Source organism: Mus caroli, unplaced genomic scaffold (assembly GCF_978045245.1).
Source record: "Mus caroli unplaced genomic scaffold, Mus_caroli_1 scaffold_10, whole genome shotgun sequence".
NCBI classification, from domain to species: Eukaryota; Metazoa; Chordata; class Mammalia; order Rodentia; family Muridae; genus Mus; species Mus caroli.
In genome coordinates, this window is record NW_028227265.1 from 84,998,009 (window position 1) to 85,070,097 (window position 72,089).

At 41.8% G+C, this 72,089-nt stretch overlaps 1 protein-coding gene across 2 annotated transcripts; it reads left to right on the forward strand.

The window, feature by feature from the left end:
* Positions 1-8,834: 8,834 nt before the first annotated feature.
* F11 (coagulation factor XI) lies at positions 8,835-32,065 on the forward strand. Of its 2 annotated transcripts, XM_021170368.3 has the most exons (15): positions 8,835-8,942; positions 9,847-9,902; positions 17,874-18,036; positions 20,116-20,222; positions 21,068-21,227; positions 23,137-23,246; positions 23,594-23,753; positions 24,138-24,247; positions 24,352-24,514; positions 24,592-24,704; positions 26,311-26,470; positions 27,411-27,586; positions 28,507-28,602; positions 29,104-29,243; positions 29,863-32,065. In XM_021170368.3, the coding sequence occupies exons 2-15, from the start codon at positions 9,848-9,850 to the stop codon at positions 30,022-30,024; spliced, it is 1,875 nt and encodes a 624-aa protein (XP_021026027.1). In that variant the 5' UTR covers positions 8,835-8,942; position 9,847; the 3' UTR covers positions 30,025-32,065. The 2 variants fall into 2 exon arrangements, with proteins under 2 accessions (XP_021026027.1, XP_029336679.1); XM_029480819.2 differs by lacking the exons at positions 8,835-8,942; positions 9,847-9,902 and having other exon boundaries at positions 17,950-18,036; positions 20,111-20,222.
* Positions 32,066-72,089: the final 40,024 nt, after the last annotated feature.

The window sequence follows — 72,089 nt, forward strand, 5'->3', positions numbered from 1 at the left end:
AATTCACCATAGGAAGTGTAAGAGGTGGAAGCAAATGGCTTTGGAAAAATCTTCCAAGCACACAACTTCAACTTTTAATTTTGTACACCATTTCATCTTAATCTGTGTGGCAGTTGTTTTATATTTAAAAAGAAAGAAGTGAAAATCTTGTATTTCAAGGTTTCATATTGATAACCCTAACAGGTATTTACACAAGGTGCCACAGTGCTTACTGGGTAAACCTTGGGCTTTGGTTTCTCAAGGAATGACCTCATTTGAGCTAAACAGAGTTTTGAAATGAGGGATTTCCCTATGGCATAAAGTACCATGTTAACGTTGCCAGCTGGAGTCCAGCTGAGCTGGAATGCTCTGTTTATTTTTCATTGTGTGTTCCTGCACAAAGTAGCCAGTCTTCCACTCGAAGCCTTAAGAGGCTGAGAAAATGAGAGGGTCGGATAACATCACTTTTACAAGGCAAAATGGAGGCAGGAGGCCCTAGATCTTTGGCAGGTCCATCCAAGAAAGGGAGTGTCACCTCTGGAATGGAAGAGTGCCAGCCCTGTTCTTCCTGGGCCGCACATGGAGAGCACACAGCACACCACTCACACTTCTAGAGCTCAACTGGAAGCTCAAAGGGCTGTCTGATCTTTATCTATTTTTTCTTTCTTGTAGTTCTTGCTTATGTCTACCAGCCCTACAAACTGTCAGCAACTCTGAAGGATGCTCTTGCATCTCTGTCTCTCTCTTTCATCAGTACTTCATGTGAATAGGAATGTGGCAAATAGGAGAGATTTGGGTTTGCTGTTATTATTTTTGTTGCTGTGTATGCATAATTGCCTGCCATGTGGGTGCTGGTGCCTGACACCAATGGATCAAAATGTAAATTCTGAACAACTACCTTCTAACAAAATAAAATAGAGTAGTCAAGATCTCTTGTAAGTCATACACGCGCATGCACACACACATGCACATACACATGCATACATCCATGTGTTGTTATTATTATTTGGGGGGTTTTCTTTTTTCCCCCTTTTATTGGACATTTTCTTTTTTTTGATTTTTAATATTTTTATTACATATTTTCCTCAATTACATTTCCAATGCTATCCCAAAAGTCCCCCATAGCGCCCCCCACTTCCCTACCCACCCATTCCCATTCTTTTGGCCCTGGCATTCCCCTATATTGGGGCATATAAAGTTTGCAAGTCCAATGGGCCTCTCTTTCCATTGATGGCCGACTAGGCCATCTTTCGATACATATGCAGCTAGAGACAAGAGCTCCAGGGTTCTGGTTAGTACATCATGTTGTTCCAACAATAGGGTTGCAGATCCCTTTAGCTCCTTGGGTACTTTCTCTAGCTTCTCCATTGGGAGCCCTGTGATACATCCAATAGCTGACTGTGAACATCCACTCCTGTGTTTGCTAGGCCCCGGCATCGTCTCACAAGAGACAGCTATATTTGGGTCCTTTCAGCAAAATCTTGCTAGTGTATGCAATGGTGTCAGCGTTTAGAAGCTGATTATGGGACGGATCCCTGGATACAGCAGTCTCTAAATGGTCCATCCTTTCATCACAGCTACGAACTTTGTCTCTGTAACTCCTTCCCTGGGTGTTTTGTTCCCAATTCTAAGAAGGTGCACAGTGTCCACACTTTGGTCTTCATTCTTCTTGAGTTTCATGCGTTTATCAAATTGTATCTTATATCTTGGGTATCCTAAGTTTTGGGCTAATATCCACTTATCAATGAATACATATTGTGTGAGTTCTTTTGTGATTGTGTTACTTCACTCAAGATGATGCCCTCCAGGTCCATCCATTTGGCTAGGAATTTCATAAATTCATTCTTCTTAATAGCTGAGTAGTACTCCATTGTGTAAATGTACCATAATTTCTGTATCCATTCCTCTGTTGAGGGACATCTGGGTTCTTTCCAGCTTCTGGCTATTATAAATAGGGCTGCTATGAACATAGTGGAGCATGTGTCCTTTTTACCGGTTGGGACATCTTCTGGATATATGCCCAGGAGAGGTATTGCTGGATCCTCCGGTAGTACTATGTCCAATTTTCTGAGGAACCGCCAGACTGATTTCCAGAGTGGTTGTACAAGCTTGCAATCCCACCAACAATGGAGGAGTGTTCCTCTTTCTCCACATCCTCGCCAGCATCTGCTGTCACCTGAATTTTTGATCTTAGCCATTCTGACTGGTGTGAGGTGGAATCTCAGGGTTGTTTTGATTTGCATTTCCCTGATGATTAAGGATGTTGAACATTTTTTCAGGTGTTTCTCTGCCATTCGGTATTCCTCAGGTGAGAATTCTTTGTTCAGTTCTGAGCCCCATTTTTTAATGGGGTTATTTGACTTTCTGGAGTCCACCTTCTTGAGTTCTTTATATATATTGGATATTAGTCCCTTATCTGATTTAGGATAGGTGAAGATCCTTTCCCAATCTGTTGGTGGTTTTTTTTGTCTTATTGATGGTGTCTTTAGCCTTGCAGAAGCTTTGTAGTTTCATGAGGTCCCACTTGTCAATTCTCAATCTTACAGCACAAGCCATTACTGTTCTATTCAGGAATTTTTCCCCTGTGCCCATATCTTCAAGGCTTTTCCCCACTTTCTCCTCTATAAGTTTCAGTGTCTCTGGTTTTATGTGAAGTTCCTTGATCCACTTAGACTTGACCTTAGTACAAGGAGATAGGAATGGATCGATTCGCATTCTTCTACATGTTAACAACCAGTTGTGCCAGCACCATTTGTTGAAAATGCTGTCTTTCTTCCACTGGATGTTTTTAGCTCCCTTGTCGAAGATCAAGTGACCATAGGTGTGTGGGTTCATTTCTGGGTCTTCAATTCTATTCCATTGGTCTATTTGTCTGTCACTATACCAGTACCATGCAGTTTTTATCACAATTGCTCTGTAGTAGAGCTTTAGGTCCGGCATGGTGATTCCACCAGAGGTTCTTTTATCCTTGAGAAGAGTTTTTGCTATCCTAGGTTTTTTGTTATTCCAGATGAATTTGCAGATTGCACTTTCTAATTCGTTGAAGAATTGATTTGGAATTTTGATGGGGATTGCATTGAATCTGTAGATTGCTTTTGGCAAGATAGCCATTTTTACAATGTTGATCCTGCCAATCCATGAGCATGGGAGATCTTTCCATCTTCTGAGATCTTCTATAATTTCTTTCTTCAGAGACTTGAAGTTTTTATTATACAGATCTTTCACTTCCTTAGTTAGAGTCACGCCAAGATATTTTATATTATTTGTGACTATTGAGAAGGGTGTTGTTTCCCTAATTTCTTTCTCAGCCTGTTTATTCTTTGTGTAGAGAAAGGCCATTGATTTGTTTGAGTTAATTTTATATCCAGCTACTTCACCGAAGCTGTTTATCAGGCTTAGGAGTTCTCTGGTGGAATTTTTAGGGTCACTTATATATACTATCATATCATCTGCAAAAAGTGATATTTTGACTTCATCTTTTCCAATTTGTATCCCTTTGATCTCCTTTTGTTGTCGAATTGCTCTGGCTAGGACTTCAAGTACAATGTTGAATAGGTATGGAGAAAGTGGACAGCCTTGTCTAGTCCCTGATTTTAGAGGGATTGCTTCAAGCTTCTCACCATTTACTTTGATGTTGGCTACTGGTTTGCTGTAGATTGCTTTTATCATGTTTAGGTATGGGCCTTGAATTCCTGATCTTTCCAAGACTTTTATCATGAATGGGTGTTGGATCTTGTCAAATGCTTTTTCCGCATCTAACGAGATGACCATGTGGTTTTTGTCTTTGAGTTTGTTTATATACTGGATTACGTTGATGGATTTCCGTATATTGAACCATCCCTGCATCCCTGGGATAAAACCTACTTGGTCAGGATGGATGATTGTTTTGATGTGTTCTTGGATTCGGTTAGCAAGAACTTTATTGAGGATTTTTGCATCAATATTCATAAGGGATATTGGTCTGAAGTTTTCTATCTTTGTTGGGTCTTTTTGTGGTTTAGGTATCAGAGTAATTGTGGCTTCATAGAATGAGTTGGGTAGAGTACCTTCTGTTTCTATTTTGTGGAATAGTTTGTGAAGAACTGGGATTAGATCTTCTTTGAAGGTCTGATAGAACTCTGCACTAAACCCATCTGGTCCTGGGCTTTTTTTAGTTGGGAGACTATTAATGACTGCTTCTATTTCTTTGGGGGATATAGGGCTGTTTAGATCATTAACCTGATCTTGATTCAACTTTGGTACCTGGTATCTGTCTAGGAACTTCTCCATTTCATCCAGGTTCTCCAGTTTTGTTGAGTATAGCCTTTGGTAGAAGGATCTGATGGTGTTTTGGATGTCTTCAGGATCTGTTGTTATGTCTCCTTTTTCATTTCTGATTTTGTTAATTAGGATGCTTTCCCTGTGCCCTCTAGTGAGTCTGGCTAAGGGTTTATCTATCTTGTTGATTTTCTCAAAGAACCAGCTCCTTGATTGGTTGATTCTTTGAATAGTTTTTCTTGTTTCCACTTGGTTGATTTCACCCCTGAGTTTGATTATTTCCTGCCGTCTACTCCTCTTGGGTGAATTTGCTTTCTTTTGTTCTAGTGCTTTTAGGTGTGTTGTCAAGCTGCTAATGTGTGCTCTCTCTAGTTTTCTTTTGGAGGCACTCAGAGCTATGAGTTTTCCTCTTAGAAATGCTTTCATTGCGTCCCATAAGTTTGGGTATATTGTGGCTTCATTTTTATTGGACATTTTCTTTATTTACATTTCAAATGTTATCTCCTTTCCAGGTCTCCCCTCCAGAAACCCCCTATTCCATCTCTCTTCCCCCTGCCTCCATGAGGGTGCTTGTTGGGACTAAAAAAGGGGCCCGGGGAAGAGGAGGAGGGGAGACCCACACCCAGCCAGAGTTCCACCTATGCTCTGGTCAGTCAGGCATGGGAGGGCTGCTATTTACCTTCCACTCATCCCCAGGGGGCATCTAAGCCTCTGCTCCACTCTTTGGGGGTGGCAAGAGGCAGCTCTACCTGGGAGCCTCAGAGCTACTTTCCTAAAGCCCCAGGGAGCCTGGGTGCTACTTTGCTAAAGCCACCGGAGTTATGGGAGAGAGGGATGAGGGAAGAGAGGTTCCCAACACCGGCGAGAGTGAGTGCAGCGGATCTTGATGAGCAGAGACTCTCTATGGTTTTAGAACTTTATTATAGGAAGGCAGGGTGAAAGAGAGAACGGGGGGGGGGAGAGTAGGAGGGAGAGAGGAGAGGAGAGGAGAGGAGAGGACAAAGAGAGAGGAGAGAGGGGGAGAAAATGAGGGGTAAGAGGTAAGAGAGACAAGTAAGAGAGCGAGGTGGGGCTGAACAGCCCGTTTTAAGGTATGCTGTCTTACCTTATTGTTACTAGGTAACCGGGGAGGAGTTTAGCCTGAAGGTCAGAAGCTTGGGACATTGTCTACGTGACTTCTAGCCATACTTCTCTTATGGGGGCTGTGGGGGGCAGTAACTTAGGCAGGAACCAGAGTTCCAGGAGCATGAGGGAATGTAGGTGAATTATCACCCTTCTTGGGGTTCAGACCTCAGCTCGACTGGAGACCAGCCTGTCTATGCATAGCCCAATGTCTCACAGGTGCTCCTCCACCCACCCACACACTCCTACCTTCCCATCCTGGCATTCCCCTACACTGTGGGCATCGAACCCCCCTCAGGCCCAAGGGCCATTCCTACCACAGATGTCCAACAAGGCCATCCTCTGCCACATATGAGGCCGGAGCCATGGGTCCCTCCATGTTTACTATTTGGTTGATGGTCCAGTCCCCAGGAGCTCCAGGGGGTCTGGCTGGTTGACACTGCTCTTACCTTTAAATAGCTATTAGGGATTCCTACCCCATTCTAGAGACGCAGGGTCCTTTAGATTTATAATAAGCTTCAGAGCACTGGGCAGATATCAACCCTCTATTCTATGCTGTTTTGTCTGTTTCCCTATCAAACTGTGGGAGATATTACTTGCCACGTTTCATTTGGACTGCTCCTGTTCCATGAGGCCAGCCCTCATGGTCACGTGCATATGGTTCACGCTACCCCCATGATGACCTCTTCCTTCTCTTTCCTTTCTACCTGCAACTCCCAGTCAGGTAACTGAAAATACGCCTACCTCGATACACTGCCCAATCACAGGCTTTAGCCTTTTAGTTATCAATTACCTCGGGGAGCAAGGTTTGCACAACAAAAGCTGATATAGGTGAGAATCCACTTGTATTGCAGCAACTGGGCTGTGGGGTACAGAATCTCACATTTGAATACACAGCAGCACCAGACCAATCCTTAACACACATGCATATGCACACACACTCCTCAATCCCCCACCCCAACACACTCATGTACACACACACAACCCACACTTTCACACAGTTGCTCACCTTAACTTCTTGCCTTAGCAGAAATGTTCCCACTTCTCTAGGGAGCATATTTCAATTTTACTATCAGGTTGCTGGTTATCCCTTTCCTATTTCTCCAGTAAGTTCCTCCTTCTCACTTCCTGCATTTTGTTCTTCCTGTAGAAGGGCGCCCTAGCATTTCTCATCCTGGTTCTTCTCTGCTCAAAGGCATAGGTATCTGACAGGTTCAGAGTCTATGCAGAAAGCCCCTAGCAGCATGGCCAAGATACACAGAGAATGAGACTGTGTCCCCAAATATTGAAATACTGAAAGTCAGATGGTTCAGAGCTGACATTAGCACTTAGTCCTTGAGCTAAGTACACGTATCCCTTGGTACACGTATCCTCAGCAGATCCATTTCTGTTCTGGACTTCTGAATAGTTTCTTGGTTCATATTTGCACTTGTAAATATGAGCATTCACTTAGCTTTTCTATAGAAAGTTGAGTGCCTTCTCAGAACCAGCGATTGTTTCTCTGGAAGTTACTTAAATCACACCTAAATACAAAACAAAACCAAAAATCTATGTGTTTATGTATGAGTATCTATCACAAAGTATCCACAGAATCCACAGGAATCACTTCTGTCCTTCCACCATGGGGATCCTTGGGGTTAAACTTACATCATTAGTTTTGGGGGTAGGCACCCTTTGGTCATCTTGTCATCTTGTCAGTTCTAAATTAGACTCTCAAACAGTTTATTTTCGTCTTGGTGTGTGTGTGTGTGTGTGTGTTGATGGAGTAACAGGAGACCATGAAGTACTCTTTATGGTGGTGTTTTTGTTTTGTGTGGGGGCACAGAGTATCTCTAGCTATATATTCCAGGCTCTCCTGGAGTTCACTATGAAGACCTGGCTGGCCTTGAACTCACAGTGACTCATGTGCCTCTGCCCCTCCTGAGTCCTGGGATTAACAGGTATGTGCCATCATACCTAGCAAGTTAGTGTTTGTCTAAGCTAGGGTTTCTACTGCTGTGATAAAATATAATGACCAAAGGCAAAATGGAGAGGAAAGGATTTATTTGGCTTACACTTTTCTTATTTTTGTTCATTATTGAAGGACGTCAGGACAGGAATTCAAACAAGTCAGGATCAAGGAGGCAGGAGCTGATGCAGAGACCATGGAGGGATGTTACTTACTAGCTTACTCCCCCTGACTTGCTCAGCTTTCTTATATAACCCAGTACCACCAGCCCAGGAATGACACCACCCATAGTAGGCTGTGCCTTCCTCCACTGATCACCAACGGAGAAAATGCCTTACATTTCTCATGGAGGCATTTCCTCAACTCATGCTCCCCTCTCTCTGATGTCTCCAGCTCATGTCAAGTTGACACAGTTGTTCAGGACCCACATGAAGACCAAACTGTTTGTCTGCTACATGTGTGCGGAGGCCTAGGTCCAACGTGTGTATGCTCTTTGGTTGGTGGTTCAGTCTCTGAGAGCCAAAACAGTCCAAGTTAGTTGACTCAATTGATCTTCCTTTAGAGTTCCTATCCCCTTTGGGGCCTTCAATCCTTCCCACAACTCTACCATCAGAGTCCCCAAGCTTCATCCACTGTTTGGCTGTGGGTCTCTGCATCCGTCTGAGTTAGCTGCTGGGTGGAGCCTCTCAGAGGACAAGTTTTCTAGACTCCTGTCTGCAAGCATAGCATTAATAGCATCAGGGATTGGTGCTTGACCATAGGATGGGTCACTAGTTGGGTTGGTTACTATTGGGCCATTCCTTCAGTCTCTGATCCATCCCCCATCTCTACATTTCTGGTAGACAGAATCAATTTTGGGTCAAAAGTTTTGCGGGCAGGTTGTTGTCCCTCTTGCTCCACTGAGGTTTCTGCCTGGCTACATGAGGTAGCCTCTTTAGGTTTGATATCCTCAATGCTGTGAATCCCAGCTAAGATCACCCCCCATTGATTCCCGGTGTCTCCCCTATCTCAGGTCTCAGATATGCCTTCAAGATGCTCCCCCCGCCCCCACCTCTCCACCTCTGCCAGCTGCAGATTTCCATTCATTCTCATGGCCATCTGGCTATCTCTCCTGTCCCTCCCCATAACTGATCCTGAACCCCCTTCACTCCACTCCCCATCCCCTCTCCCACCCAGTTCCTTTCCCTCCATCTTCCTCCTATGACTATTTTATTCCCTCTTCTAAGTAAGATTCAAGCATCCTCGCTTGGACCTTCCTTCTTATTTAGCTTCTTTGGGTCTGTGGAGTGGAGCGTGAGTATCCCAACTTCTAAGGCACACAGACAACCTCAGATTCTCCAGCCCTTTGTGTGCGTTGCTTATTTGAACAAACGGGTGAAAGAAAACACACAACGTTGGCGTGTTGAAAGAGTTAGTCGATCTTCTGGGGTAGGTTTCAGTACAGAGACCAAAGGGACATTCTCAGACACTAGACACGCTATGCAAAGACAGGATGTCACATGACAAAGGATAACGGCACAAGCAAACATTTAAGCAACAGTGTTCCATACCGGCTCCCGTAGAAAGAGGACAAGACTATAGGAAAGAAAGCAAACACACCACAGAGGACTACAGCAAAGACACAAAGTATCTGCAGGTACGGCTTCAAAACGAGCATTTCTCTCAGCAACTTCTATCTGTTAATGCCCTGTCTTCTGGAATAAAGAGTAAAAACATGAATGTTTTTATCAGTAGAGAGAGATTGATTATTAAAATGTATCTGATTTTACATTGTAGATCTCCTTAGTCACCCTCTATAGCAAACGAAGGAGAACTTCCGTGGAGGCAGAGGGGAAGATTAGTAACTAGTAGTCAGTAAGAATTATCTTTCAAGAAAAAGACTCAAGAGCAATACAAGGCCTAGATATGAAGGGGTGTGTGTGTGTGTGTGTGTGTGTGTGTGTGCGCGCGCGTGTGTTAACAGCCTGTTCAGAATTTAGTAGGTCACATACAGTTACAAGTAATGAAGTCAATATATTAATGAATTTGCAGTAATTTTTTGTTTTAGAAATAGAAACTGTTGTAAGGAGGAAAATCATTCAGAGCTCTTTGATATGTATCACTCACATTCACTCACATACATGCATACACAGAGAGAGAAAGAGAGACAGAGATAGACAGAGAGACACAGAGAGACAGAGACAAAGAGAGAACCCAAAAATGGAAAGAGGAAGTGAGTTGAAAGAAAAAATAAAGATGGGAAACTGGATTAGGGAGGGGTTCAGATGACAGTGACTGGGGGCTTTCAGAGTTGGGAGTGAGGCATCGATGGAGAGAGGGCAGGGAGGAGGGAGTGTTCATTGTGACCTCTGCAGATCTCTGACTAGACTGAGCAGCTCACACCGTGTTGGAGCTGTCCTAACACTACCAAGGGGAGGGGGGAGACCCCATGAACACCACCTAGGGAGTTGCCCCTCTCACTCTGTGTAAAGTCTGATGTCTGCAAACTTGTTGTAAATTTATACTCTGTTCTAAAAACAGTGACATTCTTCTCTTTGTAGGATGACCTCATTACATCAGGTGTTATATTTTATCTTTTTTGCCTCAGTTTCTAGTGGTAAGTTGCTGTATTTATTTTCCCCTAACATAATATTTTTATTACTTGAGAATTTCATACAATGCACCCTGATCACACTCACTTCCCATTCCTTCTAAGTTCATCCTTCCACTCTTGAGCCCTGCCAGCTCACCCCACCCCCCCTTCTTGAAAAAAAAAATCATCAAGTCCAATTTGTGTTGAGAATATATACTCGTTGGGAATGTGATCAAACTCCCAATGGTCAGCCCCTTAAAGGAAAGTGAGTCTTTTTCCTCCCCCACTCCCCTCCCCACTCCCTTACCCAGTTAGAAGCCATCAACCGTGAAGAGTTATACTTCAGCATCTTTACCACAATTTTAAAGGACTCTCTTCAATATTTAAGTATAGCTTAGAAATAGCTCATTCCTTGACCCGTAATGTAGGAAACAGTCTAAGTCCACAAAAAGAAATTACACTTCAGACCCCATATATTGTGGAATAATTCCATGCTGTGAACTCCAAGGAAGGAAACAGAGTCGTTTATTTTCCAGTGAAAGCTCCCCTTCAATACATCAAAGAAAGGAAGAGATTTGAATATAGAATTACAATGCTAGTAATATCTGTCTATAGAGTTGCATCTCTATCTACCTACACAACACATTGCCATGATTCCTAGGAGTAAGATTAGAAAGAAAAGACTCCACTCACCTCATTGATTAGTATTCCATAAGGGATTTAGTCTAGTATCTCTCTCTCTCTCTCTGTCTCTGTCTCTCTCTGTCTCTGTCTCTCTCTGTCTCTCTGTCTCTCTGTCTCTGTCTCTGTCTCTGTCTCTGTCTCTCTCTCTCTCTCTCTCTCTCTCTCTCTCTCTCTCTCTCTCTCTCTCTCACACACACACACACACACACACTCACCAATTCCTAACTGAAAATGCTATAGAAATATTAATGTGCGGCTTACACATTTGGTTAATTTACCCATTGCAATTATGCTTCCATTCTACATTACATCCAGTAAATACATTGCTTACCATTCAGTAGAATGAAATGGGAAGTTACCTCATCAATACTGATCTTAACAACTTAGTGTAAGCACTTCTTCAAATAATTTATTTATGTTATATTGAATGCCTGAGACTGCCTTTGACATATTAAGCATAGTTAGTTCTTTTTGGTGTGGCACATGTGAACAGTAGCAGATCTAAAATAAAATAAACATATGTAACATATTAAACTCTACAGATTAATTTTTCTTTGTGATTAGATTGATTTTCAGGTTAGTCCTTCATTATCAATGTTTTGAAACCCCATTGTTATTTGTACTGTCTTGTACAGTGCTGTTTTGACATGTTGTTTTTGTTCTTGTTCTTGTTCTTGTTGTTGGTTTTGACACAGAGTTTCTCTGTAGCCCTGGCTGTCCTGGAACTCAATTTGTAGACCAAGCTGACCTCTAACTCAGAGATCTGCCTGCCTCTACCTCCACGGGCTGGGATTGAAGGTGTGCACCATCATCACTCGGCAGCCTGTCTTAACATCTTAAACACTGAATTCAAAAACTGTGTCGATACACACACAGGGCATTTATGTGTTCATATAAAACAGTGGCAAGTGCTGACCACTTTAAACAAGTCTCTGCCTGGTTCTGTGTGGCTTGGTCCTGAACACCTGACTGGGGCAGCTAGGGATTGAAGAAAGGACAGATACACAGACACTCACAGTAAAACTGAGATTGATGAGCTGTGTTCACTCTGATGGAGCAGCACCAACTACAGCACCACCTGGAACCTCGGCACTTTTACAGTGTACAGCACAAGGGATGAGCTGGCCAGGCCAGGCAGGAGGTAGCTAAGAAGTCTCCGATTGCAGTTGTCCATAAGGAGGATGCTGGGGTTAATGGGTTTTGTCCATACCCCCAACATCCATACTCAGACCAGAGGAAGGTTTTGTCATTCCTCCAGTCTCACCCTGGAGTAAGGCTTTGGCACTACCAGGGGTCTGTGGTAGTGGGGTCCTTGACATGACCACGCCAATGTCAAACAATACACACTCCGGACTTCACTTGACCTTTACCCTTTCTATCAAGGCTCGCCCAGTGCCTCACAGGTCTCCATAAATTCTGAAGGGTAAAAACTAAACAGACCATGTTGTTTAGTTGTTAAAGAACCATTCTAAGAAAATGATAATTAAAAGTCCTGGGTGTTGGGTTAAGTAAGTATATTCTTAAATATGATTCAAAGATGAGATCACAATAATTTTTAATTGACTCTAATATAATTAATATATGGCATGTGAAGCTTTGGAATGCAGTTAAATTGGGGCTAAGATGACCTGTAAAAATGTATGCATATATATTAGCATAGAGAAATGGTAAAAACCAGTGCTCAAGAAGGAGGAAGGAAGTAGATACAAAGGATCTAGAAGATGGGGTGGGGAACTAGCAGAAATGAATTAAACAGAACATAAACATAGATTGGAAAGACTGTGTCCTCTCACACTCTGCATCCCATCTCTAAATGTCAGTGATGCTAAGTTCACAGGGACATTCTGAGAATTATAAGACTTTTTTGCTTATGAATATATATGCAAATGTAACTGACAAAATATTATCCATTGTGGTTGTATCACACTTAAAAATCTCAGAGCTGAGAAAGTGGGGGCAAGATGATTCAAAGTTCGAGGCCAGGGTGGGCTACATAACAAGGTTCTGTCTCAAATCGGCTATACCAAACCATCCAACACATATTTTAAAGAAAAATAAATGGGAGGCTAGAGAGATGGCTCAGTAGTTAAGAGCACTTACTGCTCTTGCATGGGATCAGTTCAATTCTCAGCACCCATGTTAGATGGTTCACAACTTCCTATGACTCTAACTTCCAGGAACACAGCACCCTCTTCTGGCTTCTGCAGGTACACACACACACACACACACACACACACACACGGCATACATACATATATACATGCCTACATACATATGTACTTGCATACACAATGAAAAAGTTTTTAAAATCTGTTTTTTAAAGAAAGAAAATTAAAAGACCAATTACATTGGCATATTGTGGCCAAGTTTGCTTAATTCTAGGAATGGGGAGGTACTTTAATCTAAGAAAAACAATCAAAGGATGCGATATAGATCCAAAGAAAGTGAAAGAGGAGACTCCTACAGAGACTTGCCATGTGTCTTCCTGCTATCGGGCAGAGAACCAGCAAGAGAGAAACGTGGGCATTTGAAGCACACTCAGCCGTGTCATAGCACAACCTGGGTATTCACCAATGGACAGAAGGTTAAAGAAAATCACAGTATGCACACGCAACACAAAACAGGATATTACTCAGCGTGCTAAGAAGAAAATCCTCCCTCATACTGGGGCAGAGCTGAGCCTTCGTGGTTTTATACTCAACGAAATGAGTCATTTACAAATGAACACATGACTGAACCCCTAATGTCTGGTGCCCAGAGATGCCGATTTCAGGGAAACAAAAGACCGAAGAGAACTGACCAGGAGCTAATGCTAATGACCATTTAATGGGTACAAGTTTTCAGTTGGAAAAGCTGAAGGAATTCTAGAATAGTGGTGGAAATTGTACCTAAGGTACATACTTCATTCCACAGCTCTAGAAACCTGAAAAGGGCCAGAGTGACAAACTTTATGTCATATATATTTTGCCATAGAAGAACAAAATTAAAATAATCTAACACATCGAAGATTTTACTCATAACAAAATAGTTCAGCAAACTCAGAACTTTCCCAATGACTAAGTAGTACTGTAAAACAACAACAACATAAATTCATTCCTTTTAATAGCTGAGTAGTACTCCATTGTGTAAATGTACCACATTTTTTGTATCCATTCCTGTGTTGAGGGGCATCTGGGTTCTTTCCAGCTTCTGGCTATTATAAATAAGGCTGCTATGAACATAGTGGAGCATGTGTCCTTCTTACCGGTTGGAACATCTTCTGGATATATGCCCAGGTGTTGCTGTATCTTCCCGTAGTACTATGTCCAATTTTATGAGGAACAGCCAGACTGATTTCCAGAGTGGTTGTACAAGCTTGCAATCCCACCAACAATGGAGGAGTGTTCCTCTTTCTCCACATCCTCACCAGCATCTGCTGTCACCTGAATTTTTGATCTTAGCCATTCTGACAGGTATGAGATGGAATCTCAGGGTTGTTTTGATTTGCATTTCCCTGATGATTAAGGATGCTGAACATTTTTTCAGGTGCTTCTCAGCCATTCAGTATTCCTCAGGTGAGAATTCTTTGTTTAGCTCTGAGCCCCATTTTTAATGGGGTTATTTGATTTTCTGGAGCCCACCTTCTTGAGTTCTTTATATATATTGTATATTAGTCCCCTCTCTGATTTAGGATAGGTAAAGATCCTTTCCCAATCTGTTGGTGGCCTTTTTGTCTTATTGACGGTGTCTTTTGCCTTGCAGAAGCTTTGCAGTTTCATGAGGTCCCATTTGTCAATTCTCGATCTTACAGCACAAGCCATTGCTGTTCTATTCAAGAATTTTTCCCCTGTACCCATATCTTCGAGGCTTTTCCCCACTTTCTTCTCTATAAGTTTCAGTGTCTCTGTTTTTATGTGGAGTTCCTTGATCCACTTAGATTTGACCTTAGTACAAGGAGATAGGAATGGATCGATTCATCCAAGGATCCATCCCATAATCAGCCTCCAAACGATGACACCATTGCATACACTAGCAAGATTTTGCTGAAAGGACCCAGATAGAGCTGTCTCTTGTGAGACTAGGTTGGGGCCTAGCAAACACATAAGTGGATGCTCACAGTCAGCTATTGGATGGATCACAGGGCCCCCAATGAAGGAGCTAGAGAAAGTATCCAAGGAACTAAAGGGACCTGCAACCCTATAGGTGGAACAACATTATGAACTAACCAGTACCCCAGAGCTCTTGACTCTAGCTGCATATGTATCAAAAGATGGCCTAGTTGGCCATCACTGGAAAGAGAGGCCCATTGGACATGCAAACTTTATATGCCCCAGTACAGGGGAAAGCCAGGGCCAAAAAAATGGGAATGGGTGGGTAGGGGAGTGGGGGGGAGGGTATGGGGGACTTTTGGGATAGCATTGGAAATGTAATTGAGGAAAATATGTAATAAAAAATTTAAAAAAACCAACAACAACTAGAAAAAATTCAAACCAAAAGTTTTCAAGAAATCTCATATGTAATAGTGACTGAAATAGTGTTTCCCTGAGGTCCTGGGGTAAGGCAGGAGTATCCACAACTTGGCTCCTGTGAATAGGAAACAAGGAACAGAGAGATGCAAGCATCTTCAGAAAGTTGTCTTAGGAGCCATCATGGACATTCCCAGGAGGGGTTCAGTTCTACTTTGAGTTTTCTGTGACATCTCATTACAGATTTTGATTTTTTTCCCCCCACAGCCTCGCCAGCATGGAAATTTATTCACAAGTCAGGGAGTCTGCCTATGTGTCCATCAATAGATGAATGCAAAGAGCAAACGCTGGATGTAGGCACAGTGCTGGGGGGGGGTGGCATGTTCTGCATTTAGCTAAAAAGGTTGTTTTAGTTTTTTACTAATTCTTCGAGAATGCCATATACCGTATTTTGCTCATTTTTACCTCGACTCCCCAAACTCCACCCAGACCCACCCCCCATTCTGTACCCACCTAACTCTGTGTTCTCCCTGTTTCATTTGGCCACAGTGAGGAATGAAATCATGACGTTTGTGTGACGATGACTGTGACTGGGCATCATCATATTCAGTGAGATAAGTCAGATTGGAGAAGATAAATATCACATTTTCTCAAACTTGTCGATTCTAGACCTTATATGGATGGATACATAAAATTCAGTGTGTGTGTGTGTGTGTGTGTGTGTGTGTGTGTGTTTGAAGTGACACACTCTAGGCTCTAGAGTCTAGGGGGATGACGGAGACTAGAAGGAAAGAGAGAAACGAGAAGATATGAAGAATAAATATAGTCGAATTACATGATACATGCCTATGATATTATGATGTATACACACCTATGCAGGTGTCCCATGAAGCCCACTGCTATGCAACGAATACGTGTCAATAAATATGTTGAGAGACTATCTACTGTCACTTCCCTTAAAACATTATATTAGAGATCCTGTGCACCACAGTAGGGAAGGTCGAAGGACCTAAGAGTCAGGAGAAAGATGGAAATTAACTGACTCTTCCCATAAATGTGGTTATGTACATAGAAAAATTCAAAGTAATGAATGCACTGATTATTTCAGGCAGATCAGCAAGGAGTTTACAAACTCAATGGATCCCCCGGGAGTGGAGGCACACACTTGTAATCTCAGGACTCAGGATACAGAGGGCCCATCAGAGGCCCTAACTCCAGCTCTTCTGTTCAAACTCTTCAATATACAAACAGTAGCCAACTCTCGTCAGTACTAGGAACTGTACTGAGATTATGAAAGTCAATATTATAGGTTAAACGATTCAAGTAGTGGCTACATCCTAATCAAAACTGCACATTTATTAATCCTTTAAAAGTCAATTCAACTTATCAAATCCTGGTGTTGTGCTTGATAAGAACATTTTAATGTGTTATGATGGCTTAATAGTAAAATGTTGCATTTCTTAGAGTTAACAGATAAACTGTGAAGTGGGAATAGACTGCCAATTAGCTGGAAACAGGCACGGTATGGTTTGGTGGGAGACAACACTGAACTTGGAAAAAGAAGTCGGATCTCTACGTAGCTCCTGGGATACTTGCCTGTAGTGGAGAAAACCATGTTCCCTACCAAATCTCTGCTGGATTTTGGGGATGGATCTGTAGTGAGGTTGCTCTTCCTCCCCACAAATCCCTTCAGCAGCCCCGTGGACGCAGAGGAGCCTATCCTTGGAATAACTTTTGTAAAGGCGTGGATTAAAAATATAAGGTTGCTGGGGAAAATCATTATATTGAAATATGAGTAGCTAAAGTGGAAAATACTCAGTACAGAATTAGTTGTGGCTCTGAGTTAACACCTTACATGACATTAGTGGCATGCCCAAAACTGAATAGAAATAACCAACAAATTATCGACAAATCATAATGATGTGATATCTCATCATCACATACACGACAAATATTAATCATGTTAATTGATTACATTAATAATACAGTTATGTATGTACCACATTTTGGTTAGGGATCAATGAAAAACCACATGAGTTTTTTTTCAGCTCGTTGGTTATCTAGGCCCTACAAGCCTCATAGGACGTTTTTTGACTGCTATGCACCTACAATCCTCTCAAGACATGACTGATGGCTGTTACAGCAGTCTGTATTTGAGTTAGATTTTATTCTTCTGGAAGAACTTCCACATGAGTCTGGTATTTGTTTTCAAGTTATAAAGAGAAATGGGCTACCAACACCTCTCCATGGGCATGTATGGCTGCATGAAGTAATCTTTTATTCAGTCACTAGGCAACAGTCCCTTAAAAGGTCACATACTGTGTGAATTATTAGCTATCTCTTCTAGCAACAGAGCACTTTTGAATTTTTATGCATTTTGACTTTTTAAAAACTAAAACTGATGTGAGGTTTTTGCTAAATAGAACTCAGTGAGTTTTCCCTGGTAAATGTTGGTCACGAGACCATTTTTAATGTTCGCATGACATCATACAAGGGGTCGTCAGTCTTGGCTTTTAGTTTGTGGTAGTGTCAAAACAATAAATGAACGGAAACACAGCACACCCTTGCTGACCCCCTAGAGGGGTTTCATGGGGAGTGTGTTCTTCTTGCCGGTCAACAGCTGAGAAATCACTGGGTTGCTCCCGCAGCCTTCCCAAGACAATCACTCATAAATGGGACAACACGGAGGGCCCCCATGTTGTTTGTGATTTATAGCTCCATCTGGGGCTGTTCCCTGAAGAGCGTTGCCGGATCTGATGTCCGAGGTCAGGCATATTTGGCATTGACTTTTTAACAAACCATGTAACGAGGAAAGCGCCCACCAACATCCGCAGTAATGTGCGCCCACGTGGTTTTTTCTTCACAGAATGTGTTACTAAGGTCTTCAAAGACATCAGCTTTCAAGGAGGTGACCTGAGTACTGTTTTCACACCGAGCGCCACCTACTGCCGCCTGGTCTGCACTCACCACCCACGGTGCTTGCTCTTCACGTTCATGGCTGAGTCATCTTCCGAGGATCCTACCAAACGGTAACAGTTTCTGTTTCTCTGAAGAGGAACTGATTTCCAGTGCCAGTTACTCACCAATGCAGATTACCTTACAACCCCACTCTTGCCATTTTACAAAACGGGATGTTAGCGGCTGGAAAGTAAGTTTCCTTCCACGGAAATACTAAATATTACAGGGAGGATAGCGCTTAGGCACATTGGTGGAAAACTGTAATAACTCCTGGGATCTCAATCATAAAGTCACGTTTTTGCTCTTCATCCATGGTTTGTCTTACATTCTTTTCCTGTCTTGGCTATTGGCTAACAATGGTGGGGTTATCTAGAGCTTCCTTCTAACCTTTCAATTAGGGGGGAAATGTTTTAAAAGCTACTTTAAAAATTATTACAACAATTTTCTACCCCCTCCAATATCCTGTCATATTATGTGGCTTTCTTGGCTCCCATCAGTGGTTCAATAAGTCATGCAGACTTTTATATAAAACTTAAGGCCCTTCATTGGGGCAGGCAGACTCTCAGCTCTCTTCTCTAAACTTAAATTGTCTGCCAAGTAGCTAACACTTTATCTCTCTTCCATTCCCTCTCCCTCTCCCTCTCCCTCTCCCTCTCCCTGTCCCTCTCCCTCTCCCTGTCCCTCTCCCTCTCCCTGTCCCTCTCCCTCTCCCTCTCCCTCTCCCTCTCCCTCTCCCTCTCCCTCTCCCTCTCCCTCTCCCTCTCCCTCTCCCTCTCCCTCTCCCTCTCCCTCTCCCTCTCCCTCTCTCCCCCCCACCCCCAGAAGTCCCACCCTTGTATTTCCTGTCCCACTTTAGGCAATATGAGTGGGTTGTGGAAGGACAAGCACTTACAAATCGGAAGCTGGTGATGGGCCATAGACAGGACGATACCAAACATCTGCCAGAACTTAGCTCTTTGCCAGTATGGCAATCAACAATTCCACAATTGAAAGTACAGAGACACGCCTTAATACCATATAAGGAAGGTCATCGCAACACTGTCATATTTGCTTTACCTACCTGTATATGGTCACAGATAAATACTGAAAGTGAGTTTAAAATATCATCGACCTGCACATCTAAATACTTCAGCATGAATTTCCCAATAAGGAAAGTGTAAGAAGCTCAACAAAGTTAAACATTCTTGAAATGTTAATTTTAGCTGTTAATTAAATTCTCATCAAATTTCACAGGTTCCTATGGCTGTTTCTCCTTCTCTTATTTTTAAAATATTGCATCCATTTCTGTCTCTATGCTAAGCTTGAAATTTTAATATATAACCTTTAATGCAAAATTAAGTTGCCAATATCTTTGTTATTGCTGGTTTCTCAGATGATTACATATTGCTGTCAGCATTAAATATTCTTCTGAAAGCTAGAACAGAGATTGGCAAGACAGGGATAAAACTTTAGGCTTTGTTGAACCAAATGCAAAGAAGGACATTCTGCATTTCTAACACTATCTTAGAATGTAACCATGTGTGGGCTGGAGGGATTGCTCAGCGGTTAAGTTTGCTGGCTGCTCTTCTAAAGGGCCCTAGGTTTGCTACCCCAACTTCCAGAGATTTGCAATCATTGGTAACTCCAGCTCTAGGTGATTCAATGCCACCTTCTGCCTTTCTCATGCATGTGATCTCATACAGACACAGAGAGAGAGAGAGAGAGAGAGAGAGAGAGAGAGAGAGAGAGAGCGAGAAAGAGAGAGACACAGAGAGAGAGACAGAGAGAGAGAGGCAGAGGCAGAGACTGAGAGAGTGTGTGTTTAAAGTTTAAAATGTAGCCATGTAAAACATAGAAAACCATTTCTATCTCAAGGACAACACAAAAATGGCAGATTTTAAGCAACATTTTAGCAATAGGTTAAAGTCCTTCCATTCTTGTTCATGTCCTGTTGGAAAGGAGGGCCATGTGTGCTCTTTTAGATGTAGGGATGTTGTAATAAAAAGCAAAGTCAAATCTTGCTAATTAAACATTTGTTTTGGCAGGAAACCCAGTCGTTTGTCTCCTTCTCTTTGACCTTCGGATCCACTCTTTGAAAGCATGAATTCCCGCTGAATAATGTTATTTTCATTTTATTTTACTATTTTATTTTATTTTTAAAAAAAGAACAGGTTTGCTTGCATCCTGAAGGACAGCGTCACAGAAATATTGCCAATGGTAAACATGACAGGCGCGGTCTCTGGATATTCCTTCAAGCAATGCCCTCAGCAATTAAGTGGTAAGATTTTTTTTTTATCAAATACAATAAAAACTAGCCACTAGAGTATATACGTGTAATCGATTCAGATACAGGTTTGTAGCTATAAAATAAAATACTACCACCTAGGTCTAAACTTCCCACCAAGGAACCATCGTCCTATGTAGAGTAGAGGACACAATTTTCTTCCTTCCTCTCCCCATAAGCACACTGTCTCTCTTTACCATTTCTTAGCTTCATAAAGGCATGTCAGCACCTCAGTTCTTATTATTGCACATAAAAGCCCTCGTTATAAAAACTAATTCAAATCAAGAGAAGAAAATGCAGACTGAAGTGGTGCATGTTCTAGTAATGGCATGGGCACTTTTCAGTAAGTTAAGGGGTGAACCAGTTGGTCAGTGCGGTTTGAGGTCAGAAAGTCAAAATGCAAATTCACAAGCTTTCTATTTGTTGAAAAAATTATTTATTTATTTTATATGCATTGGTGTTTTGCCTCCATGTGTCTGTGTGAGCGTGTCAGATCCCCTGGAACTAGAGTTACGCACAGTTGTGAGCTGCCATGTGGGTGTTGGGAATTGGACCCAGGCCCTCTGGAAGAGCAGCCAGTGGTTTGAATCGCTGAGCCCCCTCTCCAGTTTCAAATGTACAAGCTTAAAGCGGTTCCAGTCTAAGAGGCACATTGGCTTCCTCGTAATACCTCCTAGTGGGAGTGGGAATCACGGCCGAGTGAACCAAAACATAGAACTTCCACGGGAGAGTGGGCGAGAAGCGAGCAGTTTCCACGCGAGAGGGCCAGCAGTGAAGGCAGCGTACTGTAGTTGCCCCTCACTTCTGGTGACGCCTAGATTCTCCGCCTTTGTTTCCAGCTTGCAGCAAAGAGGTGTACGTGAACCTAGACATGAAGGGCATGAACTATAACAGCTCTGTGGTGAAGAATGCTCGAGAATGCCAGGAGAGATGCACAGACGATGCCCACTGCCAGTTTTTCACATATGCGACAGGGCATTTCCCCAGTGTGGACCATCGGTGAGTGAGCGGGAGTCTGAGCCCCTGGATATAAGCCTGGTCGGGGAAAGAAAACCGCTGGTTCCTTAGGCATTTTCATCAATTTGAAGCCTAAACTTTTTTTTTTTTAACCCCAAGATATTTGCATAACAACAATCACTGTTTTGTCATGAAAAGGTCATAGCCTGTCTAATTAACACACATTTAAGTCATATTCAAATTTCAGAACTGGAGGATGGCTCAGTGGGCGCATAAACACACTGCTCATGCAAGCACGGGGACCCTGAGTTTGGATCCCAGCATGCACATAAAAGCCAGATATGGGTGTGTATGCCTTTAACCCCAGTGCTTGGGACATGGGCACAGGGTGACGGGACAGAGGGAGGATGGTTGGAGCTCACTGGTTAGCTCCAGGTCTTTTATTATTATTATTATTATTATTATTATTATTATTATTATTATTATTATTTACTGTCTTTATTTACATTTCAAATGTTATCTCCTTTCCCCGCCCCCCCAACCCCCTCTCCTATTCCCCTCCCATTTCTACTAGGTTGTTCACCCACCCACCCACCAACCCACTCCTGCCTCCCCACCCTGGCATTCCCCTACACTGGGGCATAGAGCCTTCACAGGACCAAGGGATTCTCCTCCCATTGATGCCTGACAAGACCATTCTCTTTAGCTCCAGGCTTAGGGAGAGATCCTGTCTGGAGGGGAAAAGGCAGGGAGGTGATAGGGCCAGAACTCTAACATCTCCCCCCCTTGGACTTCCTATTCACACTTGCATACCCACACACCCTACACACCATATACAATACGTACAGCGTGGCCTCACAGATTCTATGTATGTTGTAAAGCATACACAAGCTTACCCTATATCCTAGCTAACTTCAAAAGGCATTACATTTTCACACTTATGGTTCTGAGTGCCCTGGTTTGCTTGGCCATGCTCTTCCCAGTCTAACAAATGTCCTAACCTAAAAATCATCAAAACTTACAGTTTGTTTCTCTATCTACCTACATGTACAGTTCTGTCCCTTACCCAAGAAGAAGTCATTGAAACCCATGTGCAAAGTTTTCTCCTGTTCGATGTGGGATTTTGAACTCCTCCAGGAAGAAATCTGTGATATAAAAACATATGACTAACGAGAGGGAATGACTAAATCTGCATCTTCAGATTTAAATTGTTATTAGAAAAGTATATGACTTGTTCTTTTACAAACATTTTAATTGTGTGTGTGTGTGTGTGTGTGTGTGTATGTATGTGTGTGCCTGTGCGTTTAGACACACACGTGTGCAGATAACTATAGAGCCAGAAGAGACATCTCTCCATCTCTCAAAGTTCATTTTTAGACTTAGGAATCTTTGACATTATCTAGATTTACACAGTCAACAACAGGTATGTGGAAGTTAGATTTTAACCTTGGCTATTCCTACCTCACTTTCCATAATTCTGAAAAAAAAATGAATGGGAAGTGAAACATTAAAGATGTCTTTTATAATGAATAATTAAAAAAAATGGAAAGTAGCCTTCTATGGCTCTCTTTAGCTCTCCTCAGAGGACATGTTTTATGTCTTAGACTTCACAGAATGCCAACTGCAGGCCAGGAAAATGTTCCTAGGGCTTACACAAAAGCATATTTGGAGGGCTAACGTGAACCCGTTCACACAACCACCTCACACCACATCAGGTCTTCTGTGTTGTCCTCTCACTGATGAGATAACATTATTCCTGAGTCCACAGAGCCTCCCTGTGGTTAGAAGAGCTGCCAGGATTCACGCGGCCAATTGGCTCTGCAGGTGAACACTTCTGAGCAATTCCTCTGTTATTACAGTCATTTCCCCCCTGCGGACCGTAACTTCTTATCCTCTCATGTTTTCATATACTTGGAAAGAACAATATTTTTCCATTTTTGTTTGTATTCAGTAAAATGTGTCTTTTGAAGTACACCCAAACGGGGACGCCAACCACAATAACGAAGCTCAATGGCGTGGTATCTGGATTTTCATTGAAGTCCTGTGGACTTTCAAATTTGGGTAAGTATCATTTTTTTCTCGATGAGATATTGGTACCATTAAGCCCGAGTGAAGCAGAGAATATGTGCAATGGGTCTAACTTTAAAAACAGCAGATGGTCATACATGAAGTGAACCCAGTAACCTTTTACTGTCTTCATAGTGATATGGTTCACTATGTCCTGGAAAGCATTTCTTTCTTAAATTTCAAATTTGTTCTTTTTATAAACAACAACAAAAATAAATACATAAATAAATAGGTCTTTGGATGAACTTTCCATTTGTAATACAATTTACAAACCCTGTCTGGGATGTCTATGATGTTGCTGGTGCCCCTGCCTTCCTAACACAGTTTCTTCCCTTGGACAGCTTGTATCAGGGACATTTTCCCAAACATGGTGCTGGCAGACCTTAACATTGACAGCGTGGTGGCCCCAGATGCTTTCGTCTGTCGTCGCATCTGCACGCATCACCCCACTTGTTTGTTCTTCACATTCTTTTCCCAAGCATGGCCAAAAGAATCTCAGAGGTAAGGAGTTATCATTAAGGGTCATCTGGTCTTTTTAAAAACAGCCAATAAAAACGTGCTGCACAATCAAGATAGGAAATGTCTAAGTAGCAGGAGGCTTCTGGACTCCTTGAGATAGATTTGAATTGCAGAAAGGAATGGTATCAGCAGGAGGAAACACTCTGGGACCACTGACAATAGGGCAAGGTTCAAAAATGTTTTGAAAAGTTCTTAATGACATTACAATTTGCAGAACGTGACTTGGTGATTCAAGAAGCGATGCTAGGATGAGGTTGCTATTAAATGCCTCTCTGAGCTACCTTTATTTGCTATACTTGTAACAAGTGGTCTTTCTCTTTGGTATATTTTATCTGATTTATTCATACACTCCCTTTGGTCCTTTAGACATCTTTGTCTCCTTAAAACATCTGAAAGTGGATTACCAAGCACACGCTTTACAAAGAGCCACGCCCTTTCGGGGTTCAGTCTCCAGCACTGCAGGCACAGCGTCCCAGGTAAACAATGGAGTCTGTCCCTCTCCCTGAGCTCCACAGCCCCAAGGAACTGGATGACTGTGAAGGCTACACACTTCAAACCTGGCGTGTGCTTTGTTGTCTAGTATTCTGCCATCCGTCCTTTTACAACGACACTGATTTCTTGGGAGAAGAGCTGGACATCGTCGATGTGAAAGGCCAAGAAACCTGTCAGAAAGCGTGTACCAATAACGCCCGCTGCCAGTTCTTTACCTACTATCCATCGCACGGACTGTGCAATGAGAGGAAGTAAGGCACAAGTTAGGTGGATGCTCTTGGAGCATCTCCTTGTAGGATGAGTTTTGCTTACAGAGTTTTGTTTTCAGCCGCAGGGGCAGATGTTACTTAAAGCTTTCCTCCAATGGATCTCCGACGAGAATACTTCATGGGAGGGGAGGCATCTCTGGATACTCACTGAGGCTGTGCAAAATGGATAATGGTGAGTACTTGAAAAAATACAACTGAAGGGGAATATTCAACGTAACATATCGACACGAGGCTAGTCTACAACAACCACAGAGAGGTGGAGACAGCAGCACAAGGAGGCTGAGGCAGGAGAATCAGAAATTTAATACCAGATTGGATTAAAAAGCAAACTCCTGTATAAAAAATGACAACAAAATAGACATGGAAGAGAGAACAAAGTTAACAAATTTGGAGGTTTTCCCTTACATATATGTATGTGTATGTATATATGTGTGTGTGTGTTGTGTGCGTGTGTATATGTATATGTATATATGTCATTTCAAGTGGCATTTCCTGTAGAGACAGACCCAGAGGGCCAATTTTTGTTTTCAAGATCAATGGATACTTTTGTCTTGTTTTTTTTTTTTTAATTATCAGAGATTAAACTATTAACCAGTCCATTAAATAAATTATTCATTTTCTTCCCACTTAATCTTTCATGATTAGATGCTATGATATATGATATATATATGATATATATAATTTCTCTCTCATATATATATGTATATATATACATATATACACACATATATATAATGCCAGGTGTTAAGATATCCTGTAAATTGTGGTGAGATTTCATCAACAAAGTGTGACCCTAATTACTCCTCGTGAAAGTTTCAAAAGTATAAAACCTTTTTCATCAGATCATTTGCTATTCTAGAAGGTGACTCCATCCTTAGTTTCAGAGGACCTGATTTATAGCACATTGAGATGTTTTATCCCAACAACTGCAGTGCCCTAAACAGAAAACATGCCTTCCTAGAATTCAGTGGTTTGATAGCAATCTCTGGGTGGCCTGAGCCTCTTAAGGAAGTTAATTAAGTTATACTTCATACACACTGTGTTTTACTCATGATAAATTTACCTAATAAGAAGGAACATTCAAAACAAGTATTGTCTTAATTCTATTTCTTCGTGGTAGAAGGAGCAACTAGAAAGACTGTTAAGTCATGTGAATATGCTTTAACAACTGGGATCCAGAACAGATACCTTGATACATTGAAGATTACATTTCTCACCCACTTCTGCCTTCATTATGTTTGTCTCTGTTGAATTTATAGCCTGGTCTGTACAGGTGACAGAATGGATCAGGTGTAGATTGACAGAGGAGAAAATATGGAGGGTAATAAACCTGCCTGCCTTCTCGTGCATAGAGAAGTAGTTACGCTGTACAGTATTGGGCTACAATACTTACCTTTATGTAAGAGAGAAGATCGAACTGAGTTGTTTTTCGTATTTACTCTGTTGTTGGTCTCTAATGTAACTTGACTTTCTAAAGGCACCTAGCAATGGACACCACTAAAAGATTCTTCATCCCCAATGCAAAGTTGAGCAGTTGAGCACTATAAGTTTTCAGCATTTTGTTCAAGTTGATGGAGCAGACATAGAGATAGAACTTTTTCTGAAGGCTTGCATTGGGCTTACTGATAACGTGTCCTAGTTACTGCTTGCCTGTTAACTTTCTAAAGGTTACCTTTCGGCTGATAGGTTGAAAGGCTTCTGGGAGATTTCTCAGAAGCCTTTCAGGACCAGGGACAGTGAAGCCTAGGTAACTGCTAACCACACTCTCTCTGTTGTAGTGTGCACAACTAAAATCAAGCCCAGGGTGGTAGGAGGAGCTGCGTCTGTTCACGGTGAGTGGCCATGGCAGGTGACCCTGCACACCAGCCGGGGACACCTGTGTGGAGGCTCCATCATTGGAAACCAGTGGATACTGACAGCAGCTCATTGTTTCTCTGGGTGAGTATTATTGGTATTCTCCTGGGATCGCCATCATCAAGGTGAAATCTGGGACTATCATAAGAGTCAATAAACACTTTGAAAATGTAAATGATCCTGTTTATTAATTAGTTCTCTCTGTGTGGGCAGAGATGATGGTGTAGAAGAGACCAGTTCTCATCATTTGGCCACAGTAGAACAGGGGCAGGAGCAGAGTAGATTGCCCACCTCTGCCTTGTCATTCAAACGCAATTTATTTCCATTGACTTCCTGCTGGTGCCTGGTGGCGAAGCACAGGGCCAGAGTGAAGCTCACAATTCCCAGCTCTCTGACTCCTGGTTACCCTAGTCTCTCTTTCTCTGCCTATGAATGCTTCGTGTTCAGCACACACCATCAAACCAGATCCCCGCACTTAGCATTGCTTTTCGATATTGGCCAAATGTGAGCATCTTAGCCGGGGAAGCGTGTATCTCGAGGAAATTCGGTTGAGTGAAACCTTTCTGTACTACTTTAGTGCCTCTGTTGCTTCCAGACACAGGTTTAGAGGTTAATTGTTTTGTTCATTTTTTTCCATGCATGGATGCATTATGCACATAATTCAATACTACACTTGAGATCAATAGTCCCCTTTGCAAGCACATATGAAAACACACAGAAAGTCCCAGTGACTTTTCTTTAAATTCTGTCCAAGACAAGGTTGAGACTAATACTGAACTCTCCTGAGCTTGTGGATGTGCTGGGGAGTGGAAAGACCATTTATTTATAGTGTTCAATATTAGTGCAAGAACTAATCCAGTGCTTTCACTGTAGAGGAAATATGTGACTAAAAGTTTTGAGAATAAAATCACTCTTTTACCACCTAAAGGTAGAAACAGATGCAGAGTATAAATAACTGTGAAACACAAATATTTGGAAATTGCCTAGTGATAGATTTTTTTTTTCCATTCTGTTTGTTCCTTAGGATAGAGACACCTAAAAAGCTGCGTGTCTACGGTGGCATTGTAAATCAATCAGAAATAAATGAAGGGACTGCTTTCTTCAGGGTTCAAGAAATGATAATTCATGATCAGTATACGACAGCAGAAAGTGGGTATGATATTGCCCTGTTAAAACTGGAATCAGCCATGAATTACACAGGTATATAGAGTTTTAGGTGACCTAGAGTAAACATTCACTCACAGTCTCATCTACGGGGTCTAATCAACAGCCAGACAAGGAAGGTCTGGAAAGATGGCCTCACTCTGTTGAGACAGAGAGGTTGCCTTAGAATACTAGATTAGACTTGGAGAGTGCAGATGGGGAGACTTGCCTTCAGGTACATAGAATGACATCGTTTTATAAAATACAGAAGCAGTAAGAATAATGATTGATATTTTGCTTTAGTAACAAAGGGCTTGACAACACAATTAAGCAAATGCTACAGAATATTAAACCTCATTAAAAATAAAAGGTGATGTAAAGAGGGCATGTCTTACCCTTCTCCTGTCCCTTCTGCTTGGGATGTTTCATATGTGCCACTGAACACATGACATGAAACACATGAGAAAAAGATAACAAATATCATAAAGAAAGAGAGCATGATTAATGTCAGGTGAAGTAACACCCCTTTCTGGGACAAATGATTGGCTTTCTTTCTGCTTCGGTCAGCTTTTCGCCACTGTGACAAAATGCCCGATGTAACCACCCTGTAAGAAAGAAAGGTAATATGGGCTCTCATGATGTCAGAGGCTTCAGCTTGCAGTTGGGGGGCTGCACTGCTTTGGAGCCCTTGGTAAGAAATGTGCAGAGGAGCAAATTTTCACCTCCTGGATGCTGGGAAGCAAAAACGAAGGGACGGGGCTCCTGATAGCCCCTTCAAAGGCCCACCCTCAGTGACGTCACTTCCTTCCTATACCTCCCCCCAACTCTCTCTCTCTCTCTCTCTCTCTCTCTCTCTCTCTCATCTCTAAGTAGTGTCACAGGCTGGGATGGAGTCTTTGAACATGGGCCTTTGGGAAGACACCTCAGATCCAAACCCTAGTGGCTTCTGATGACTAAACTGTGATTTTCAAAATTAGATTTTCAGCGGCCAATATGCCTGCCTTCCAAAGGAGATAGAAACGCAGTGCACACAGAATGCTGGGTGACTGGATGGGGGTACACAGGACTAAGAGGTAACAAACCATGCCTTCTATCTCTGCTTTATCCTGAAATCAAAGAACAGAGCTTAACCATTGCCTCTGTTTCTATCTAGTCATATGGCCCAAAGGTGAGTCAAGTCAATAACAGGAAGACTGATAACAAAGATCAATACATCTGATCAGAAACGTTAACTATGATTAAACCCCTCTAAAGACCATTTTAACTGGAGACTTTTAGTTTGGGACCTAACACTCTATGTAAAAGTTCTAGCCTGGTTTCTAATTATTTTGTCTGAAAAGAAATTCTACTTAGTGTCAGTTAATTTTGAACTTAATAACATTAATGAAATTATATACACAATAGTAGAAACAATGTCTTCTTTATACTCCATACTTACAAAAATGACTTATGAATCAAGCTTAGTAATACCACCCTCCCCCCAGGATTTGTATGTACAATTTTGGCTTTTAAATATAATTGTATATACATCTATAATAATTATTCCTCTAAAACACTAATATGACCCTTTTCAGGTGAAGTACAAAGTACTCTTCAGAAAGCTAAGGTACCATTGGTGTCAAATGAAGAATGTCAGACAAGATACAGAAGACACAAAATAACCAACAAGATGATCTGTGCAGGCTACAAAGAAGGAGGGAAGGATGCGTGCAAGGTAAAACATTCTCAAGCAATCAGTCATACCAGATTGAAGTGAGAGCTTAATGCATTTGTACAAACCACTCTACCATTGAGCAGTGTCCGAGTGTGCTTCCTGTTGCTGTGATAAAACACTGACCAAACACAACTCAGGGAAGGCAAGGGTTTATCTAACTTACAGGTTACACAGTCCACCATAGCTAAAAGTCAAGGTAGGCAGGAACTGCAGCAGAGACGTGGAGGAGTGCTACTTCCTGGCTTGTGTTTAGTCTTGTGTTCGATACTTTTCTTTTGCGACAATGTATTTAACAATTAGCAGTGGTGAAAGTTCCCCCACAGGCATGCCCACAGTCCAGGCTGATGGCAGAGGTGCCTCAGCTGTGTTCCCTCTTCCCAGGTGTGTGAGATTGACAACTCAGATTAGCCATCGCAAGCAGACCACTTGGTGGGTTTATTTTAGGTAAACTAAACTCTACAGGAGGAAGGAAAGCTGGATAAAGGAGAACAATTGGATGTTTGGATGCTTGTGAGAGGGCCAGAATATTAGGTGAAATTGCTGTGAGCAATACTTACTTAACTCAGGAAAGGCCTACCATGATCCCGGCATGTGTCTTCTTTTTCTCCCCCTTTGACAGGGAGATTCTGGAGGGCCCCTGTCCTGCAAATACAATGGGGTCTGGCACTTGGTGGGCATCACAAGCTGGGGTGAAGGCTGTGGTCAGAAGGAGAGACCGGGGGTCTACACGAACGTGGCCAAGTACGTGGACTGGATTCTGGAGAAAACTCAAACAGTCTGAAAGAGTTTGAGGGCATCACTTTGTGGCCCTGGAAGATTATTCCATAGAAGCAAATTGACATCTCTGGTGAAGACACTGGGATGCTGACTCTTCCACTGTAACCAACTGAAGGGCCTTGATATACGTACGAACACCCAGAAAGAAAACTATTATTTTCAGAATTCCTGATCTGGGAGAACCACTGGTTGTTTTCTGCATCCAGCTACTACTCAAGGAAACAAATACAGCATGGAGATTTTAAAAATAAAAACACATCAGATATACAAGGAAAATATCAAGTAAGGGTGCTGTCTGCCTTTTTAGTCTCTGTGACAAATACCTAAAGCAGTTCACAAAAGGAAAAACTTCTTTTGCACACCTTTCCTGAGGTTTTAGCCTATGATCTGGTTGGCTGGCCCCATTGCTTTAGCCTAAGGTGAGGCAGAACAATATGGCCACAGGAGGCCGTGGAGAAGGAGTCCGCTCAGCTCATAGTAGGCAGGAAGCAAATGGAAACAGGAAAGTATTGGGGACATGAATGGTCCTTCAAGAATTTACTGTCAATCATTTACTTCTTCCAGAGACATCCTACTCCCTAAACTCCCACTCCTTCCCAGATAACACCTCTGGCTGGAGGCAGTCCTAGCTGGCACCAAGAGATCAGGTAGAAAGGCAAAGGAAACCATATAAGGAGTTGTTAAGTGCAAAATCAAAACCAGAAGGAATGCAGACAGGAACTCAAAATGTCCATTTGTAAGAATCTTTTTTTCTCTGCCTATATGAATCCCCCTCCTGTGTAAAGGACTGACTCAATTCAGTGATGGGTTTTGAGAAGTCTGTTAGGTTTTGTGAGTGTGTGTGTATGTGTCTGTCTGTCTGTCTGTGCACATTCATGTTTAGGTATGTGCAGGTACCTGGTGGGGGCTATCAACCTTGCATTATTTCTCATGTGTCATCTACCCTAGCTTTTGAAAGACAGAGTGTCTTACTGGGATTGGAGACTTAGGCTAGCAAGTCCAGGACCATTCTGTCTCTACCTCCCCAAACTGAAATTAAGAAGACATGTCATGGTGCTTAACTTAAATCAATCAATCTCCCTCTCCCTTCCCCTCCCCCCCACTCTCTCTCTCTTCTCTCTCTCTCTCTCTCTCTCTCTCTCTCTCTCTCTCTCTCTCCTTCCTCCTCCTCTCCCTCCCACTCTCTCTTGGGTGTGCATGTGCACATGTGCAAGTCATAGTGTGTGTGCAGGGCAGTGGACCATCTTCAGGAGTCAATGCTCTCCTTCCATCATGTAAGGTCCAGGGATGGACATTAGGTGTTCAGATTTGGTGACAAATGTCTGTACCTTCTTAGCCACGTCACAATCCAGCTGTCCAGATTTCCTACAGATGCTGGGAATCAAATCTGAGTTCTCAGGGTTGCCTAGCAAGCATCATTACCGACTGAGCTCTCCAGTGGCCTTTTCAGTCTTCTCTTTGCATTTTCCCAAACTGGCTTGGACAAGCACCATTGCAGGTGTTAAGTGCAGACTTCCTAATTTCCACATGGGCCACGTATAGGAGGAGCAATTTTCCAGGAAGTGGTCCCTTGAAGACACACCATACTGATTTGCTTGCCTCGGAAAGTATCTCAGCGTAGCCTGCACTCTTTTTGCAGTGTTAGGGGAAAGTACAGGTGGATGGAGATACGGAAGACAAGCCAAAACCTACCAAGATCTGCCAGTGAGTAGGAGTTTACAAAGCTGAGTAATGAATGTGCTGGACGGAAATGTGTGCTGAAATAGTACATACTGGGGGTGGGGGTGGGGAATAATTTGAGAGCAAACGTGGTTTCAATAGAGGCTGCAGCCTCCTCAAACAGTTCTCTGTATTCTGAGTACCTGACTTTTGTCCTCACATGGGGCAATAATGTAGTATTTGGACTTTGTCCCTGTACTTTTCAGTCAGAGTTGATAACTATACAAGTTGTCCAAATGAGAAGTATTTATTGTGCCCAGTTATGTCAGAGTGTCTTGTTGAGCTTGGGGAACTGAAGCGCCAGCCAATAAATTATGAAGGTTTCATAGGGTTTTCTCTTGATTTAGTACGAACCGAAGAGAAGAGCTGCACAAAATCTATACTTTCAAACAAAGATGACCATGACACAAAGGGTTCTAAGAAATGACAACGAAGAAGAAGAGTTAGCAGAAGCTAAGAGAGTGGCCTGGAAAGGAAATGGCCCCAAGCAAGACAAAGCAAAGACAGCAAACAAGCAAAAGCCAGAGATCGATGTCACTGAAATGGCACGAGCAGGCTGGATCCAAAATGCTTCTAGAGTAAGACAGAATTGACATCAAATGTGGTCACAACTTCACAACCAATGAACAACCAGTACCTTTTATAACCTATTTATTACATTTCACATAGGAAATTGAGGAGGCATTGCTGTCTTCTCTGAGAACTATTTAAGGAATGTTTTCTTCTTATTTTTTTTTTCAGAACAAGTGCAACATCTTAATTCTGAATATCTAGTACCTAGAAAATGCTATGAGCTATAAGGAAAAAGAAATTACGCCAAGCAGATTCACATCTCCACACCAACAAGCGGCGAATCTGTATACTTTCTGGCACTTTTCTCACTTAATCTTCTCTCTCCTGGAGCTAACTCTGATTTCCACAGACAAGCTTCCCCTGTCTGTTACACAACAATGGATTGCACTGAAGTATTTTTCTGCCTTGGCCTGTAGAATGTTATTGTTTCAAACTATGTATTAGCTGTTTCTCTGGTCCCTAAGACTCACTACTCAACAGAAGAACTACAGAGAGGGCTTCTAAGTCCAGTCTCCTGTAACTTGACCCCCAACACTGAGGCCTGGTGGCCTGGAACCAGATGGCAGGACAGGAAGATGTGAACTACTTCCTCCAGGTGTTTCCCACCTCCTGAAATTTCCAGAGCATCCTGCCACCATGAGAGGCCACCAAGCAGAGCCCAATCCTTCAGTTTGTAAATACTTTGTTATTTGGCCACTAGATGGCGCCTTTATACTGCTTCATTGGCATCAAAAAGCCAAGCAGGAGGACAGACCCCACAATCTGCAGGTTGAAACAAATTCTCTGTGAATGTAATATCAGGGGCTATTAAATCAAACTGCTTCAATTCCAAGGTACTTGACTTTTCAAATACAATATAATTGTTGTAAATATCTACCCCTTAGCAATATAATTGTACATATCTACTCCCTAGCGAGCAGCCTTTTTATGTCGTACTTTCCTGAATCCCCAGCTCTGGCTTCCACTTTTCTTTACTAAGTAGCACCGAGCTGCCCTCCCCAGAAGCCCCTAGAACACAGTAGGAGTGCCATCAAAAATACTGTCCTCTGCCATCTTCCTCCTACCGAGGCTCTGCACCATCTTACCTGCTGTACTCCTCAAATCTCTCTTCAGGACAGCATCTTCTGTATCCAAGCTGCAGAATCTACACTGTGACTACTTATAAGTAACACTCAAATCATGCCATAGCGTTTTGGAAACAGGCTGACTAAGGACTTCAGTTGAAGGAAGTACACTTGGTTGTTGGTTGGCTGAATACCCTGCCAAGGGTGACCGTTACAGGTTTGACCTCCAGTGTGGCTGAATGAAGTGGCTCTGGAGTCTTTTGAGAAGTCAGATCTAGTGGGAGGTCTATGGAGGCAGACATATGCCCCTCAAGGCAATAGTTGAACTCCAGTCTCTATGGTTCTCCACTTCCTAGCTCGAGGGTTTGGTTCTAGCCCACACACTCCAACCATGATACCCTGGCTACCCATTATCTCAATCTAGTTAGCATGTGCAGGCACTCAGCCTTAGAATGTGGTAAACAGAGAGATAATTAAAGCTCTCTCTACTTATTAAGAAGAGAGCTATAACTTTGTAGAGTAACACAAATCTGACTGGCATACCCCAAAACATATACACACATACATACATACATACAGCACATTCACACACATGTATATGTATACACACATACATACATACATACAGCACATTCATGCACATGTATATGTATACACACATGCATACACACACAGTACATGCATACATACACAATACACACAGAGCACGTACACACACAGCATTTGCATACATATACACACCCACACACCGCAATACAAACATGTATACACACATACACAATACACACTCATACACATAGATACACAGACCATATACACACAGCATTTGCATACATACACACATAGCAATACGAACATACACACACATATAGTACATGCATATTCATAGGCAGTTACAGGTTCAGTCACCCCAACACGCCTCTGTAAGAGGTCAGATCCCTCTTTAGAGGTTTCCTACCAGCTGTGTTTCCCTGGATTTTCCTTGCCCAACCTGACATAGTCACACACCAACCAGGGAGCTCGCAGAAACCAGTTTTTTCGAGGTTGAAGATTTGGGTATTTTGTGACAATGACACAGAAAGCCACTTAGAACTGCTGACCCGCCATCAGAATGAAGTTGTTCATCTCACATGAAAGTGAGACTGCCTGAGGTAGGGAAAGAATGCTCTGACTCATGGACCGTGTTTCTAAATGAGCCATCTAGCTGGGTGTTGGATAAAGCAAACGGGGATACTGATAACCAGAATGTTTAGGGGTCAAGAGACGCTAGAGAAGTGTGAAATCCTCGGAGCTTCCATAAGAAGCCCAGCAGAGGGCGTAGTAATTCTGCGTACAGAAGCTCTCAGCCTCCAAAAGAAGCAGAGAAACAGCTGGAAACCCACTCCCTGCTCGGCCTCATTTAACAGTCTCGTCTGCGGGGAGCCCTAAGGTACCAGTCTCAGCTGGAGCACCTATAACAAAGCCATAAATCAGCCCTTCCTCAGATCCTGCCCACAGTGTGGGAGATCAAGCTGTGCGGAGGCCCCTGACCAGATCCAGCGAACATCTGTGTGTCTGGCTCCCAGGCCTGTTTAGAGTGGCATGCTGTGGTGCCCTGCCTGCGAGGGGCAAGCAGGTTCAAATGCCCTGCCGAGCGAACAAGCAGAGAGGGAAGGCGGTGATCCCCACAGATATAAGGTCTTTCTAACCTATCCCTTCGAACAGATGCAGCTCTTCCCTTGCTGGCTGGGGAGAACGGTTCATCTGTCCAGATGTGAGACCAGCAGGTGTCAGTGGAATCCAGCTGGCTTTACTCCCTAGTCTGAAACCCCTTTTTTGCCTTGTCATTCTTGGACTTACGATGGCTGTTGTTGTTGGGATAGTGTTGTCATACCGATCTTAAGCTGGTGAGTAGATTGAGAGTGATTTTTTTTTTTTTTGGTTTTTCGAGACAGGGTTTCTCTGTATAGCCCTGAGTGATTTTTCCAAGACAGTAGCTTTTCACTGGTGTGAGGTGGGCTGCAGGGGTAATAGCCTTGTGTGGGTTTTCTCTTGTTAACTCGCATGTTGTCAGCAGCACGAAACCCTGGAGAAGAATGACAAGCACTGAAGACAGTCATGTTTGCTCCTGCTCACTATGTGAGACTCCCAGCTCTCAGGTGCCCTGTTGTGCACCTAGAACAGGAAGTATGCTGACAGGAGACACCTTGTTTTGACAGAGAGATCTGCAGACAGTGGAGGCCTGCGGCCCTAGCTATGGGTCTTATGGACAACACCAAAGGCCTGTGTGTGCCATTAATGTATGAAGATTATATGCATAAGATATATATGTGCATCGAATGTTTACAGATACATGTATAAATGTATATGCTGTTTACATTTATATATGCATGTAATCTACATACATAATGTGTACAGATTGCTGATAGTCTCCTGTGGAAGCCCCCGTTTCCAGCAGTCACCAGCCTTCTTAGTTCCATCCTTTTGCTCCTTGTGAATTCTACTAACAATCCCCTGATATAGTTTTACTTTATTTCTTATGTTTTGCATATTAGTAGGTTTTCTGTGTTGCCGTGAAAGAGTGCCGCAGACCCTCTGGGTCCCTGTGTCTGCGTGGAACGGGGTTTCTCGACTCGGGTGGGCAAAGTGTGGATGAATGAGTGACAAACAGACACACACAGGAGAGTTCGTGTGTAGAATCTGAATGTAATTTTGCAACTCGAGCATCAGAGTTTTTATGCAGAGGAAAATAAGGAAGTTGGGTGACATATTCGCAAGGTACAATTGAGGTAACCGGAATCTTACATAAAACAGAGGAATGCAAACACAAAAGGTCTAACGGGAACCACCTGGGATAGAATTCATTGATAACAGCTGGGATCAACAAGGGCTCCACCTAAGATTAGAAGCTCCACTAATCTTAGGAGCCAGGGTCAAGGGCTTCGCATCCTTGCCATAGTTCCTATTTTAGTCTCTTGTATAGTCCACCTTGCCCTTAGGCCATTGTAAATACGTGTGTATGGGTGTAACTCTGCTATAGTATCTATTGTGGTTTCTCCTTTGGTCTGAAACTTCCTTCTTCCTTAGTGATGGTAAATTCCTGTGTAAGGGAATTAGCTTTTACAATCTTGCTGAATTCTAAGCCCATGATCTTGCTCAAGGACATTTCTAGGACTGTTGGAACACTGGTGGTGAAGAAGTAACAAAATTCTAGGCCTTTAGGTCGAGGCTTGGGAATGTAACCTTTGTGACTCATTGCTCCAAGGTATGCTAATCATACCTTGATAGCAACATTCCTTCCTCCACCCACCTGCTTCCTGAGTTCAAAGAGTGTTCATTCAAAGAAAGTCACCCTGACCAACGCTGGAAACTGCCATGCAAATGTGCTATTGTTAGGGGCTCTTAGAAACTGAGAGTTAACCAAAACAATTACCAGGTATTCTCTGTGACTCTTGTGACTTTACACTTCCTTATGACTCTTAACTGGTATCTTTGGTATTTTTCCAACAACCCCTCCCCACTTCCTTGAGTTGTGGTTTCTTCCTTTAAATACCCCCTTACTCAGCTACTCGGGGCGCCATGGTCCTCTACCGCTGTGTGGTGTATGACCATGGGCCCGAGAACGCTCTCGAATAAAAATCCTCTTGCAGTTGCAGCAAGATCGTTTCTTGTGGGTGATTTTGGGGTGTCGCCTCTCCTGAGTCAGAACGTGAGGGAGTCCTCACGTTGTGGGTCTTTCAGTGGAAGGCTTAGGCCATGTCAGAATTCAATTTTTAAAAGCACTTATAATAGGAAAATACTGAAAGAGAGCACGTGGATCCATACACTAGACTAACGCGGGAATGGAACTCAAGAATGAAAAATTACTGTATGGGTAGGGAACGCTAGACTCCAGGAGGAGAACTTCTTTGAAACTCTTTTGCCTCATGAGTGACTTTTAAGCCTCTGGGCTTGTCCAGTTGACTCGACCGGGGTGTAGCAAAAGAGCATTTCCACCAAAAGCAAGTCACGGAAGAATGAGTTTATTTGGGCTTATGATTCCAGAGGCATGAAAGACCACCACTTCCTGTAGTGTCACACAGCAGTCAGTTTTCGGAGCTCCACTTCCCCTCCCACATAGCAACTCTTTAGCATGTTAATGAGGACAGGTGATGGGACGGCTGATGTTACTGTGGAAAACCGAGAGTAGGAGTGTGACTCAGCAAATCCATGCATAGATTTGGCTTTGATCTTTCTAGCTTATCATATTCACAGATGGGATAGCTTGTGAGAGGGGGATGATTTCCTTTCAAATAAAGCATTAATCCTCCCAGTGTGAGCAATGTGGTAAATATTCAGCAAAACTAACCTTCTCTGCATGTTTATCTCTTAGAGGGCGGCCAGGAAAGCCAGGTAGAAATAGATATACTACATGAAGAACACATCTGAGCAAGCAGTGCCTTCTGACAGCCTCTCGATCTTCAGTTATAAAGTTCATTTCAACTCAGTGCATATGGTGAGAAATCCTAAACTTCTTTTCATGCTGAATCGGTCACCAAAGCCTTTGCTTTCAACTTGATAATATCTGCATATGGCCACACATGGCACCAATATTCACTAGGGAGGTGTAAGCAAGCAGGTGTCCATTCCTAATGCAAAGACAGCACACAGAATTAGGATTCCACTGGAGTCCCAGTTAGGCAAACTGATGAGTTGACTTGGTGAGCCCACAGGATGTAGGTAAGGGGCTCTCCACAGGGATTGGGGTGACACCAACCAGATACCATTGAGAAGTTCCATTCCATCATGGCCGATGACCTCATGGAAGCTATTCTTGGAGTCCCATTCTCACTTAACCCTGCACTTAATGTATATGCTACTATTCCAAAGTTATTTTGTAGCTGGGGAAGAAGACAAAGGGAAATAAGGCCTGGACTCCCACATGAGAGCCCTGTGAGCCCCTCACTTCTGTTCAGATTATTAACAGCTCTATTGACATTCCTATAGACCTACCTATGACTGCGTTGCTTTGTTTACTTGGTTGTCATAGCTACCGGGCCAAAGTCATGATATAAAATACTTAGCATTGTTGATTTTTCTGCCAACTTATCTGAATGCTCTACTACATGAATGAGGAAATAAGTCATCCTCAGAAAGCCCATTGCACCACACTGGTAGGCATAGATGTTTCTTTATAAAACCAGAGATACATACTTTAATTCACAGCGTTTGTCTTTTTCTTTTTCTTTTCTTTCCTTTCTTTCTTTCTTTCTTTCTTTCTTTCTTTCTTTCTTTCTTTCTTTCTTCCTTCCTTCCTTCCTTCCTTCCTTCCTTCCTTCCTTCCTTTCTTTCTTTCTTTCTTTCTTGTTTTTTTCGAGACAGGGTTTCTCTGTGTAGCCCTGGCTGTCCTGGAACTCACTTTGTAGACCAGACTGACCTCGAACTCAGAAATCCGCCTGCCTCTGCCTCATGAGTGCTGGGACTAAAGGCATGCACCACCACACCTGGCTCTTCACAGTGTTTTTCTATTCCCCATGCTTGTTCATGGAAATTCAGGTTAGGTATAATTATTTTCCTAAGACAAGGTATGTTCCCTGAAAGATTTGTGCACAAGAGACAGCCATCACTCCTAAATGAAAGCATTAATGTTCATATGGCAAACTAGAGGTTTCGTGAATTCGTCTAATCCCCAGAGATTCTAGTGAAGGTTAATCAAATGTTGAGATTGCAAACCTTGGTGAGTAAAGGTTGAGATGGGTTTGAAAGGTGTTTTGAAATAAAGAATAATAAAATGATGCTGTTTACGTCATCCCGTCTGTACCCAGCACCCCAGTCAGAGGAGCGACATGAGCTATGCCAGATACTGTTAGCACTGAGTCACTCTCTGTAGAAAAGAGATGAGAGAGATGGACTCGGGCACGACCTGAAAGCATCAGGCTCTCCATCTGGATATTAATAACATTTCACTGGAAAACTCAGACACTTGTATTTAGGGACGTTAGTGCTGGTACCAGAGTTATTAAGGTCTCAGAGCCTGTTAGCTCTAACATGCCCCACCCATCTTCAAGGAGCCAGTTGAAGACATAAATTACAGTAAGGCACCTGGAGAAGAACAAAGGAGTCCAGTGTGCCACACCCTGTCTGCCCTCGGGGTGTTAACATGATCTGTTTAAGTAGCAAGTCAGAGGCGTGCATAATTAAGTAACCTCGGTTAGGGTGTGGTCCTGCCTGTTGCTATGGTCACAGTACCAGTCTCCTGCAAGAAGTGATTCTTTATTATTATTATTATTATTATTATATGTAAGTACACTGTAGTTGTCTTCAGACACCCCAGAAGAGGGCATCAGATTCCATTACGGATGGTTGTGAGCCATCATGTGGTTGCTAGGATTTGAACTCATGACCTTCAGAAGAGCAGTTGGTGCTCTTAACCACTGAGCCATCTCTCCAGCCCCCGCAAGCTGTGATTCTTACCTGGAGATAAGTTCCAGCTCTGGCTATTTCCTGGGCCTCAGACTCTGCTGCATCGGGAGACTCTAGGGAAATTCCGATTCCTTGGAGTCCATTGTCACAGTGCTCTGATCACCAACTGAGGCTTACAAGGGGGTCTTTGGGTCACCTTCGTTCTTGCCAGGATGATCGCAATGGCTTGCATCTGATGAGAGTCTTCGTTGTGAAGTGCAAAGTTGGCTCTTATATGGGTTCACATTCAATAGCAGCTCTCCCCACCCATGCTGTAAAACAAGCTTACCAGTCGTCTTATTAATCTTCCTCCTATCAATGACTTGATAATGCTTGCACTGTGTGTGCTTGAGAAATGAGCACCGCATGAATGAGATCAAGCTCCTTGTGGTAGACTGAGACCTTTCTGCCTCTTCTATGGCTGTGGCTGCCATGGCTCTTCGTGGCCTATGGCTGCCATGACTTCTGAGTTTTGGGGCAGCTGAAAATGGGACAATCCTTCCCTTAGTAGACCCCACCCCCACCCCCATTAAGGCTCTTTCTTTTCTAAGAAAAGTCTTTTAAATTCATTTATGTACTGGCTTCTATGATAAATGGAGCCTCACCAACAAAAATGCACCCCCAGACATGTTTCTTACTGTATCAATAGAGAGCACAGAGCCTCTTTTAATGATAATAAATTTGCCCACAGTTTTAAATGCTCACACAACTCTTTCCCTTGAGAAATGGCTTAACTTTCACGCATTCCTTTCTGCTCTGCTCTTTGTCCGAGTTTTCCCAGTCAACCTGATATGCATAGACAGCAGTCACCGTGCCACAGTGTGAGTGTTTTGCTGCTTTGAAGTCTCCATCAAGCTACCTAATCCACCTGCACTGACAATTCTAGGACAAAGGGTAAAATGTACACAAATCCTCCCTAGAATGTAACATTAATGGAAAGGCTTCTAGTCCAATTCCCAATAAAATCTTTGTTTCCATTTGGAAATTCATGATCAGAGTACTCACTGTCTATAGTTTTATTAGAACTCTCTACTTTACCCACATCAGGATCAACCATTAAGTTCTTCTCATATATTTTACCCTGACTGGCTTTTCCCCCACCTCTTCCTTCCCCCTATACCCACCCAAATTCCTTCTCCTCCTCCTCCTCCTCCTTCTCCTCCTCCTCCTCCTTCATGTAGTCCAGGCTGGCTTCAAACTTACTATGTAGCTAAAAAGGACTCTGAACTCTTTGTCCTTGTGGCCTCCACATCTTGAGTGTCAGATAGTCTAGAACTCTTGTGGCCCACAGAACCACAAGATTTTCTAAAAACCAGTTTAAGAACCATATAGTCAAATTTATTCATAAGAACGACCCTACTTTTCTGGTAGCCATTTCTGCATTCATTGCTTTTTTGTTTGTGTGACCCCAGTACTTGGTTGGAACAACCTATGGGAGTCATGGTTTATTTGACTCCTGGTTGCAGAGATGTTCACTCTATCATGGCAGTCCAGTAAACACCAAACGCAGCAAGAACCAGGGCTAAATATAACACTCAAAGGCCTTCTCTTGCTAATCTGCTTTTTTGAGCTAAACCTTACCTTCCAAGGTCTCCAAAGCCTCTTAAAATAGTGCCATCAACCAGGGAAAAATACATTCAAAACATGCATAATCCTGTTGGAGCCATTTCATATTTAAATTATAGCATATATGCATGCTATCTATACACTGGCTTTTAATCTTCATATACAAGCTGGATGCTTTGTGAAATCCTTTTATAATTGCCCTGGCAGTGACATCTAATGTAAAGTGAATAAAGTGGCTACAGTTATCATCTTCCTTTCGCTCTTGATCTCGAGGGGAGAGCATTTATTCGTGACCCATTAAGTGTGACATTAGCTGTGTTTTCCACAGGTGCTTTTTATCAAGTGGAGAAGGTTCCCCTTATTGGAAGATTGTAAGCATTTTTATTGTGGAAAGGTGTTGGATTCTGCTGACTGTTTTTTTTTTTTTTTTTTTTTTTTTTTGCAGCTATTAAGATCATCACAATCTTTTCTCCCTTATTCTATTACCATGTGTTACACTGATTGGTTTGGGGATGTGAAACAACCTGTGTGTTACTACAATAAAACCCTCTTGGTCACAGCATCTAGCCTTCTTTGCATATTGTTTGATTCACTTTGCCAATATTTTGTTGGAGATATCTCAGTCTGTAAGCGATGGCAGCAAGTGGCTTTGCTTCATGGGAACACCTCTGGTTCAACTGCCAGAATGACTGTGGTTGTACAGAGAGAGGCAGGAAGAAAGCCCTTCGTTCCTGTTTCAAAGATGCTATGAATAATTGATGTGGGCTTTTAATTTTTTTAATGTATAACCCAAGCCCTTTGGCTTTGGGAATCATTTGTGAAATATTTCAAATTAACAATGTAATTTCTTAGGGAGATATAGGTCTATTTGGGTTTATGCACTTTTTTTTGAATAAGTTTCAGTAGCTGGATGTTTCAGTTCATCTACTTTACCTGAGTTGGGTTCTTTGTGGCAGACTCTTTTATTCCCACAAGGTCACTACCAATCTCTCCCCTGTAAGTCTCAGCCTTAGTACCGTGTGCCTTTTCTCTATTTTTTTTTTTTTTTCCTGTTGGGACTCACCAAAGGTTTATTGACTGTAGTGTCTCAAAAAGCCCAGATATTCATATTGATTTGTTTCTTTTGTTTTTCTATTCTTTCATTTATTGTCCCTCAAATCTTTATTACTTTCTTCCCCCTGCTTGGTCTAGTTTACTTTAATCCCTAATATACCAAAGTATATAATACTTTTTCTCATTTTCCTTGAGGACTTTTTAACTACACATCTATGAATTCCAGCTCTATTTGATGGAACTACTGTCAGGATAGCATCCTGTGCTTTAAAACACATTGTTTATTTTTCCTCTCAAGGTATTAAATTTTTCTGCTAACTCTATTGTATTATATAACTGGAATTCTGTAGCCTCAGTATAAAAGATTCTACTGCATTTATATTAATGTCTTTGAATCTCAATCTATCCATTTTAATGGGAAGTAGAATATATCTACTTACATGTTGTCAACTATTTATTCATGAGAAAAAACTATGCTTCGTTTTATTTTGTAAATAAGAAGATTGAATTAAATGAATCTAAAGAGCTTGAGAATACATAAGACATAGACTAGGAAGTACAGCCCCATGCTGTCTGGTTCCCATGCTTACTGGGTCATAAAATGATGCACAGTTTCCATTTTTGAAAAACATCGTTAACCAGTGAGAAAGTGAGTACAAGAAATTCACACATAAGTGTAAACTGGAAATTTGTAACATTGTTCTTAGTCCACGCACAAAAATGTTACCCAGGTTTACTGGGAACATCTATCTCAGCCATGGGATATGGTTAGAGTGTAAGTAAATTCATCACTGAGATGTGTGTTCATTCACTCACTCAACAAACATTTCTTGACCTGACCCTTACATGGCTGACACCATTGTAGGCACCAGAATTAAATGAGTGTGTATTTTGTGCTAATGATAAAAATATTCTATCCATTTCAATGCAACCTCATTTCCCCTTTTTTAGATGACTTTGTGGTAACTGAAGGAGTGTCAACCAGGAAGTCTTAATGGATGCTTAATGCTTTATGTATAACTAACCAAATACAATGGAATTCTGTTTGGATTTTTCAGAACAATTTGGAATTCCTCAGTGCTAAATATATTTCACATCCCGTTGATTCCAGAACATAACCACTTCCACAAGTGTGGTCAACATAAGATTAGGAACTATGCTCTTTTTTTATTGAATATTTTCTTTATTTACATTTCAAATGTTATCCCCTTTCCCGGTTCCCCCCTTGAGGAAACCCCCATCTCATCCTCCCTCTCCCTGCTTCTATGAGGGTTTTCCTCCACCCACCCACCCACTCCCACCTCTCCGCCCTCTATTCCCCTACACTGGGGCATTTTTGAGCCTTCCATAGGACCAAGGACCTCTCCTCCCATTGATGCCTGACAAGGCCATCCTCTGCTACATATGCAGCTGGAGCCATGTATACTCCTTTGTTGATGGCTTAGTTCCTGGGAGCTCTGAGGGGTCTGGTTGGTTGATATTGTTGCTGTTCTTCCTATAGGGTTGCAAACCCCTTGAACTCCTTCAGTCATTTCCCTAGCTCCTCTATTAGGAACCCCATGCTCAGTCCAATGGTTGGCTGTGAGCATACGCCTCTGTATTTGTAAGGCTCTGGCAGGACCTCTCAGGAGAGAACTATATCAGGCTCCTGTCAGCAAACACTTCTTGGCATCCACAATAGTGTTTGGGTTTGGTAACTGTATATGGGTTGAAACCCCAGGTGGGACAGTCTCTGAATGGCCTTTCCTTCAGTCTCTGCTCTATACTTTATCTCCACATTTGCTCCTGTGAGTATTTTTGTTCTCCTTCTAAGGAGGACTGAAACACCCACACTTTGGTTTGCCTTCTTGAGCTTCATGTGGTCTGTGAATTGTATCTTGAGTATTTGGAGCTTTTGGGCTAATATCCACTTATCAGTGAGTGCATAGCTTGTGTGTTCTTTTGTGATTGGGTAATCTCACTCAGGATGATATTTTCTAGTTCCATCCATTTGCCTAAGAATTTCATGAATTCATCATTTTTAGTAGCTGAGTAAATAGTTATTACACAATAGCTCCATTGTGTAAATTTACCACATTTTCTGTATTCATTCCTCTGTTGAAGGACATCTGGGTTCTTTTAGGCTTCTGGATACTATAAATAAGGCTGCTTTGAACATAGTGGCGCATGTGTCCTTATTACATGTTGGGAACATCTTCTGAGTATATGCCTGGGAGTGGTATAGCTTTGTCCTCAGATAGTACTATGTCCAATTTTCTGAGGAACTGCTAAACTGATTTCCAGAGTGGTTGTACCAGCTTGCAATCCTACCAGCAATTTCTTTCTCCACATCCTGCCAGCATCTGCTGTCACCTGAGTTTTTTATTTTAGCCATTCTGACTGGTGTGAAGTGGCCCTACCTAAACATAGTAAAAGCAATATACAGCAAACCAGTAGCCAACATCAAACTAAATGGAGAGAAACTTGAAGCAATCCTACTGAAATCAGGGGCTAGACAAGGCTGCCCACCCTCTCCCTATTTATTCAATATAGTACTTCAAGTTCTAGCTAGAGCAATTAAACAACAAAAGGAGGTCAAAGGGATAGAAATTGGAAAGGAAGAAGTCAAAATATCACTATTTGCAGATGATATGGTCGTATACTTAAGTGACCCCAAAAATTCCACCAGAGAACTCTTAAAGCTGATAAACAACTTCAGCAAAGTGGTCAGATATAAAATTAACTCAAACAAATCAGTAGCCTTCCTCTACTCAAAGAATAAACAGGCTGAGAAAGAAATTAGGGAAACAACACCCTTCACAATAGTCACAAATAATATAAAATACCTTGGTGTGACTCTAACCAAGCAAGTGAAAGATCTGTACGACAAGAACTTCAAGTCTCTGAAGAAAGAAATTGAAGAAGATCTCAGAAAATGGAAAGATCTCCCATGCTCAGGGATTGGCAGGATTAATATAGTAAAAATGGCCATCTTGCCAAAGCAATCTACAGATTCAATGCAATCCCCATCGAAATTCCAAATTAATTCTTCATAGAGTTAGAAAGAACAATTTGCAAATTCATTTGGAACAACAACAACAACAAAAACAACAACAACAACAACAGGATAGCAAAAACTATTCTCAACAGTAAAAGAACTTTTTGGGGAATCATCATCCCTGATCTCAAGCTGTACTACAGAGCAATTGTGATAAAAACTGCATGGTGCTGGTACTGTGACAGACAGGTAGATCAATGGAATAGAACTGAAGATCCAGAAAGGAACCCACACACACGTGATCATTGACAAAGGAGCTAAAAACCATCCAGTGGAAAAAAAGACAGCAGTTTTAACAAATGGTGCTGGTTCAACTGGCAGTCAGTATGTAGAAAAATGCAAATCGACCTATTCTTATCTCCTTGCACAAAGTTCAAATTCAAGTGGATCAAGGACCTCTGCATAAAACCAGAGATACTGGAACTTATAGAGGAGAAAGTGGGGAAGAGCCTCAAACACATGGGCACAGAGGAAAATTTCTGAACAGAACACCAATGGCTTATGCTCTAAGATCAAGAATTGAAAAATAGGACCTCATAAAATTGCAAAGCTTCTGTAAGGCAAAGGATACTGTCAATAGGACAAAATGGCAACCAACAGATTGGGAAAAGATCTTTATCAATCCTACATCCAGTAGAGAACTAATATCCAAAATTAAGAGCTTAAGAAGTTAGACTCCCAAAAATCAACTAACCCTATTAAAAATGGGGTAAAGAGCTAAACAAAGAATTTTCAAATGAGGAATATCCAATGGTCAAGAAGTACCTAAAGAAATATTCAACATCCTTAATCATCAGGGAAATGCAAATCAAAAGAACTCTGAGATTCCTCAAAACTTTTTGAGACACAGCCCTGCCTTTGACCCACAATGCTGGCCTGTAGAGACTTCTTCAAACAGGCGTTTGTGTCTCTAACACAGTGTATCTCCATCAGTTTCCCCTGCTTTGCCTCTGTTGTCAAACTTGGAAACTAAGCAGGGCTAGGTAGTGTCAGCCTATAATTCCAGCTATTGATTGGGACTGTGAGGGATGAAGACTGCAGGCCCAGGTTCACCTGCTGGGACTGCAAGCTGAGATTCTGATCCTGTTTTAAAGAAAAGCGAGAACTATCGTCTTCTTTACTTTAAATCCTCATGCCCCTCCCCCACCCTTTGTCAATGTGTCAGCATGACAAGTAAGGGGTCCAATCCTCCTCACTGTCTCTTCAGTTTTGATTCCTGACACCCCTGCCATTAACACCAGAGCAAAATCTAGTCTCTTCTCTTTTTGAAAATATCTCCGTTGCTTCAGTGCCCCTGACATTTTATTTGCTATTTCTAATACCCATAGCATCTTTGACAGCTATATCTACCTACTTATATTTTACAACTGGCTAAAATCTCACCTCCTGAGCTACAGTGCTGCCTGGTGTGTGCCTTTAATTGAAGTGAGATGTTTGCCTTCAAGTGCCCTGCTAAGTCTGACCTTACTGAGGAAAAGAGGTCGTGGGTTCTGCGCATCTATTGCCAACAGTGTGCATGGTTTCCCACGTCCATGAATACCAGGTGGAAGGCTGATTATTCTGTGTGTGGGAAAGAAAAGTAGTGGTGACTACATCAAAACCCACTTCTAGGTATGTAAGGATTGAGGCTTTCATTCTCCCATAATGAGAGGGTGTTGCAAGTCATCTTAGGGGTGGGAGAAAATGCAGAAAACATGAGATGGCAGGAGAAAGCTCATTTTTCCCCCATACTTTTCCTACCTTCCATTCAAATACTAGAGACATTCATTTAAATATGTGAACTGGTTATAAATGTATTTATTTATATACTTATAGAGGCGGAGATTGACAAGAGCTGTGTTTCATGGACTCCGGTTCACATTAGCCAAATTCTCTCAACTGTTGCCAATCCCCGTCCCAGGGTCTCAGTTACACATTAAAACTGATTTTAGCAGGGCAGAGCACACCTTTAATCCCACACGGAGGCCAGCTTTGACAGTGAAAGGAAATAAAACTCGAGACCTGTGATTCATGTAATGTATGTCAAATACCCCAAAGAGTTGTTTGTGAGCTTTGAAACCTGGGGCTGAGAACATAGCAGAACAGACCAGGACATGCCCGGGCAGGCCCGTCACCTTCCTATCTCCCACCCCTCTGACCTAAGTTGAATGTTGACAGGCTGCTGATGTTTAAATGGACCAATCATGTGAAACCGCACCAATTCCTCCCCCAGCCCCACTCCTTTTCTATAAAAACCCCTAGCTTCCAAGCCTCGTGGTCGAATCCACTGTCTCCTGTGTGAAATACGTTTCGACCCGGAGCTCCGCCATTAAAATACCTCGTGTTGTTACATCAAGGTGTTGTGTTCTATTTGTGATTCTTGGGTGCACACCGAATAGGGAGTTGAGTGGGGGTTTCCCCACTAGGTTCTTTCAACAGCATGCCTTCCAATTAGCAATTGATGCTTCTATCTTTATAGACTTAATAGGTCGTGTTTGTCATTGAATAATATTACACGCTTCCATTTATTTATCCACTAATCTACAGAATTACACCCTGGCTGTTGACATATTTCCTGTGCTTTTTTTTTAATAAAGAAGCAGTGAATGTTCACATTAAAGCTATAAGAGAATTTTTAAATCAGTTGGGTAATTCTCTTGGAGTACAATGACTTCAGCCAGGATGGACTCTGTCTTCCCAAACCATGAGCCACAGGAAACTCTTTCTTCCTTAATTAGCATTTGAGAGGCATTTATCACAGCAATGTCAAAAGTAACTATGTAGCCAATAAGGCCTGAAGACTTGGAGCCAGTGGAGAGGAGTTGGGAGAAAGAAAGGACACTGAAGAGTACGGCTGGACAGAGCCAAGTATATAGGAGGAAACGGACTCTACATTTAAGAATAAGAACCAAGGACCTGGTCCAGAGCATCCCATGAATGTTGTCATGATGGGGTGTACTCATATATATTTGGGGATCCCAGCAGTTCCCTTTACCTGCCTTTCTTCCCTCCTTCTTTCCCTCTCTTCCTCTCTCATTTACTTTCTTCAGTTTGGTTTTATATGATGCTGAGGGAGTATTCCAGAATTACCTTACCTGTGAGGTCACCATACTCGCCGTAAATGGTATTAAAGTTGAATTATGTCTGGTCATTGACACATGCCTGTAATTCCCAGTACTTGAAGTGGGAAGCAGGAGAATCAGGAATTCAAAAACAACCTTGGCTGCATAGTGAATTTAAGACTGGCATCATTTATATGAGAAACTGACTTTTAAAAATACCAAACAATCCCCAAATGCATGCATTAGGATGATCAACAGTAGCAGTTTTATTAAACCCTTACTATGATGTTAGTGCTATATTGCTTTAATAAAGATTATCTTATTTAATATTTTCAATAATGTGCAAACATTATTAGTTAATATTTCCAACATTTTATAAATTAGTAAACTTAGTCAAGGACTGGCTGGATAATGTGTGTGTGAACAGCCACTCTGTAAGGAGCAGGGTTGGGTGGCAGCTTGCTCCGACTTTATCCATAACACTCTACTCCCCTGCCACGGTGCTTGCTCCCACTGATGTGAAGAGATTCTGAATCAATCTACTGAATGTTAATATTATTTTCTCCATGAGGAGGAAGTTTTAAATATGCTGAGCAGAGTTGGAGAATGGGTTGACAGATAACAGAAAAGCTTCACTTGGTAAAACTAAGAAATGGGGAAATTAGGACTCTGTAAAGTTCAGCAAAGGCCAAAAGTTTGAATGTTTCTCGTGCCACAGTTCAACTTCCTTTCCTTCGGTTTAATCACGTTCTCTTCCCTGGCACAAAGGGCGGAGCATAATACTTTCTCACACACCGTGACTTGTGAATCTTTCATGCATATGCATAATGTATATATGTATATCTATATTATGTATATGTATGCCCATACAAAACACACACACACACACACACGTAGCCAGAAGTATTTTTTTGTTAGTAATAAGGTAGTTAAACCGCCTAGAAATTTGGTCCCCAGCTATGAGAGTAGACATTTGGACTGAAACAGAGGATCATATTGGAATCATAAAGTACTGCTCTTAATTCAGAAAGGATCTCACCCAAATGGCTTTTGCTGTTGCAGCCACACAGGTGAGAAGGGAGTGGTTAAAGTGGTATAACCTAATCCTGGTTAATGGGTCCCTCTTCCTCTTTGTCTAGCTGAAATGACAAACCGTTTATTTATCATGCCTGCTTTCTCATAACCCACGCTGACAAATGACCTAAGATTACTTTTTACTAATTCTTAGAGAAAAATAACCCCATTTTTCTCAGACTAGAAGCTGAAGATTGCCAGTGAAACAGATACCAACCCTATTTGGCAAGGTTTTCCTCAATCTTTAATTTAGTTAACGTGAAGGATTCGGGCTTTTATAGTGTTGACTGCGGCAAAGAGCTTGGTAATGGATTTTCTCAGTGGTTACAGAGTACTTGGGCTGAAGTTGAAGTGGGGTGGAGCACTTTAGAAGCAGCTCTTACATCAGTATCTCCAGGACTGAAAATGAAAGAGAAAATGCTTCTGTTTATCTACTGTATCTATGTCAAGGGCATTGAGCTTTCCTGTTCTATTCATTTTGAGGCAGAGGAGTTAAACCCATGTCAGCAATTGTGGCTTCCTGAGGGATTTATTGCTAGGGTTGGCAGTTCAAAGTTATTCATGGAATTCCTACACTGAGTGTGGGTAGGGTCATCCAGCCCATACTGCAACGGACAAAGATGTATCTGGCTGATTTATGCTAGCAAAATAGAAGCCTGTGCATTCTAAGATTTTTCTTTTTAATCTTATTGAAAGCAGATATGTTTTATCACATAATACATCATGGTTAGTTTCCACCTCCCCTCCAGCCTGCATCCTTTCCCTCTGTCTCTTTAGAAAACAAACAGGTGTCTAAGGATTAACAGTAAAATAAAACATAATATAATAATTTACTGTGAAAATATAGTATTATATATACTGTAGTATTTTACAAATTGTACAGTATAGTATTTTTTCTGTAAAAAGAACTGACATAAACATTTAAGGATGGAAAGACTTATTTTGACTCACGGTTTCAAAGGTCTCATTCACAACTGCTTGTCCCCATGTGCTTTGGCAGAATACTATGACGCATGTTGCAGAGATGTGCCACCTCATGCCACACAGAAAGTGGTAAGAGAGGAGGAAACCAAGGACAGGCTAACTTTCACTGGCCTTCCTCCAGGGGCCACGCCCTCCAGGGGCCACGCCCTCCAGCTAGGACCCGCCTGTTACATGTATCACAATCTCCATAAATAGTGCCACAAGCTGAAGTTAAAGAGTTCAAAACGTGAGCCTGTGGGGAGGAAGAGACAGGGAAAGAGAGGGGCTGGAAGGAAAGAAGGAAGGAAGGAAGGAAGGAAGGAAGGGAGGAAGGAAGGAAGGAAGGAAGGAAGGAAGGAAGGAAGGAAGGAAGGAAGGAAGGAAGAACAATAGAACTAAGTTTGCATACACACTGCCGTAAAATATAACAAAATATCCACAGAGGTTCTTGACGATTGATAAAATTGTATGTAATATTTGTTTCTGCCAAAGTACTTTTTGTTGTATTTTTATTGACTACATAGCTTTAATTATCAATAGAGAAGAATAGCAATGAGTCAATAAGTTACATAAACATTCATCATAGTAAATATTGCTTTGTAAATGCATTTCATTGTTCCACATTGATAAATTCTATTCATTATTAGAATTATAAACTGGACTTCCACTTTCTGGTTCAGCATATAAGGAACTTGAGGCCATTACTCCTCTTGTAACCACAAGATAAGTGCCAACCAAACCATAAGTAAGTGATGTGTTAGATCTCGTAGAGATCTGGGGACATGGAGAAACCAACTCCCGAATGGAGGAGACTGCCAGATAAGAAGATCCCTGCATGATCCTGGAACAGTGATGAAGGGAGAGGAAAACAAATTATAGTTAAGAAATTGCCATTATGTTCTTGAAGGCAAGCTTGAGAGATGAGAATGCTAAAGGGGTTCCCTGTTGTACAGGGCTCCCTGTTTTGAGATGACCTCCTCTTTGTAAGAGGCTTTTAGGATGGGCAAGTCAGGTGTTCATTTTATTTCATTCAGATTTTCTAAGAATTTAATATACGAACCCTGGGCTCACTCCAGAATCTACCCTCTTGCCTAATGGAAAGGTTGGATGTCCTCACGGACCACTGAACTACCATTTCTGCAACAGTATATAAACTACAAGGCAATGATTTTGAGTTTATCTATACATACATACAGACATTTATGCATACATGCACATTGTTTATATTGTATGCCCATGTCTTGGGCAGGCTTTGAACTCAATGTGTCGCTGAGTATACCTTCTGATACTCCTGCCTCTACAAAAACAGAGCAAGTTAAAAATAGCAAATGAGGGTCGGGCGTGGTGGCGCACTCCTTTAGTCCCAACACTTGGGAGGCAGAGGCAGGCGAATTTCTGGAGTTCGAGGTCAGCCTGGTCTACAAAGTGAGTTCCAGGACAACCAGGGCTACAGAGAAATCCTGTCTCAAAAAACCAAAATAATGTGGGTTCACATTATTTCTAATTGCTACTTCAACTCCTCCTGTGTCCCCTCCCCATCTCCTCTCAAAGTCATGACTTCTTTAATTTTTACTGTTAGATGTATAAAGACATACATGCATGTACAACCTGCTGAGCCCATTAAGTGGTGTGCTCGAATGTGGTGCATGCATGAGTGTGTGAGTGTGTGTGTGTGTGTGTGTGTGTGTGCACGCGTGTGTTAGGGTTGTCCAAGGGCTCATCACTGGAGAAGACTGACTCTCCCTTACTCAGTAGTTGGTGATTGTTTCTCATCTTTGGGTGAGCCCTGTGAGACTTTCCCCACCCACCAACTTTGGCATGTCAACTAGTGTCTTTGTGTTAGTCTTGTTTAGGTGACCATATCTTCTCTGTCATATACAGAAGACTCTGCCTTGCCGCAGATGTCCTGGCTCACTGGCTCTCACAGTCTTCTTTTTCTTTTTCCTTGTTTTTTTAAGTTTCTAAAAAAGCTTTAAAAAATTGAAATATATCTTTATTACATCACCCCCTTCTTTTCTTTCTCCAACCCCCTCCAGTAATTCTCACTTGAACCCATCCCTCTCAAGTTTATAGCCTCCTTTTCTTTTATTATTACTACTATCCATATATAAACATATGCATATATGTGTATGTACGCATACATGTGAGCACGTGCATACAAATATATATAAATACAAGCGGGGGCAAGTGGATCCCTGTCAAATAGAAGCCAGCCTGGTCTAAGTGGTGAGAATTTGCCTCACAAAAAAAAAAAACAAAAACAAAAACAAAAAGCAAGCAAACCAACAGGCTCTCTCTGTTTCCCGTGATCTCCCAGTCCCATCCCCAACTCTATAGCAGAGCACCATGGCAACCTTCCCTGCCCCCCATCTCACGTGAAACCCACAGATCTTCCCCTCCTAACCTTTTTGCTGCTTTGTCCCAGACTCCAATCTAGCAGGCACCCCATTCTACTCCAAGGGCGACTCCTCCTGGACAACACAAGGCTGAAGGCACATCCCTCCTGCTGCTCTTGTGATTCAATCCCTCAGTCTCATCCCCCAGAAATCTGCTGTGATCTCCTCTCCCTTTCCCCTCTGACCCCATCCCCAAAGGATCACAACTATTTTCCCCTCCAACCTTCCTTCCCCTAATTCAACCCAGGATCTCAGTCTCCAACACCATTAGTTGTTTAACACACCAGACTGAGCCCAAAAGAAACTCAGCAACACAGAGAACACAGCATCACACTCTCTGAAAGCCCAGAGAGGAAATAGAAACCAAGAGACAAAAGGATGGACCATCTAGAGACTGCCATATTTAGGGATCCATCCCATAATCAGCCTCCAAATGCTGACACCATTGCATACACTAGCAAGATTTTGCTGAAAGGACCCAGATAGAGCTGTCTCTTGTGAGACTATGCAGGGGCCTAGCAAACACAGGAGTGGAGGCTCACAGTCAGCTATTGGATGGATCACAGGGCCCTCAATGGAGGAGCTAGAGAAAGTACCCAAGGAGCTAAAGGGATCTGCAACCCTATAGTTGGAACAACATGATGAACTAACCAGTACCCCGGAGCTCGTGTCTCTAGCTGCATATGTATCAAAAGATGGCCTAGTCGGCCATCACTGGAAAGAGAGGCCCATTGGACATGCAAACTTTATATGCCCCAGTACAGGGGAACGCCAGGGCCAAAAGGTGGGAGTGGTGGATAGGGGGGTGAGGGGGAGGGTATGGGGGACTTTTGGGATAGCATTGGAAATGTAAATGAGGAAAATACTTAATTAAAAAAAGATTATCATATAGTTATATATATAAAAAAGAAACCAAGGAAGAAAACACCCATGCAATAAAGACAAACCCAGAAACCAGCACCTAGACCTACTATCATCCCAGACCCAGATACCTAGATGCCAGAGTAAAAACTCAGCCAATGTCAGCCAGTGCAGTATGTCTTCACTAGAGCCCAGCTATCGTACCACAGCGGGCCCTAAATATTTCAACATAGCTGAAACACAAGAAAAAGACTTTTAATCAGCCTTTATGTATATGACAGAGGTCCCTTAAGAGGAAATGAACAAATCCCTTAGAGAAGTTCAGAAAAACACAAACAGTGTAGGGAAACAAATGAAACTGTTCAAGACATGAAAGTGTAAGCAGAATCAAGAGAAAACCTAAACTGAGGGAATTCTGAACATAAAAAATTTAAGAATTCTAACACGAACTACAGAGGCAGTCTTCGCCAACAGAATACAAGAAACGGAAGAGAGAATCTCAGACACTGAATATATGATATAAAAATAGGCACTTTGGTCAAAGAAAAAGATAAATATAAAAAACTCTTGTTGCAAAACATCAAGGAAATCTGGGATACTGAAAAGACTAAATCTAAGAATGATAGACATAAAGAAAGGAGGGGGGAAAAAAAACAGCTGAAGGGCCCAGAAAATGTTTTCAACAAAATCATAGAATTTTTTTCTAGCCTAAAGAAAGAGATGCCTATAAAAAAACAAAACATAACAGCAAATAAATTGGACCAGAAAAAAAAGACCTTTTGTCACATGATAATTAAAAGACTAAACATACAGAAAAAAGAAAGAATATTAAAAGCTTCAAGGGGGAAAGACCATGTACCATACAAAGACAGACCTATTAGAATTATTCCTGATTTCTCAACAGAGACTCTGAATGCCAGAAGGGCCTAGACAGATGTGCTGCAGACTCCTAGGGACAACTTTGCAGCCAAGACTACTATACCCAGCAAAACATTCAATTTCCATAAGTGAAGAAAATAAGATATTCCACGATTAAGTCAAATTTAAACAATATCTATCTACAAATCCAGGCTTATAGAAGGTGCTAGAAGAAAAACTCCAAACCAATGAGTTAACTACTCCCATGAAAACAAATGAAATAAATAATTTCACAGCAGTAAAACAAAAGAAGGGAATCACAGACACACAAAACACTACCACCAGCAGCAACAACAAAATAACAGGAATAAATAGTCATTGGCCACTAATATCTCTCAACATTAATGGTCTCAACTCCTCAGGAAAAGGACACAGACCAATAGAATGGATTCAAAACAGGATACAACTTTTGCTGCAACCAGAGATATACACAGACATTGGGGATAGACATTACTTCAGGATTGGACAAAGATATTTCAAGCAAATGAACCCTAGGGGGAAAAATTCTGTTTTGGTCATTTTAATATCTGAAAAAAAATAGACTAGAAAGATTAGCGATACAAGGGACATATGTAAACATAATAAAGGCAATTTACAGCAAGCCTACAGGTAACATCAAATTAAATGAGAACTCAAAGCGACTTCACTAAAATTGGGAGCAAGACTATGTTGTCCACTCTCTCCACTTTCTCTATAGAGTACATAAAGTTTAAGCTAGAGCAATAAGACAACTGAAGGAGATCAAGGAGATATAAACTAGAAATGAAGAAGTCAAAGTATTGTTATTTCCAGGTGATATACTATAGATAAATGATCCTAAAAATTCCACCAGGAAACCTCTACAGCTCATGAACACTTTCAGTGACATGGCTGAATACAACATTAACTCAAAAAAAAAAAATCAGTAGTCCTCCTATATATAAATGACAAATGGACTGAGAAAGAAATCAGGGAGACAACACTGTGATGGCTCTTCTTGCTTGTCATCTTGACTCTATCTGAAATGAACTACAATCCAGATATGGAGGGCACACCTGTGAGAGACAACTGCATGGTTTGAAATAGGTGAATCCACTTCTAGTCTGGACCATTCAGGTAGGAAGACATACCTCTGGTCCAGGTCTTGAGGTGTGAAGACACATCTTTAATCTAGGCCACAGCTTCTGCTGGAAGCCTACATAAGGACCTGGAAGAAGGAGGGTGTTGCTCTTTACCTGCTTGCCCCTGCCTTGCTAGCACATCCATTCCTTCACTAGTATTGAGGCCTATTTCTCCAGGGTTCCAGCAGATTCAGAATGTCAGCTGAGACAGCAGCCACATGGAACTATGAAACTACTGAGTTCTTGGGTTTTTCATGCACTGCTAACCATTGTTGGATTAACTGGATGACAGCCTGTAAGTCATTCCAATAAATTACACACACACACACACACACACACACACACACACACACACACACTGCCAACTGAACAAAGCAGCAGCCTACAGAATGGGAAAAGATTTTTACCAACTGCACTTCTGAGAGAGGGGTCATGTCCAAAATGTATAATGAACTAAAGAAACTAGATATCAAAAAACAAAATAATTCAATTTAAAAATGGATAATAGATCTCAACAAAGAATTTTCAATAGCAGAATCTTAAATGTCTGAGAAACATTTAAATGTTCAAAATCCTTAGCTATAGGAAAATGCAAATCAAAACTACTTTGAGATTCCATCTTGCACCTGTCAGAATGTGTAAGATCAACAACACAAGAGACAGCTCATGCTGTCCAGGAGGATGTGAAGAAAAGGGAACACTCCTTCATTGCTGGTAGGAGGACCAACTTCTACATCCACTATGAAAATCAATATGGCAGTTCCTCAGAAAGTTGGGAATTGATCTACCCCAAGATCCAGCAATAACACTCGGGCATATTTTCAAAGGATGTCCTATCCTACCGAAAGGATACTTGCTCAACCATGTCCATTGTGGCTTTATTTGTAATAGCCAGAACCTGGAAACAACCTAGATGTTAGGGGCAGGAGAAGAACAGAAAAAGATGTGGTATATTTACAATGGAGTATTATTCATATGTTAAAATAAAATGACATCATGAAATTTGCCAACAAATAAATGGATTTGGGGAAAAAAATTATCCAGAGTGAGGTAACCAAACCCAGAAAGAAAAATAAGGTATGTATTCACTTAAAAGTAGATATCAGCTGTTAAGTAAATGACAACCAAGCTTCAGTTTGTAAACCCAGAAAGGTGTTAGGTAAAACAGATGAGTCTGGGGAGATGCATAGATCTCCCTGAGAGGGGAGACATCAAATGATTTTATGGGCGGACTGGGGTGGGTGGGGAGTGGCACAGGGTGGGGGAATCAAGTGGGGAGGAGATGGGTTTAAAGGAAGAGACTTCAGGAAGAATCATCTCGGAATAGCAGGGAGGGATTGGGGAGGGAGGGGCAGTGTGGAAATGTAGGGCAGTCAAAACTTCCTGGAATCTATGGCGGTGATCCTAATGAGGTCTCCTAGTAATGAGGGATACAGAGTCTCAACTAGCCATCTTTTGTAGCTAGGGAAGGGTTTCAGTGGTGACACTTGGTTGCCTTCAACTGAGTTGTTGGCTGAGGTGGCCTCAGAACTCATTGAACATGGAGCAGCCAAGCTGGTACTACCTTGGAGACTTTACCCTTAAGTTCTAGTGTCTTTGATGGAGAAGGTACTCTACAGGCTACTGAGAGAGAAACTAGTATATTCTTCCAGTGAGAAAACCTTTGACCTACAATCTGTCCTGTCCTATGCAATGGTAGCACAGAATATGTGGAAGTAGCCAACCAATGTCTAATTCATCTCGAGGCCCACACCATGAGAAGGAACCCATACCCAACACCACTTTGCTCACCAAGAACCAGAGACTAGACAGTCCAGAGACCTAGGGTAAACAAGGCAAGACAGGAAAACGACTCCTAATTACATTCTGCTATACTCTTATACCAGTGCCTTACCCAGTCATCATCATAGAGGGTTTCTCCTGCAGCAGATGGGAACAGATGCAGAAAGCCACAGCCAGACACTATACTGAGAGAGTGTCTAAATGGAAAATCTCCATCAAATCTCTCCCCGCAGAGCTCAGGGAATCCTGGGGAAGAGGAGGTAGAAAGTTTGTAAGAGCCAAAGGGGATGGAGGACACCAGGAGAACAAGGCCTCCTGAATTAACTAAACACGGTGCATATGAGCTCATAGAGACTGGAGCGGCAAGCACCCGTACCAGGATCTGCACATGGCCATCTGCATATATAGTACAGATATTCGCTTAGTATTTTGTGGGACTACTGACTATGAGAACAAACAGGTTTCGGGCTCTTGTGCTTGCTCTTGGGACTCTTTTTCTTCTGTTGGACTGTCATGTCCAACTTCGATTGGATAGTTTTTATTTCATCTTATTCTATTTCATTTTGTCATGTTTAGTTGTCCTCCCTTACAAGCCTGTTCTTTTCTAATGAGACAGAAAGGGAGTGGATCCAGAGGGGAGGGGAAGTGGAAAGGAACTAAGAGGAGTAGAGGGAGGGGAAATTATAACCAGGATACATTGTATCAGAAAAAAAAACAACACTACCAACCACAATAAACAACAACAACAACCCAATTAAAACTTCTTATAGTCCTCCATGATGTTCCCTGAGCCTAAGGTTGGCCACTCCAGGGTCAGCTCTCTGCATTTTGATGATGTGGATTTCTGTAACAGCTTCTCTTAGGTGGTGTGAGGGTCATGCTTATCTGTGAGTATAAGGACAAGTATTTAGAATACAGTTATGAACTATGCTCATTTAGGAAAGTAGCTATAGTAGGTTATCCTCCAGGATCCATGCTTTGCCAGTCATGGGGAGTTGGTTAGGCTCACTGTACTAAGCACGGATCTCCTCTTACTGAACACGGCCTAAGTTCAAGTAAGTGGCTGTTGATTAGCACGAAGATGTAAGTGGCACTATTTTAACCCTTGGAGATATCTTGTCATCCTGGTCATTGTAGTGGTTTGTGGGCTTTACAGCTGGGTATTAAAATTCATTTTCTCCCTTGGCATTCACATTGCACCTTCAGGTCCTATGAGCACTAGTGTTCAGGGAGGAGTCTTCCAGGTCATTTCCCTTTCAATCCCCACAGTCCTGTGTCAGGAAGAATGGATTACTTTCAGACACTTCAGCAACTGGCTATAGCCTTCAGGTTCAGAGTCAGCCAAAGTCAATGGTAATGTCTGCATTGTTTGGGGGGAGTCTTTGAACTTCCCTAACCAACATTGTCTTAGTTAGGGCTTCTATTCCTGCACAGACATCATGACCAAGAAGCAAATTGGTACCAGCAGAGTGGGGTGTTCCTGTGACAACCTGACCATGTTCTGGGGAGGACTGTGGAAGGACTTTGGAACTTTGGGCTAGAAGATCCATTCGGTGTTAAGAGCTCTGTCAGATGTTGTGTAGGAGCTTGGAAGATAATGTTGAGAACAGTGCAGAAGATGGAGGCCTGGCTTGTGAAATTTCAGAGGGAAAATTAAAGACTCTTTTCAGGGCCATTGCTATTTTTGAAGTTTGATTATTCTGTGGTTCTGGTTAGCTGGGGCTGAAGAGTCAGCTGTGATTAACAAGATACCAGAACTACTAAAGCAATTCCTTTGCATTACTGGGACTATTGATGCTGTTTAGCTGGAGCTAAGAAATTAGTGGTGATTAAGAAGAGACCAGCATCGTTGAGGTGACATCTTCTGGGAAGTGTTTTCTGAAAGCACAAAGAGGCTGTGTTCCAGAGATAGGCAAGGTTGTACTCCTTCTGCAGTGGGACTTGGTAATGTGTAAGGGTCACCCAGGTGGTACTGGTTTTGAAGGTATGAAGGGGTCACGCAGAGCAGCTGAGGCTTGGCACTGTGAGAGGCCATGAAGGCCACTGGTGAAAGTGCAGCCTCAGTTGCAATTGATGGCCCAGTACTGAAGGGGTCATGCAGTGTTTTGGAGATGCCAGTACCATGAGATGACCACCAAGAGCAGCAGCAGCAGTGGAATACAGGCATCTGGAACCTAGAGGACGACGAGTGTCTACAAAGGGCATGACTGGAGAAGTGACCCAAGCCCTTGGAGGAGCCCAGAAGATCATGAGTTGGATCCCAGACATTGGATGGTTGAAGATTGATTTTTTTCTTTTGATTGTGACTGTGCCCTGATATTTTCCCTCTTGAAGAAAGAAACTATTTTAGTGGAGCCCACAGTTAAGAGATTTTTAATTGTAAAAAGACTTTGGATTTTAAAAGAGATGGATATTTTAAAGAGATTGAAATTTTAAGAATTGTGGGACGTTTAAAGTTATTTACATCTTGGGGATGAATAAGAATGTAAGGTTGAGGCTTACTAGTGATGTGTTTGTGTGTCAAGTTGTCAAGGGGTCAATTGTACTGGCTAGTTTTGTGTCAACTTGACACAGCTGGAGTTATCACAGAGAAAGGAGCTTCAGTTGAGGAAATGCCTCCATGAGATCCAACTGTAAAGCATTTTCTCAATTGGTGGTCAAGGGGGAAAGGCCCCTTGTGGGTGGGACCATCTCTGGACTGGTAGTCTTGGTTCTATAAGAAAGCAGGTTGAGCAAGTCAGAGGAAGCAAGTCAGTAAAGAACATCCCTCCATGGCCTCTGCATCAGCTCCTGCTTTCTGACCTGCTTGAGTTCCAGTCCTGACTTCCTTGGTGATGAACAGCAATGTGGAAGTGTAAGCTGAATAAACCCTTTCCTCCCCAACTTGCTACTTGGTCATGATGTTTGTGCAGGAATAGAAACCCTGACTAAGACAAACATCAAACAATAACTGAAAGTAATCCATTCTTCCTGACAGTGAGTACAAATTAATAGAAGGTAATTGGAAGGTAAAAACATGAGCCCCCGTTACTTAGGAGACAAAAGTTTGAGCATCAGAGAGCACAGTGGGATAAAGGAGGCACCACCACAAGGATAGTCCATCACATTCTCTCCTTGATTTCAGTGAACAATCACTTTCCTGAAGGAATAACTCCTTTGAAAACTAGTCTTAATTACATAGATAATCATACAGAGTTTTCATGGCATTGATAAAAATAAGTGCTTAATTAGCACAGCACATAGCTCCCAAAGATCACACAGAAAGTACTGGCTGTAGCTTACAAAGGCTTGCAGGCTATGATCAAGAAGTGGAAGGCAGAGCAATGGCTGTCATACTTTTCAGGGATGTTCAGAGCATCCAGAGACTACTTGCTACATACGTTTCATTTACGCTTAATCAGATCCCACAAATATCTCTGAACAAATTAAAGAGAGTGGAGATGGTTTATGAGGAAAACGTTTGATTCAGATGTACATTTAGCTTAACTTTTGTTTCACAATGACAGGTTAATTGGTAGGTTTTAATTGAATCAATACTTAACACTTCATGTGCTTTTTAGGTTTAAATAAAGACATTTTTTTATTGTACCGATGTTAAAGGGTAAAACTTCCTCTGTTATAGAAGTAGAAACAGGAAGTTTCCAAATGGTGTCAAATAGGAAAAAATATGTGGTTTTGATGCTACACACTCTCTCTCTCTCTCTCTCTCTCTCTCACACACACACACACACACACACAGAGACACACACATACACACAGACACACAGATACAGACACACACACACACACACACACACACACACACGTGCGCCCACACAATATATGTGTATACACAGACTTTACATGTACAGGCATATATAGTGTATGAGCATAGATTCCATGTTTATATATGTATATATAAACATGGAATCTATGCTCATATATATATATATATATATATATATATATATATATATATATAGAGAGAGAGAGAGAGAGAGAGAGAGAGAGAGAGCAAGCAAGCATACTTTGCAAGTATTGTTAGCTTACCTACCTCCTTTCGTAACTCATGCTTCAACAGTTCACGGTGTCACCCATGGCCACTTTGGAACTTTGTGAAAATTCTGATTTTTAAATTAAAATTCATTTTAGTTTTCCTCCTTCCGGCATAGAGTTTGCATTTCTTATGTTTCCTAAGTAGGTGCTCACTTCTTCCTTCTGAGCCTCATCTCCCAGCACTGCTACAATGAGGCCTAAACTTTCAATCACAGTTGGTTCTCAAATAACACAATTAAGTGATTATACCACATCCAAACCACAGCACTGCATCGGTTTCTATGATATGGAAAATTCAGTGTGGTAGAATGGTCATTTCTATGGGTTTTGCTATTTCTTCTTTTATTAAAAATTTTAAAAATGTATGATAGTCTTGTCTTTTTTATCCCCTTTCTGGCTTCCTTTTTACTTTATTTTAATTATTTTATTCTATTTTAATTTATTTTTTTATACTCTATATTCCATTCCCTGGCCCCCCATCCATCCTCCAACTGCTCCACATCCCATACCTCCTCCACCTCTCACTCCACCTATGCTGTAAACTCCCTGGGGCCTCCAGCCTCTTGAGGGTTATGCGCAGCATTTCTGAATGAACAGACTCGGAAGTCCTCTACTGTATGTGTGCTGGGGGCCTCATATCAGCTGGTGTATGCTGTCTGTTTGGTGGTCTGTGGGGCAATGGTCTATGCAAAAAAGTATGTGGCTAGTAGTCACAGTGGTCCAGTGTTTGAGAGATCTCAGGGGATCCAGATTGGAACTGCTGGTCCTCCTACAAGGTTGCCCTTCTCCTCAGCTTCTTTCAGCCTTTCCCTAATTCAACAACAGGGGTCAGCTGCTTCTGTCCATTGGTTGGGTGCAAATATCTGCATCTAACTCTCTCAGCTGCTTGTTGGGTCTTTCAGAGAGCAGTCATGATAGATCCCTTTTTGTGAGCACTCCATAGCCTCAGTAATAGTGTCAGGCCTTGGGACCTCCCCTTGAGCTGGATCCCACTTTTGGCATGTCACTGGACCTTCTTTTTGTCAGGCTCCTCTCCATTTCCACCCCCTATAATTCTTTCAGACAGGACAATTATGGGTCAGAGATGTGACTGTGGGATGGCAATCCCATCTGCTATACCACTCTTGGGAATATACCCAAAAGATGCCTCACCATGCCACAGGGGCACATCTTCCACTATGTTCATAGTGGCTTTATTTGTGATAGCCAGAAGCTGGAAACAAACTAAATGTCCCATAACAGAAGAATGGATACAGAAAATGTGGTTCATTTACACAATGGAATACTACACAGCTATTAAGAACGAGGATATTCTGAGTTTTGCAGGCAAATGGATGGAACTAGAAAATATCATCCTGAGTGAGGTAACTCAGACCCAAAAGGACATGCATGGTAGGTACTCACTAATAAGTGAATATTAGCCACAAAAAATCCAAACCAAACCCAAACAAAAACGTATAGAATACCCAAGATATAGTCCACAGAACTCAAAAATGCTCAACAAACTGAAGTGCCAAAGTGAGGACGACTCAGTCCTAATTGGGAGAGAGGAGAAAGCAATCACAAGTGGGGAGGGAGGGAAAGTGCTATTTCTTATTAGTCTTACTTTTCTTTCTTTTTTTTTTTTGATGTTTCTTTTTTTTAATTTTTAATATTTTTATTACATATTTTCCTCAATTACATTTCCAATGCTATCCCAAAAGTCCCCCAGAGCGCCCCCCACTTCCCTACCCACCCATTCCCATTCTTTTGGCCCTGGCATTCCCCTATATTGGGGCATATAAAGTTTGCAAGTCCAATGGGCCTCTCTTTCCATTGATGGCCGACTAGGCCATCTTTCGATACATATGCAGCTAGAGACAAGAGCTCCGGGGTACTGGTTAGTTCATCATGTTGTTCCAACAATAGGGTTGCAGATCCCTTTAGCTCCTTGGGTACTTTCTCTAGCTTCTCCATTGGGAGCCCTGTGATACATCCAATAGCTGACTGTGAACATCCACTCCTGTGTTTGCTAGGCCCTGGCATCGTCTCACAAGAGACAGCTATATTTGGGTCCTTTCAGCAAAATCTTGCTAGTGTATGCAATGGTGTCAGCGTTTAGAAGCTGCTTATGGGATGGATCCCTGGATACGGCAGTCTCTAAATGGTCCATCCTTTCATCACAGCTACGAACTTTGTCTCTGTAACTCCTTCCCTGGGTGTTTTGTTCCCAATTCTAAGAAGGGGCACAGTGTCCACACTTTGGTCTTCATTCTTCTTGAGTTTCATGCGTTTATCAAATTGTATCTTATATCTTGGGTATCCTAAGTTTTGGGCTAATATCCACTTATCAGTGAATACATATTGTGTGAGTTCTTTTGTGATTGTGTTACTTCACTCAAGATGATGCCCTCCAGGTTCATCCATTTGGCTAGGAATTTCATAAATTCATTCTTTTTAATAGCTGAGTAGTACTCCATTGTGTAAATGTACCATAATTTCTGTATCCATTCCTCTGTTGAGGGACATCTGGGTTCTTTCCAGCTTCTGGCTATTATAAATAGGGCTGCTATGAACATAGTGGAGCATGTGTCCTTTTTACCGGTTGGGACATCTTCTGGATATATGCCCAGGAGAGGTATTGCTGGATCCTCCGGTAGTACTATGTCCAATTTTCTGAGGAACCGCCAGACTGATTTCCAGAGTGGTTGTACAAGCTGGCAATCCCACCAACAATGGAGGAGTGTTCCTCTTTCTCCACATCCTCGCCAGCATCTGCTGTCACCTGAATTTTTGATCTTAGCCATTCTGACTGGTGTGAGGTGGAATCTCAGGGTTGTTTTGATTTGCATTTCCCTGATGATTAAGGATGTTGAACATTTTTTCAGGTGCTTCTCTGCCATTCGGTATTCCTCAGGTGAGAATTCTTTGTTCAGTTCTGAGCCCCATTTTTTAATGGGGTTATTTGACTTTCTGGAGTCCACCTTCTTGAGTTCTTTATATATATTGGATATTAGTCCCTTATCTGATTTAGGATAGGTGAAGATCCTTTCCCAATCTGTTGGTGGTTTTGTTGTCTTATTGATGGTGTCTTTAGCCTTGCAGAAGCTTTGCAGTTTCATGAGGTCCCACTTGTCAATTCTCGATCTTACAGCACAAGCCATTACTGTTCTATTCAGGAATTTTTCCCCTGTGCCCATATCTTCAAGGCTTTTCCCCACTTTCTCCTCTATAAGTTTCAGTGTCTCTGGTTTTATGTGAGGTTCCTTGATCCACTTAGACTTGACCTTAGTACAAGGAGATAGGAATGGATCGATTCGCATTCTTCTACATGTTAACAACCAGTTGTGCCAGCACCATTTGTTGAAAATGCTGTCTTTCTTCCACTGGATGTTTTTAGCTCCCTTGTCGAAGATCAAGTGACCATAGGTGTGTGGGTTCATTTCTGGGTCTTCAATTCTATTCCATTGGTCTATTTGTCTGTCACTATACCAGTACCATGCAGTTTTTATCACCTAAAGCTCTGTAGTAGAGCTTTAGGTCCGGCATGGTGATTCCACCAGAGGTTCTTTTATCCTTGAGAAGAGTTTTTGCTATCCTAGGTTTTTTGTTATTCCAGATGAATTTGCAGATTGCACTTTCTAATTCGTTGAAGAATTGAGTTGGAATTTTGATGGGGATTGCATTGAATCTGTAGATTGCTTTTGGCAAGATAGCCATTTTTACAATGTTGATCCTGCCAATCCATGAGCATGGGAGATCTTTCCATCTTCTGAGATCTTCTATAATTTCTTTCTTCAGAGACTTGAAGTTTTTATTATACAGATCTTTCACTTCCTTAGTTAGAGTCACGCCAAGATATTTTATATTATTTGTGACTATTGTAGTCTTACTTTTCAAAGATATTGTATTGAGTGACCACTAGAATTACCCTCTTCCCCCCCCACCCCCCATTGGTGGTTGAGGGAGGACACGTCCCTGCCAGTAATATGCACTCTGGTTCCAACTAAGGTTCCCTTCCTAGGAACACAGTACCTGAGAGGATCATTTCCATTTTCATAACTGGAAAGTATTCCAACTGGAAGCAATATTCCTGGCTTTATCTTTATAATGAAGTGTGTGGAGCTGCTTATCCTGTGACAAAATCCTACCCTAGTGTCCTGGCTCTGGTCTGCTGTCTGGGTTGGCATTTGGATTTGTTTGGATAGGATTTCAGCAAAGCCTTGTTAAGACTTGGTCTTTACAGAGATGGTCAGTAGACTCCATCAGTGTTTTCCATTGTGTTGCTGGGAATTGAATCTAGGTTCTTGCACACACTGGGCAAGTGCTAGCTGTGTCTTCCTCTAATACCACCTAGTTATAACTTTATATTCTCATCATGCAAGTGAGTTTTGATTTTTGTCCTTTGGATGTCTCATTAAATTGTTATGGGACTGAAGGTATTTTAATTACTGAAATGAATTAAGTATAATCAATTTCCTCAACTTGGATTATTAGCTATTTTGATTCATTGGCTTTCTGGGAAAGGGAATTAAAATTCTTGCTAAGTAAATTATGTTTTAGGTTATACTGTTCACCCATATGTATTAATGAGTTGGAGTTATATGTCAACCTACCAAGATAAATGAAAATTATTCATCATTTACAGAATTTGAAAACATGTTAATTCTCAGAGACCTGTGTCAAAAATTCTACTTGTGAACATTTGATGAACTAAATACAAATTAATTAGAAACTTGTGCACAAAATTCCCCATGAAACAGGTATGTATTTTGAAATGAGGATATTATGTGCTTGACAAAATGAGAAGATTAATCTATCTATCTATCTATCTATCTATCTATCTATCTATCTATCTATCTATCTATCTACTATTTCCTTTACATACTGATTACTGCTCCCCCTCTGGGTGCCCCAATCCCACCATTTCTCCCCCTAAAACTCGTCTCCTTTTCCTCTGAGAGAGTGGAGGCCCTCTCTGGATATCCCCTGACCATAGCACATCAAGTCTCTAGAGGGTTAGGTGCATCTTCTCCCACCGAGGCCAGACAAGACAGCCAAGTGAGGAGAATGCATACCACAGAGAGGCAACAGCTTTATGGATAGCCCCAACTCCAGTTGTTTGGGAACCACATGAAACTGAGCTGCAGACCTGCTACATCTGTGTGGGGAAGCCTAGTTCCAGCCCGTGTATGCTGCTCTTTCATTGGTAGTTCAGTCTCTGAGAGCCCCTAAGGGTCCAGGTCTTTGACACTGTTGGTCTTTCTGTGGAGTTCCTATCCCCTTTAGAGCCATTAATCCTTCCCTCAACTCTTCCGTAAGCGTCCCCAAGATCATCAAAGAACTCCACCTAAAACCAGAGACACTGAAATTTATAAAGGAGAAAGTGGAGAAAAGTCTCAAGGATATGGGCACAGGGGAAAAATTCCTAAACAGAACAGCAATGGCTTGTACAGCTGTAAGATTGAGAATCAACAAATGGGACCTCATAAAATTGCAAAGCTTCTGTAAGGCAAAAGACACCGTCAATAAGACAAAAAGGCCACCAATAGATTGGGAAAGGATTTTTACCAATCCTAAATCTGATAGGGGACTAATATCCAATATATACAAAGAGTTCAAGAAGCTGGACTCCAAAAATTCAAATAACCTCATTAAAAATGGGGTATAGAGCTAAACAAAGAATTCTCAACTGAGGAATACTGAATGGCTGAGAAGCACCTGAAAAAATGTTCAACATCCTTAATCATCAGGGAAATGCAAATCAATTCAACCCTGAGATTCCACCTCACAGCAGTCAGAATGGCTAAGATCAAAAGTTCAGGTGACAGCAGATGCTGTCGAGGATGTGGAGAAAGAGGAACACTCCTCCATTGCTGGTGGGATTGCAAGCTTGTACAACCACTCTGGAAATCAGTCTGGCAGTTCCTTAGAAAATTGGACATAGTACTATCAGAAGATCCAGCAATACCTCTCCTGGGCATGTACCCAGAAGATGTTCCAACTGGTAATAAGGACACATGTTCCACTATGTTCATAGCAGCCTTATTTATAATAGCCAGAAGCTGGAAAGAACCGAGATGTCCCTCAACAGAGGAATGGATACAGAAAATGTGGTACATTTATACAATGGAATACTACTCAACTATTAAACACAATGAATTTATGAAATTCTTGGGCAAATGGATGTATCTGGAGGATATCATCCTGAGTGAGGTAACCCAATCACAAAAGAACTCACTTGATATGCACTCACTGAAAGTGGACATTAGCCCAGAAACATAGAATACCCAAGATACAATTTGCAAAACACAAGAAAATCAAGAAGATCCACCAATGGGTGGATACTTCGTTCCTCCTTAGAATAGGGAATAAAATACCCATGGAAAGAGTTACAGAGACAAAGTTTGGAGCTGAAATGAAAGGATAGACCATCCAGAGACTGCCCCACCCGGGGGTCCATCCCATAATCAGTCACCAAACCCAGACACTATTACATATGCCAGCAAGATTTCGCTGAAAGGACCCTGATATAGCTGTCTCTTGTGAGGCTATGCCAGTGCCTGGCAAATACAGAAGTGGATGCTCACAGTCATCTATAGGATGGAACACAGGTCCCCCAGTGCAGGAGCTAGAGAAAGTAACCAAGGAGCTGAAGGGGTCTGCAACCCTATAGATGGAACAACAATATGAACTAACCAGTACCCCCAGAGCTCGTGTCTCTAGCTGCATATATAGGAGAAGATGGCCTAGTCAGCCATCATTAGAAAGAGAGGCCTTTTGGTCTTGCAAACTTTATATGCCCCAGTACAGGGGAATGCTAGGGCCAAGAAGTGGGAGTGGGTGGGTGGGGGAGCAGGGTGGGGGGAGGGTACAGGAAACTTTTGGGATAGCATTTGAAATGTAAATAAAGAAAATATCTTTAAAAAAAAAAGAGTCCCTAAGATCCAAGTTCTCCCATGCACATGGATCAGTAGTATTATTAACATAGTGAAAATGGCCATTTTGCTAAAAGCAATTTACAGATTCAATGCAATTCCCATCAAAATTCCATCAAACTTTACAGACCTTGACAGAGCAATTCTCAACTTCATATGGAAAAATAAAGAACCCAGGATGGTTAAAACAATCCTATACAATAAAAAAGAACACATGGAGGCATCTCCATCTCTGACCTCAAGCTGTACAAAAAGCAATAGTAATAAAAATTGCATCATATTGGTATCGAAACAGACAGGTGGATCAATGGAATAAAATTGAAGACCTTAAAATAAACCCACACAGCTATGGACAGTTTATTTTGGACAAAGAAAGCAAAACCACACAATGGAAAAAAAAAGAGAGAAAGAAATCATCTTCAACAAATGGTAGTGTTCTAACTGGATATCTGCATGTAGAAGAATGCAAATACATCCATATCTATCACCTTGCACAAAATTCAAGTACAACAGGACCAAAGGCTTCAACATAAATCTGGACACACTAAATCTAATAGAAGAGAAATTAGGAAATAGCCTTGAACACATGGGTTCAGGAGACAACTTTCTGAACAGAACACCAATGGCTCAGGCCATTTATCAACAATTGATACATTCAAGTTCATGGGACCTCATGAAACTGAAAATCATCTTTAATGCAAGAGACGCTGTCATTAGAACAAAATGGGAGTCTGAAGATTGGATTAAACAATTTATAATTTGAAAATTCAATATATTTGATAAAATAAATAATACTACTGGAAACACCCACAGGAATTCCCATGACTTTTATGAAAATGATCCAAGGCATTATGATTAGAATTTGAGGTGTCCTTTAGATTAATGTTCTGATTGCTGTTCCCCAGCTTGTGGCGTAGCTTGAAGGGTGTGGAGCTTTGAGGAGGAAGGACTCAGATGGTGGAATTAGATCACCAGTGGCATGCCTTTCAAGAGGATACTCTCATCTGGATTGGGGCCTGCTTTTTCTTCCTAGCCTGTGGCCATTTGCAGTCTCCTGGCCACATGCTTCTCTGTGTAGCCAATGAAAACTGTCAGGTCTTTCCCACCATGACTTCAAAATGCTCTGAAACTGTAAGCCAAAATAAACCTTTTCTCCCTTAACTCATTTCTGTCAGATATTCTGAAGTAGCAAAAATAAATAAATAAATAAAAATACTTCATATAGGAGGTGATATATTTGATCAAATATGTGTTAGTTAAACCCTGACTGATCACCCACACTTGTGTAAGAACAGGAGAAGAGGAACCTGTTCATTAGTTTAATATAAGCAGACTTCTTGCATGGGGTGCAGTTTTCAAGGGAACATGGCACAAAATACAGCAATGCAAAGGAGAAAGAAGACATGGAAGTTGAGCTTTCAGATTCTTGAGTGTTTTACTCTACTAATAGTGTCATTTGCTGTGCAATGGTTTTTAATTTCATACAATCTTATTAGTCAACTCTTGGAGTAATATACTATGTTCATGGGCTAGCTGCTATAGCTGGTGGATGTGGGAGTCCTAAATATTAATGCCAATGATGCTATTGTAACCTGAAACCTGACATGGGACTCTCAAGAAATTAGGCCCAGCCCTTCACCGAAAAGAGAGATACCAGAAGTAAAAATCCAAAGGTAGGAAATAACAAGATGGTCATGTTGGGAAGATGGAAACCTAGGTCTTTATTCATCTTCAGGATACTGGAATGTGCTTTCATTTTCAACAGGAAGAACGGAGCAGGAGTTAAGAACTACATCTTGAATAAACATGGCCAGTATCTCAGTCCCAGGTTTTCAAGGTGCCTCTGGGAGAAATTCTTATCTTGAATGGACAATCTGGTTCCTATCGGATGATTGGTCTGGTTGTGGCAGGAGCTCAAGAGCACTTGGTATAGAGTTGCTTCCATTTAAGGAGGATCCCATTGTGGGGTAGTCAGTGAGCTGGATATTTCTGGAATCTATAGTGACTGACAGCAGGTTTACTACCATGACTAGAAACTTTTAGGTACTTTTTTTTTGAGATCTAGAATATAGTATTTTCAATATTGACAATAAGATGACTCATGTATTCTTATCTATATCTTGTCTTGAAGGGGAATGAGATAGGTTAAAAATTACCAATTTTTCAGATATCTCTTGATTTATATGCCTATATGTCAATTATATAGAATCTTACAGAATAGAGTTGGGCAATTATATGGCCCAAATCATATAGGATCATATAAATAGATAAAGTAAAAGGAACAGATTTAAGTGAAGACAGAGATATTCTTATTCCATCTGTAAACTCAAGTGAAAGTCAAGGATACTATTGCCATAGGATTACTCAATCATATCTATGTTACTAATTATCCATGTCTGTCTATATTCTGCACAGGATATAATATATATTTAACATAGGACTGATTAACATGTAAAGCTATTGCATTTTTATGATTTACGTAGAAAAGCCCACTGAATTTTCAATTTTGCCTTTACGTGAAGGCATGCTATGGCTTGACTCTAAAACACCACATCCAGGCTCAGGCACTGAATGTATGGCCCTAGCTGTTGGTTCTGTTTTGGGTGGTTCTTCAGAATCTAGGACCTAGTTGAAAGAAGCAGGTTGCTGGTGACTTGCCTCTGAGAGTACTGTTCAATGGCAGTTCTGTCCTCTATCTCTGCTTCCCATCAGCTATGGTGTAGAGCATCCCAGACCCTGGATGGACATGCCATCATCATATTCACTTTCACCACAGGCTTGGAATTAATGGGATCAAGGACTACAGAATGAAACCTGAGAAACAGGACCAGTGCACATCCTTCCTCCCCCTAACTCATTCTCAGGTTCTCGTTAGAGCAATGCCAAAGGAACCATATGCTATTTCACTGGGGCGGGGGGACCTAACCTATGTTCTTATCATTCTGACCCAAATGCCCTAGACCTGTATCTCTGATCTGCTGTTATTGGACTCTGTTGATTTGATTAAGCATGTTAAGGAGTTCTACTTGAACAAATACTTACTAATGAAACATTTACTAGGAAAAAATGTCTGTTCAGGCTGGGGCTTTTCTGACAATGGTAATGATCTTATTAGTTATTTTAATGGCTTTAATAGTGCCTTGGAGAGTAAGAAGATCTGCTGTTAAGGGTGGGGGAGAGAAAGCACAGCTGAGCTGTCTCATTAATAGATTGAAGCACTCATTAGCTAATCTTTCCTAAAGTCCCTCATGATGTCCTGGCTAATGGCTACTAGAAATACAGAAGTACTTTAATATGGGGCCCTCAATCTAAAGCCCGTGTAGCAACTACATTGATTACATTGCACACAATAATAACAACACAAATTAAAGCAGCAGCTAACTGCTGAGTACTTACTGTGTATCAGGCACACACAGGAACACATACCTGAAGAGACAAACAGAATTAACACATTTGGCTAGCCAGCAGATACCTAATTCAATTTGCACATAAATGCACTAAATTGGAACAGGGGACATGACTGGCTAACTTTTCAAAAGTGTACAGTTGG

Coding starts and splice junctions, on each gene's coding strand:
- F11 (XM_021170368.3), top strand. CDS start 9,848: ATGACCTCATTACATCAGGTGTTATATTTTATCTTTTTTGCCTCAGTT. Junction 9,903..17,873: donor TTTTGCCTCAGTTTCTAGTG/GTAAGTTGCTGT, acceptor TTTTCTTCACAG/AATGTGTTACTAAGGTCTTC. Junction 23,754..24,137: donor TGGCCAAAAGAATCTCAGAG/GTAAGGAGTTAT, acceptor TTGGTCCTTTAG/ACATCTTTGTCTCCTTAAAA.